We start from the raw sequence: 71,542 nt of genomic DNA on the forward strand, positions 1-71,542 counted from the left end.
TTCCTGATCGCACTAGATTAGTACAACTAATCTGTAGGTATTAGTGACCAGCAGGGTTGCGCCTGGAGGATATAATATATTATTTATTATTGCATATCTGATCTCCCACAAGAGGCAGAAAATTCAATCGGTGAGATTTTCTTCTCATTGTTGTACTTTTGCAGATGGGTTTGCAGGATTTGGAAAATTACTGCAGGGCTTCTCCTCAGAGGAGAGACAGATGCCAAGGGGGAAGGCAGACTGCTGCCTTCCGTCTCCACGTCTCCATCTCCTGGGAAGGAATTGCTTGTTAGACAAATGCAAACAGTCAAAGGCCCCAACCAGGACCTGCTGGGTTATTGGAAGGGTTTAAGGGACCCATAAAGGCACTTTCTCAGCTATATTGCCATATACATAAAACCACAGGAAACTGAAGCTCAGAAATATAAAATCATTTACCTCTGAAAGGTTCAGGTGTGCTTGTTCTCCACCAGTGCCACAGCACAGAGCTTTGTAAATACCCTTTTTGTTAACATGATGCCACTGAAGAAACAGCAGAGCTTTTCTCCGTTCCTGAGATGAAAAGCAAAAGAGAAAACACACAATAGACCTTCTTTTCTTTGGTGTTTTGGAAATAGATGCTGAGGATTCCTCAATCTTCCTCTGATTCAGCAAAATGACCCCCAAAGCAGTTGCATTTTCCTTTCCTTTTATAAATGAAGACATAAAAACCCTTGTTTAACCTGATTACAAATCAATTACCTTAAATTATCAATTATATATTAAAAGTAGGCATAGATATCTTCAGCACAGATGTCTGTAGATATCTTTTAGGTCAATCTTTGTGCTAAATGCTGGTTAAATGGATAACCAGTCATGCCCTGGGTTTGTCCCTTGTCTCCCAAACTCTCCCTGGCTACTCCCCAAAGCAGACAGTGGCCACCAGGAGATGCACAGGGAAGAGAAGGGCTACACAAATACGCGGTGGCCACCCCCTCTGAACACTTTCCATTTATAGGTGATTTTATCCTGTCTGTTTTATTTAACGTCCCCTAGTTCTTGCGCTAGCAGAGCACCTGAGCTCTTCCACTCATCTCCTTCACGTGCTTCCTAAAAGTGGGAAGGACCTTTAGTGGCATGTAAACCCGAAGCTAGAGCCCACGAGACACTCAGAAAGGACAAACTGGCTTTTTTAGCGCCCTTCATTCCTCGCAGCTTTGTGAAACAAGGGCACAATGTTCTGCCACCCATTTGCAGGGGAGATATCTGCAGATGAGGGCAGAAAGCGGCGCTGAACATGGAGACAAGCAGAGTGGCGCAGAGGTAGATGGAGATTGAGCAGCCTCTGCTTATAAATATGTAACTCCCCCAACCCTGGGCAAAAGGTGAACATAGGGCACTGTAAAGACAGGAATCAAAGGGATTTAAGCTGAATTTCCAAAGTGCATCTATTGGATGTCTCCATTTTGGGACTAGCCCTTCTTCCTCAGCCTTCTTTATCAGCTTGTCGTGTTTGGAGATTTTGGCAATGAACTCGGTTCGCCTCCATCCCCGTGTCAATGCGGGTGGCTGGACTCCTCTCCTGGTGTCCCCCGCCGACAGGGGCAGGAACGGGCTGCGTGGTGGATCCTCTTTGCAACGTTCACTTCGGATTAAGGCAGATCGTGCCCCGGACACGGCCGATGAGAGGCTGCCCAGGAGGCTACAACTATCCTTGTGAACACCGTGTTTAATCAGGTGTTTCTGCCCACTCCACACTGTTTGCAAGCTCACTGGGGAAATCCAAACCTCAGACTTGCTCTCCAGCTTGCAGCAACCCTGAAGATGAACCACCTTTCGAGACATTCTTGGGACAGTTGTCTCAAATTAAAATCTGGGTGACAATAGCATTTTCAGCCATTGGGTTAATGAAGAGCACTAGAGCAACGCCGTGCTGGAGATGCAGGCCTGCAGCACCACTGAAAAACCCCCAAGAGCTAAAAAAAAACCCATGCAGTTTCTGCGTTTAAATTTCCTAGCACTTGCTATTTCCAGCCTGACAGCACCCTCTTCTGGAAGCTGACCTGGAAGTCCTGCCTAAATACATCCTCAGGCGTGTCCCAGCTTCATTTGTTTGCTTCAATTCTAGAGACACAGGTGAGCCAGCATATTATTATTATTATTATCATTATTATTATTATTATTATTATTATTATTATTATTATTATTATTATTATTATTATTATTATTATTATTATTGCAAATCAGGTGCAATAGTCAGGAGAAGACCAAGTGTGTTTAGGGGGCTTCTAATAAGTCTAATTAGTTTCTGGTGATGGGTGATGGTTCCCAGTTGTGCCCCCAAACTTGCATCTGTTCTTGCATTAAGAAAAGTGCTCTGCTACATTTTCTGGGCAGCGCTTTTTGACTTCTGATGCTCGCGCTGGGGCAGCGATTGCTGCGGGGCTGCTGGCAGATGGAAGAGACAAATTGGGATTTAAGTCCAGTGGCAAAAGGACTTGGATACGGGCTAAGTGTGGACAAGACATTGAAGGGAGCAGGATGCGGCACACGTGGAGGGAAGGTTGGCGACCTGCAAAGTGCCACAGCCGAGAACCCCCCGTCTGCCTGGGACTGACCCCAGCAATTCCCGCAGCACTTCCCATCTCCCTCCCGCTGAAACAGGAGCAAAGGAAAAATTTAATCAGGGACGTGCACGAGGGTTAATTACCTTTTACAAGAATGTGTGGGAGCGACCGGGTGTCACTTCGGGGTTTCTAGCCCATTTTTCCCCCCAAGTAATAACCAGGCTTCATTATTTACGTTTAGCTCTGAGCACCTTGGAACATTTGCCGAAGATGATAACTGCTTAACCTCAGCACAGGGAAAACTGAGGCTAAAAAGCCTCCAAACGCCGATCCATGTTGACAGTTTCTGTCATCACTTTGAGGTACCTGAGACAAGAGCATAGTGGGAGACACAAAAGCACAAGGATCCAGGTACTGAGGTCAGGGATCTGCCAACGGATAAGAAACACCTTGGTGTCTTCATCTCACCGCAGGTCAAACTCCTCTTTCCATTAGAGCCTTTTAAGCACTTGACAGAACTGTAAAACAGCCGCACTCAGGGACACATTTTGGGGAGAGAAGGAGTGAGGAAAGGGAGGTTTGCAGTGACATTTCCAACTAAAGCAGCGCTTCTCATCCGAGTAGGTTGAAGGGCTGCCCTCCTCCTCCACTGCTCTGCCTGGCCAGGACTGAACGCTAAGGTCTCGGGGGAGAGGGTAGAGCTGGGTGCATATCCAGCACTTAGCAGGAGGTCTCGGTGCTGGTGGTACCACGATTTTCAGTCCTCCAGGTTCAGAGAGCAAGATCTCAAAAACCACACATGGACACGACCAGCAGATCACAAGGGCAGCCCGAATGCCATGAGTTTTGAAATACTATCTGCCCTTTTTATGGACCTGGATGCTCTGGATTCTTGCTTATCTTCCAGCAACTGCCTTAAGCCTACCTGGAAGCTGACATCATTGCATTATGCCCCAATTCCATCGCCTAGATCTTCTTGTGAAGGCCCTGTCTTGGGAGGTTTGTCTGAGCTGTGGATGGCTGAGGAAACCTGGCCACCAAGAGCTGCTGTTCCCTCGTGAGCTGCACCAAGAGGATCCCCAAAGCGACCGGCTCAAACCCAACCACCACCACGACGGCAGCTTCGATTGCTCCCGCAGTGCTGAACGCTGCTCCCTGCTTCCTGCTGCCAACAACTCCACGTGCACAACTCGGAGCTTTCACACACAGCCATGGAAAATCCTCTCCCGGGGTTTGAGGATCTGTGAACAGCCTGAGGTGACACATTTCCACCTGCAGCCCTTGTCCCTGTAGTAGGGCACTCTGACAGAGGACAGGTTTGAATTCCTCCAGTGCCCCGGGAAGGCAAAACACCCCTGGCTCCCTTCCCTCTTAGGGAATGTTGTTCCTGCCTAGGGCTTTCTCCAGGTTCAGTTGTTGCTGCCAGGAGACATGTGCTGGAAAAGGAGGCTGCCGGGGCTCTTCCATGCCCATAGCTGCTTGCTGCCTTAGGCAAGGAAACCAACTGCACCAACCAAAAGTGAGAGCTGGAACAGGACTTTCCTCCCTCCCTTTTCCTGCATACAAATACTCCTAATACTGTAGAAACAGGAATTAAATTTGTTTAGGACTTTGTTTTGTCTGCTGGTATTAAAGTGATTGAGCCACTAAGCAAGGGTGAAAGAAGAAAAGATACTTTGATCATCCCTTCACAAATATGAGGCCAACCCACAGTCAGAGGCAGCAGGAAAAAGATGTTTCTGGAGAAAGCACAAGGCTGCACAAACAAAGAGAAGCAGGCATATATAATGGCGTTTTTATTCATAACACCTTTAAATTGGACTGCAATTATTTCATTTTTTAAAGGTCAATTCGGGCAGCAATCGAGAAAAAAAAAAACAAAAAGAAAACAAATAGTCCCTGTGTGCACAAACAATGCAGCTTTGAATAATACATGATAAGTTTATTTCATATTAACATCAACAGTAAAAAGAGGACATTTGATGGGGTTTTACTTCAGGTCCTTTTCTTTATTCTTCTATTGTGTCCTTTTTGCCAGTCTCTTGTCCCTCAAATTGTGGATACTTTGCCTCAACGTCAGCCCAAGTTAGGTAACCATTGGCCAGATCACGAATGATGGCAGGAAGTTCAGAGATCTGCAAAAAAGTCACAAAGACATATGTAACAAAAGGCCAAAAACCAAGTTGTTCTGGTGGATACTTAGAGAATACCGCTAAATTTTACAGCAGCAGGTGAAGATACCATATCTTCCTGCAAGCTTGTTTAGGGGAAGAAAAAGCACTGATTAATCAGACATCTTAAAACTGCATCTCAGTAGAGGCTGCTCAGTTATTCAGGAGTGATCCACTACAAAATGCAATTATTGTTACGATGGAGCACAGTTAGGCTGGTCCCTCAATGTCGTATTAACAGTTTTGCAAGGGAAGGAAAAAATATCCACATCCAAAAGATGCTGCAGGTCCTCTTTAAGCCGAGCATAGAAGCAGCTGCCAATTGCTTTTTCTTTGGTACTTGTAGTGTTCTGTCATGGTGGGAAGGACCAGCTAGAGAAACAAGGAGACTCACAGAAACCCAGAGAAGCCAAAGTCTTGTTTCTGCTATTGCAGCACGAGGTCACCCAGGTGATGCACAGACTGGGGGTGCACACAGGAGTGGGTTTTGCCTGTTGCACTGAACTGATGCCACTGCCAGCTCGGAAGCCCCAGACATTACAGGTGCTTCTCTATATATGTGAGCTAGAACCACCCAGGCTCACAGCTGAGCACCAACTCCTGCTTCTACAGGAACAAAATGAGCTCCTGGCACGGGCTAGGGAAGGGCATAGCAGAGGTGCCAAGGCTGCAGCCCCGCTGCTCTGAGCAGGTGTTGCTCACAGGGGATGAGACCTCCAAAAGGGAACCCACCATTTGAGTCTCCACATTATGTCAGTCCTAGCAGGGTGTGCTTAAGGCAAGCATTACTGTAGGGCACTGGTTTCCAAACTGGCAAGCAGTGAGCTTTGAGGCGTTGTTTGTCCTGTGCCCTGTCAGCCAGGCTGCAGTTCTGGATCTGCAGGTACCAGACACAGCCAAGCATTCACCCAGCAGCCTGCCCTGGAAAAACAGTGCTCTAAAGGCAGCGCCATCAGCTCGAGGAATGGCTGTCATTCCTTGAACACCACCTCTGCATCCTAGGGAAATTAAAGCCTCTTCTCGCTTCAGCAGCGGGGACATCTTTGTTTAACCAGTGTCTTAATAATCCGGGGATCTGGGGAATAGCTGGATGGTCTGAGAGAGCTAAGGGCAGCTCCCACAGAGGTCACAGCCGCTGAAGCTTTCCCCTCACCAGCCCCTAGGGAACAGCCCGGCACTTGGAGCAGCCGGGTCCATCCGGGGGTCGTTACCTCCGCCCGGATCTGGCGCATGGAGTCGCGGTCCCTCAGGGTGGCCGTGTGAGGCGTCCGGTTGACGGTGTCGAAGTCGATGGTGATGCCGAAGGCCACGCCGACCTCGTCGGTCCTGGCGTAGCGCCGGCCGATGGACCCGGAGGAATCATCCACCTTGTGGGAGATGCCGTTCCTGGTGAGTGCTTCAGCTGCAGGAGGGCAGAACCAGCAGGACTCACTATGGACTCGGGGGACAACCCAATCCCAGCAGAGGCTTCCCCCACCCTCTTGGCACTGGGACAGCCCTCCAGACAGAGGCTTGATGCTCCTCCAGCCTTTAGCTGCAAGGTCATCGTCACATGTGCCATTGCAGTCCCACAACTCTCTGCTCTAACTGGGGAACACATGTCATGAGGAAGCAAGATCCCAAGCAGAACCCATTTTAGTTTGCGAGCTCATTTTCACAGGAGTTAGAGATCCCAATGCTGGTCTCGCCCTACAGCACTGAGGAAAGACCTTAGCTTTCCAGTGAACATTCCCATAGATCCTGCTGCGCTTTTTCCTCACTTACATAAGTCCTTGACAAAAGGCATGAATTCCTGATTCTGGCTCAGAGGAAGAACGGAGCACTTGAACGGTGCTACAACTGCTGGGAAGCTGAAGAACTAAAGAAGGAAAAAAAAAAAGAATACAAATAAATTTAATTTTAGCAAGACATAGGTTAAAATAAGCTCTGAGTGAGGCTGGCGGCAGGGTGACTGCATGAGTGGAGGAGCTGACCTTCTGCAAGTCATTAGCACACAAGGCTCCAGCAGCAACACCTCACACTGCTGCAGCAAGAAGCCTTTGCTCCAGCCCACGACAACACAGATATGAGGGAGCAGTATTATTTTTGTTATTATTATTCAGTAATACAGTATTATTCTGTAAACACAACCCAGCAGCCAGAAACGGTGAACAGGAATGAGCATGAAGTTCATAGCCAGCTTCCCACGGGCCACCAGCAATGGTTCAGAGGGCCTCTGTGTGGACCAGTCTGCTGGCCTATATTTAATGTACAGCTCCTGCTACAGCGGAGCTTTAGCCAAAATTTTGGGGTGTTCAGACTCAGAGAAGGGTAAATGGGCCAGCAGGGCAGCACTGAGGAACCAGCCCATCTGGCTGCACCGAACTATGGCTCCAGGATAAGCAGCAAAGAGGAAATCAAAAAATGAGGAATTGCCTTTTCCCAAGCGACATCGCCATGGGTGAAATCAGAAAGAGGAATTTCCTGCCCCTCGCAGGAGATACAGTAGGAGCCTCATGCACACACAAGCCCAGGGTGCTCCCAGTGCACGTGTACAACCGGCACGTACGTTGCCAAGAACAGCAGCTCAAGAGCCTGCCTGTGTTTTCCCATCCCTGCTGTGCATCGTGCACTCGTAGCCTTTTGGATGTCAGGGAAATGTGAATGTTTGCAGCTGGTTTGGGGCTGAGGCCCAGCCACGGAGGAGCTCACCGTTCTCTGCTCGTCTCCTTCTCGGATTCGGAACGTGTGTTCAAACACTGTGTACATGATCCTCCCGATGCCAAATGAGGGTTCGATTACGTTCGGGATGATTTCTTCCACTGAAACACAAGAGAGCCCACGCCATGGTTAAAGAAGAATTTATATGAAGAGAAAGACTTCTCCTCAAGAGTTCTGGATTTAATGAAGCTGAGCACATGAAAAGGTTAAAACATTTCTGCTCTAAATACAAGTATTTGAAGAAGAGTTTTGGACTTAATCCACGTACAGACTGTATTGAAGCTGTAAATAACAAGCCAGGGCCCCTTCCCTTGCCCTGAGCACAAACAACAAGCAGAGCACAACTTGCATCCACACAGATAAACCTCCTCCAGTTCAGAACAGCAAGGGCTCATCCACAGTGTTTCCTGGGAACGCTTCCCGATCCCTGCCAAGCCACAGGCTCTGCCCAGGCATTGTATGGCAGAGTGCTGTTTGGCATGGGCAGAAACTGTGCCAGGGCATGTGCTAAGAGCTAATCAGCCTGGATGATCACAGGGTGACGCTCAAGCCCTGTCCTGCTCCAGTTCAATGCAGGGATGCAGCCTCTGTGTCCGGTACCATGAGCAGAACAGCACGGAGCCTCAGACCCCAACAAAACTCAAGACTCCCTCATATTCTCCAGCAGATTCAGCCACCTGCTGCAACGTCGTTGCTCCCCTCCTCATTTTCCACCCCCTCGACATACCACGGGAAGGGGGAATGGGAGGATCACCCAGTTAGCTGCATCTCTCAGAAGATGGGACGTGCTACACTATGATGGACCCAGCGGTCTTTGCCACAGATTTATCAAAGAGGCTTTTTCCTCCTTGTCCCCCTCCTAGCACGGCAGGAGCACAGTTGACAGCTGCCCTGCTCAGAAGACAGTGCAGCTTTTCAGAAAAGGCTCACACAACAACTGGAGGAGCAACAATTTACAGGAATCAGCTGCTTTTGAAAATGAAAGGCGGGCGAGAGGGAAATCAAAATTGCCAGCACTGCACCCTGAATTGCCCACTATTCTATGTGCTTGTTTTCCTCCTCAATTAAGCACCTCATTTGGGGTGTGACTTCGTTTCCAAAGGGATATTTTATGCATTGGTAGCTTTCAGGCACTAGTTTGAGAAGTCCATTGAAAAATGAAGAATGCAGAGCAGTAAACGAGGTGAGCACTGCTGTACCAATCCATTTGGAGAAACAAACAGCTGCTTCTCCACAAGCTCTCTTCCATTTTCACTTTGCACCACTAAGTCAGAGCCACAGATCTTTCCATGCAGAGGGGCAAGACAGGAGAATCCACAGGGGTGTCTCCTAGCAGAGCAGGCAGCCGAGTCGCTCACCTGTACAAGGTAAATCCAGCAGCTGGGATTCTGATTCACTGCCACCTACAAAACTGCTGTCAGTGCCTGCTGCAGCTGAGCCCTCTGCAGAGCAGTGACAAGACAAAGCCTGGCACAGCCTCTGCATGTGCTGACAGGGGCACCTGGGCATTTCCCAGGCACAGCTGCAAGAACTAACACAGTCTCTACGAGCTCTGAGTTGCTCTGTGCATCCCTACCACGTTCCCAGGCTACAGCAGGACAAGCCACTAGTTACACTGTGAACTGGGGGAAAAATCTGCCTTAGTCTCTAGCTCTGTCAAAGATTTCCTGAATGACTTGGGATGAGGCTCTTATGGAGTTCATTGGGGAAAAATGACTTTTTTGAGAAACTACAAAGCTGGTGCAACCTTCCCAGCTACCCCATCTCCCCCAGCAGCTGGTCCTTAGAACCCTACAAATCCCAGAAGATGCAACTCAAGCAGCATGAATACTAAGGAGCCCTAAGTCTCTTAAAGGGGTTACTGAACAAGACAAGAAACACACAGGCAGACATCTATAGTCCCTGAAATCCAATTGCTCTGCAAGACCTTTCTAATTTGGTAAATCACTGAATTTAAAGGAAATGTTTGGTATATTTCCTATGCCACAGTACAGTAGTAACAGGAAAATGAAACTAATAGAGTCTGCATTCAAAGTGTATCCTGATCTGCCTCTTATCTTTGAAAACCAAACAATAAAAAAGACAAATATTTACCATGTAATGTTTTCTGAAATCTCTTCACAGTAACCATGTCCTTTGTTAATTTAAAAGTTTTCCCTTCAGTTTCAACAGTGAATTCCCTGCAAAAGAAAAAGAAGGGTTTTAAAAGCTACAGCAATAAACATTTCATAAACTGCAGCAGTTGTGGACTTCAAGAGTGGGATGATAGAAGACAGGGTAAACCTCAAAGATCAAAGGAAGAAACATGTGGCATACCATTAAAAGAAGTTTATATTAATAATAAAATTACTACATAAAAATTAAGAGTAACAATTTTCACAGTCACAGTGAACTTAGATGTGGTTACCAGCCTGAAGCAAACTCAATTAGGAAAAGAGAGAGTCTCAGGACGAAGTATATACACACAAAAAAAAAAAATTCAAAGCACATGAAACAGGCATTTGCTGCAGACTTTACATCTCATCCAACACACAGACTTCTTGTGAAAACTGAGATGTCAGAAAGTACCCTATATTCTCACAGGTTCCAAAGAGAGGAAAGAATTAATACATCAGCACATTTTCTATATGAGTAGGGGCACAGCCATATGTTTTTTTTTTTTTGGGGGGGGGAGGGATGTTATTTCTAAAGCTTTTGATATTATTTATCATCCTCTGGCTCTGTCCCTTGCTTCTTTATTAACTTCCAACCAGCACACTGTCCTTACTTGGGAGATTTAAAGCTGCACTGACCTACCCTGCTTACGGGAAGCAAATGTCTTAATAACAGAGTCCTAACAGAAAATTGGTGCTGTAGCCTAAATCCAAGTTCTTTGGATTTACACAAACTTTATTGAACAAAAGGCCGGTCTAACACAGATACTGTGAACACATGCACTCAGCTCTCTCTCTCTATATATATGTTTTTATATATATGTGTGTGTGCGTGTATACACACATATATTTATATACATGTATATATACATATATATATTTATATATATATATATATATATACACACACACAAACACACACACACACACATATATATATATATATTCTTTTTCTTGCAAAAAACCCACATAACTTCAGAATCTTAAGCTTAATTAGGCTGGGAAGGGATCCTAGTTCCTCCTCAGCCTGTACACCTAATTAAATAACTTTCTGTCCATTATGTTATGTTATCCAACTCTCATAGCCCTGAATTCAGTTTCTGCTTGCACAAACTAACCTTTTAAAACACAAAGTGCTCATAACCTACTGGTGACCCAGCTAATACTGGACATGAGTCATTTCCAGCCTAGTGCGTTTAGCCCAAAGAACTTAAGTGTTGTGGGTGCTTTACTTTCAAGGAAATGAGGTTGATTTTTTATATAATTGCACTTCCCATTAGTTCTTCCCAGAACATACAAAGCTGTTGCCTTTCTTCAGCCAAATTTGACAATAGTTCAGATCTCTAAACATTTTGTATTCCTATCTGTGTCACGAATACAGTCACACAGGTAGAAGATCGATCCACAACCTGGTGCCCTGATGAGGGAAAAAGTGTAATAAGTGCTGAAGTATACCAGTAAACACTGGAGAATATATATTTAAACTCTGGTTCCTATATAACTTATTTTAAAGCTCCATCACTCTCAGAACTATCTGCTTTATTTTAAAATAAACATCAGAACCATCTGCTAGTCCTGGCCAACTCTCAACTAGATCTGAGAAACCAGTAAACATTTTCTCCATTAAAAATGGCATTTCATGGAAGTCTGTGTCTTTTATAGATTAATTGCACTAAAGCCAGATTGCCAAGAAATGCCAGAACTTCATTTTCACATGCAAATAAGCACACATATATGAATGCTGTGGACCCATATCTGCTGTTTGCACCTAACTGTATGCTGATGGGTGAGCAGCAATGACGTGGTGGAAGGGGCAGCATGAAAACATTGCAGTTGATCCACCCGGCCTCCTGTCAGGAGGACAGTTGCTTCAGGAGGCTCAGACTAAGCAAGTGGCACTTTGGGACCCGTGTCAGAAGGGACAGAGAGGGGCACGGGCACATGCAGCCAGCTCACCCTTTCTCGTTGAGCAGCTGCTCCATCTCCGTGACGTAGCACTCGTCACACATGGACAGGTATTCCATCACCACCTTGGCATCCTTCTTATAGGCTTTGCCAATGGCTCCCTTATTTGCCTCAAACTGAACAATGTTGACTGTTTTGTACGAGGTAGTTAAGGAGGTTTGGGTGACACGCTCTATGGCCTGGCTCTTCTGCTACCCAACATAAAGAACATCTCTGCTGCTGCTGCTTTAAGGAACTGCCTTCTCCAAGAGGAGGGAAGAAAGACCAAGAAGTACTGAAAGGCAGGTGGTCACTAGTTCTGAATATAGCAATCTTTTTAGGTACAGCTAGCAGCAGAATCATGGAATGACATGGAGTAACCTGATAAGTAGCTCTATAGTCATATTTTAACTATACTTCAAAGTTAAAACAGAGCACAGCATTAAGCCAGAAAACCAAGCAGGATAGTTCTTCTCCTTATGCTTTACTGTGCCCACCTGAGTAAAGCTTCCCTCATTCTTTGTAGGTTCCCCCCAGAAACCATGCTGATGTGTAGCTCTAGGTTTCTGTGTTCAAACGTACAGACTTAACTTCAGACAGACTCCATGGTCCCTCAGGACATCGCACTAACAAATCACACTTCACCGAGTCTGGTTTGTTTTGAAAGGATATAGGTTCTTTGAGAGGCTTCTCAGCTATAAGAGGAACTTTGGTGACTCGGGCATGGCAGGAGAGGTCATAGCAGGAACGATCAGCACAGCCGACAATCTCAATCCAACCCTGAAAAAACAAATCAGAAGCCTTTACCAAACCTCTTCTTTTTTGTCCAATTAACCATCAAATATGTTTATCTGCCCCTAAGCCCTCCACCCTCCCTACTCCCATGCCTATTATTCTACGTAATTAGCTCTGTTACAACAAGCAGCCCTCATTCACTGGTTGCTCCTTTATTTGAATGATTTCATTTGTTTCCAGAGGAAATGATCAGTTATCTAACCAGGGTGCAGGGGCAGGTTTTCCACACGGCTTGGCAGAACACAGCCCTGTGCCAATAGCTCGGGGCTGGGGCCACAGCACAGAGTCCCATCACCCACACACTGCAGGGACACGAAGACATCTCATCTTCGGGGCCCCATCTCTCCACGAGCACGGAGCAGACAAGCAGCCACACCAGACTGGTCCAAAGCCTGGCTTAAGAGCTCATAAACAAGGTGCAGATAACATGCAAGGGAAGCACTTCCTTCAGTGTGTCAGCATATATGGCAAGGAGGAATCTCAAAACACCATTTGGACACAAACCACCAATGAAGCCTTGTGACGTGTTAAAAAACACAGCTACCATCTGCATTTTCTAATATGCAACAGCATAAAAAGCCCATCAGATTCTTTCTTCACTCGTACTGTCACAGCAGCACTGGATATAGAGGCAGGTAGAACTTGTTTCTATGGTATTCCAGATGGCAGTGGTATAACAGGGTACCAAGAAGGGTGTGCGAACAGAAAAGATCCCTAGTCTTGAAAAAAACCTTGTGAGGAATTTTTAATTAATAGTGTACTAGTGTTATTTCTCAGAAAACAAAGAATGAAAGAATATAGTGACTGTATGGAATGGCTTTAAAAAAAGCGTGTTAGCTGAGTGCTGCAAGTTGGTCCAAACACTTTTGATCAGTTAAGTGACAAACTGAAGACTGAACCTAGCTCACAAGGGGGGTTGTCAGGCCCCTGGGGCTGCTGCCTCTGCATCAGGGTGGGCTGCCCCACGGATTGCTCTGCAAGTGCTGCAGTGACCCACGACGAGGCTTGCAAAGTTTATTAATCACATTTACATGGCGAGGCCCACAGCCTGATTTGGGCTGGCTCCCAAACAGCTGGCTGGGAGAAGCAGCTATGAGCACATGGAAGTCAGCGCCCTGCAGAGGAAACCTTCCTTCACTCATTTCTACAGAGCTTTGCCATATGAAGACAAATCACTTATGCAAGCTGCAGGATTTTTTTTTTTTTTTAATCTTAAGTTGGTAGAACTTTAGTAGCTGCTATTCCTCTAATTAGCTGTAATGGAACATCATTAGAGAGCTAAGATTGTTTCAGCTCCTTAAAAAAATCCAGACAGAAGACAGATAGCAGACGTTTCAACCACACACAACCTCCTAACACTCTGGTCACAGAAAGTTCCTCCTGCCCATTAATAAGGCTGCCTGCACTGTCTGAAACTTTGAGGTGTGCTTTACGTGGACACCTTCGGATTCTCTGCCATGTTACTGGCTAACCCCACGGACCTCAGCAGAATCCATTCAGCCTTTCAGCCCTTCACTTGAATTAGACTGTATTGAATTCGTTGGGTATTTTCCGACTTCTGTGCACATCCCAAACCTCTTCAAAAGGCAAAAGAACGTGTACAAGGAACGAACTATGAGCATAGAGCGGAATGATTTCCTCTGTCCACTATCAGTAAGGCTAGTTCCCACGCCTCCAAAGGCATTTCTTTGGAAACTGTCATCACAACTGTTACAAGCTTGGCTTACTGAAGAGGCTGAAAGCTCTCCCAAAGAACCTAAGATTAGTCTAAGAGTCTGTCTTGCCCCTAACTACCTTCTGCTGGCTCACCTGAAAGAAAAAACACACTCCTCAAAACCTATCCAACACGAGAGGAGAAAAACAGAGCATCCAACAAAGGCTGAACTGGAAGGGTCTTCATGATTCAGCAGGAAGATAAATATTCTGTGAAAATCCTTCTCCCAGCTGCCTGAACAGGCAGGACTGTCCCCTCATTCTTCATGATTTAGAAAGTGGAAAGGAGGATTTAGCATTCTAGCAAGGATGCAGCTACCCTCCAGCAAACTAGATCCTTCCCCCTGCTACTACAGGGACTATGGTCATTAGAAAGCATGGAGATTTGCCTTCTTTAATCCCAGATGAAACTGAACTAGCATGAAGTCTCTGAACAAGCACGAAGAGTTCATAAGTTCTGTTAAAGCCCACTGCAGGAAGCTGAACTGTCCTCTTAAAGTCCTCACTAACTCAGAATCTTTCCATCGCAAAATGCTAATACCAGCAATAGGATGGACAAAAACAAGAAAAAAAATAAAGGAGAGCCCTTCCTGCATTAGTAAGATTTGACAAAAATTACTACTTGTTGCTTTGCCACTTACATACGATGTTTTGGACTCCGCATCCCAGCAGTCACAGGCGTAATGAGCCATCTCATTCTCCATGTGCTGTCGGAAGCGCAGCTTGTCTGGGGACACACCAACCTTTGTAAGGAAGAGGTAGATTCTGCCAATGAAGTAACCGAGAACTGAGTTATTGATCACACCCTAGAAGGAGAAGAGGAAAGGAAAAACACAGATATTACTTTCCACGTGAGCAAAGCCATGATGCGGCACAGCTCTGCAGACAACCCACCACATTACAGACCACTTCTTGCAGCTGACTGTGATGCCATGATGACTATGATGCTCTCCACAAAACTATTAAATTTTTTCAAACTAATTTAGTGCTACTGTCTGCATCTCACTCTGAACAAAACCATAAGTTATTATGGGTACAAAACTCATCACTAACTCTCCCCAAAAATCTTCTACATGAAGATACCCTGCTGTACCCAACAGTGCTGTCAAAGTATCAAGTGCTCAAGTATCAAAACGGTGAAAAAGCCATTTCAGTTATGGCTCAAGGCCCCACAATAACTCTTCCCCACAGTTTGGGATCTCTACACAACACATCTTTCCTCTTTCTCCTTCCCTCACCCCATCATAACTTTTCCTCCACAATTTTGGAGAATCAGGAACAGAAACTGCAGCACACAAACCATGTGATGGGGGTAAAGAGCAGAACAGGTCCTTTTTGCCAGCATTAGATTTACCATGCCATTCTCCTAAGTCCAAAGCTTAACCTCTAACTGCCAACCCAGCACCATCTGCAGGTTTGTGTCACCGATAACAAGAACCTGGATTGGGTCTCAGCCACAGTGATTCACCAGAGGGAAATGACTGTGAAACCTGGGAGCAAACCCCAGTTTGCACTGGCACAGCAGGGCATATAAGAACACTGTTCACAAGAACAAGCTACACGTGCTCACGAGAGGAACGGTACCTGTTGGACAGCATCTCCCAGCCGCATCATGTGGGCGGACTGCCCGCTGACCTGCGCCTTGGAGGAGTACAGGAGGATGTTGAGATCTGCCACATTCTGAAACTTGGGGTGGTTTTTCTCACTAGGATCCACAAAGTGCTCGATTTCTGCCATGGTGAATTCCCTACGGGGAACACATACAGTCACGTGCATGAAATAATTTAAGGGTCACCCACAACCCGCTCCATTAATAAATGGTTGTGATTTTGGCTCTCACAAACAAGCAGCTGTTTAAAAGACATAAGCGAATTCAGACTAACAGGAACATGAACTGAAACATGAGCTAATCTTAATACTGAATTTACTGTCACCTTTTTACTTCTAGTATGACTTCCTAGAAGTTCATTTAGAGATCTCTGGCCTTGGATATCACCACTGTGAGTCAGAGCAGAAAATACTATCTTTGGAAATGCTCAAGTGTTTTTTTTTTCCCCACTCTATTATGGTCCCTTATTAGAAACACACGTTTCTTACACGGATTAATTCAGGACCCTGAACTCATAAGGTACCTAAAGTGGTCAGGTGATGTGATAATTTCTTAAAGATAATCATACATCCATATCCAGAAATGGTGTACATTGTTTTATGAACTTGTCTTCAATAAATCTATGCTCATACATTGAGCTTAGCCTTCATGCTTTAAGCCAGTTTACACTGAATTAACCTGTTACCAAAACCCCTTTTAAAAAAAGGAGTTCTATAAAATCACTAACTTGAAGCTGCAGGCATTAGGATATAATTTGCTGTGACAGCACAACAACACACTCTTCTATAAATGTGGCACAAGCACATAATTTATATTTGACTGGAAATGCATTTCAATGATAAAATTTGCTGATTTCCAGACGTGCAAGAAACAGGAAGACTGTGAAAACTCCAAAGAGCTCCCTTACTGCCAGCAATGCCAGTGCCTCTCAGTGACATTTAGGGCACCCTATTAATCAGTAACCACATTTACAACACGCACTGCCTGCGTGTACAGCAGAGGCCCCCAGCTGGGAACTGGAGCTCTCACTCCAACTAGACAGGGAGAGATATCTGCTCAGAATGAGGCTCTTTAAATACAGAGATTACCCTTAATGAAAGGCAATAATCACTTTTACTCTGAGATTCTCAAGTCTGGTTATTTCCTCATTTCCTCTTTATAAAGAACTCTAGAGCTGAAGGACTGAAACACAGAAATACTGCTGCAAGGTCAATCATGATTTGATTCCAGATTCCACTCTTAAAGTAAGCAGTGCGAGTGTAATTAAACAAGCAAAGCTGCGTGTCCTGTAGAGAAAACAGTGCTACCCTCAATTTGATTTGTTTAGTTTATAGTCAAAACCAAGTTTTGTTAGCAAAATTGTGTTTAATCTAGGCTTTTCTAACAACACAGCTATTTCAGAGACCCTATGTCTCCTCTGCTAGGTTTAGGCAGAACTCTATAGTGAAAATCTTAACTGATCTCTCTGACTGTAAAGTCTCAGAATTACAAATAATGTTATCAGGAGCCCTTTAAAGCAAGGAAGAAAGGTCTGTGAGAACTGCACTGAAGAGAAACAAACACTGCAACAAAAGAGAGGTGCTACCCACTGCAAGGGATACCCCACCACTTGCCAAAGTTTCTGCTGAAAGAGAAAATTGGCAGTACCTGACTCTGATGAGGCCCGAGCGGGGCGAGATCTCATTTCTGAAGGAATTTCCAATCTGGGCAGCAGCAAAAGGCAGCTTGCCTTGGTTGAATTCCAGAAGACGTTTGAAGTTGAGGAATATTCCCTGTGCAGTTTCTGGCCTCAGATAGCTGAAAGGAAGAGGGGGAAAGATTAGAAATAATAATCAGGAAGGCAAATGGGTGGGAAAAGCAGCAAGAGGAAAATAAACAATGTTGCCACAAAGCTTAAAACTACCTCTTATTGTCTTGAGTCTTTTAAATCCAGAAACAAAGAAACAGTGCTTAGGAAAAGGGAAAAGAAAAAAAAAATCAGCTCCAGCCCAAACACAGTGTGTATTTTGGATATTTCCAAAGGCAAATTGTACGACTCGTCTGCATTTGGAGAATGAGAAAAGGTATTTCAGTGAAAGGCAGGGGCCATTGACAACCAGAAAGTCACTGAGTTTGCACCCTCTTTGCCTTTCCTGCTCTGGGCTGTGCCAGACTACTTGTAGATGTGGATTTTGCAAGCAAAACATGAATGTATCACCCTGAAACAGGTCCAGTTCCCTACAGCCATGAGATGACTGAACATTGGGGGCCCAGTGCTAACCGGCTGCGCAGAGAGCACAACTCCAACGAGCAAGATCCCAGCTGCGACGCGCATAGTCTGGCTGCTTCAGGTGTGACTCTGCACAGCTTCTCACTCCTCCTTTCGCCAAGAGGACAAGGAGCTGTCAGAGAAGACTAGGACCAAAAGGCAGGGATAAGGCTGCTCAAGAAGGAATTGCACATTTCAGTCCTATTGAGACTTTATTTTTAATTCTGAAGGATCTCCGAAAAAAGGAAAGTATGAGCAGAATGAGTTTTGTACCCACCCAGGCATGTTTCCTCCGGGTCCAATGGAGGTCTTGAACATCAGATTGAAAGAAACAGGAGGGGACAGGTCATTCCCAGTGATGGGTGACTTCACGTTGTAGTTCACAAAGAGATCTGCAAGTTCTTGCTGGCCATAGTTGTCCAACTAATACCAAAACACAGGAGAATTACTTTAATTATTAGACAAGATAAGGAGAACAAATTATGCTCTTTTCAACTCTTACTGAGAATGATTCAGAAGTTTGCAGCATCACTCCCAAAATGCTATTTCCTGTTAAGCTATTATCTTAAGCCAGCTAAAATATGAACCCATGATGGAAGAATACACTTTGGAAATCTGCAAAGCCTTTTTAGTAATATGGGTCTATGACTCAACTGTATTGCAGAGTCTTCTGAAGTCTAAAGACCTGACAGAAATGCAAGCATTGAGCATGAAAGTGGGTGTGAAGCAGAAGTAATTGGGACTGCATCACCACCCACAAACAGCTTATTTTGAACAGTTTCAACTAAAACATAGGGAGTAGCATGTTGGGAAGGAAAAAGCTGCAGCACTGAGAAAGAAAAAAGTAAAATATCTGCAGTGCTTTGCCTGCATTTGCTCCTCTTCCCTTTGCTTCATGAAGCACAGGATACTCCAAGCTACATGCCAGCTGCTCTGCATTTTTCTCAAATAGATCTGTAGCAGAGAGGTTTTTGCTGAAAGAATTCTCATTTTCTCTAAAAACAATTTGATGATAACTTTCACAAGTGGGATGACACAAGACTTTTCTGGGAAGGGGAAGATTCTCCTTTCTCTGGAAGATCAAAATCCAACAGTTGGAAAACTAGAGGTCTAACTGCAAACCAGCTGCACAGAATCAGAAGTTTATAGAACTATGTATATCTATAGAACTTTGTGTATTTATATGCAGTATTTTGCATATGTGCATTTAAACGTAATTTCTAAACTTAAGTACCAGAAAGGAGCTACACTAAAAAGTAAAGCCATGACTTAACACTCAAGCTTATAATTGAACCGCTTCTACCTCTAACTGTTATGATCCTTCAGATATGAAAAAAGTCTCAAAACTGCAGAAAAAAAAAGAATCTATTAATAGATGGATTCCCCTGACAGTGGTCAAAGTTCAGTACTGCAGTGTGAAAGAAATGAATACAGCTGCTCAGTGATGCAATACACTGGAGAAAAAGCCTTGCTCTTTCTGGAAGAAACCATCCGTTTTAAGCTCTGGAAGTGCTTATCCTAGAAGTCATGAGAACGAATATTAAAAACAAAATTAAAAAAAAACAAATAAACAAAAAGCAAATGCCTGTACAGCAGCTCAGGAATGCTAGCTTGGAGCCCTGACTATTCTCACAGCAAACAAAAATCTGTACAGGCTGTTAGAGACAGGGGAATACGTCTCAAGCATTTCAAAGCCAAGTCAACTCTAAAACACTGATTAAATGCTAAAGTGGTTCAGAAAATCCTGCCAAAATTTACCTACCTGTTACTTTGCATCATGTTCATGTGGTCAGGCTTTGGAAAGGTAATGAGGGGGTTCAGAGGAAACAGGCCTTTTGCTGAGGTGTGTTGTTGAGCAGAGCAGACCAGCTCCAAGGACAGAGCTTCAGCTCCACTTCAGCAAGAGGTTCACATCCCTCCAAACAGCAGAAGGGAAATGTGGTTAACCAGTAAATTTCCAGTATTAGTTAACCAGTAAATTTCCAATATTTAGGAGCATATACAGCCCTACATGCATCTCTGAGGTACAGACTGAGCAAAGGCCAGCAATACCACCAGATTTGACAGTGACTTGATCCCTCTTATCTCCAAGCATCGACCTTCAGGCAAATGGGACCACAATAACTATATTAAGGAGGAAAGCACACAGACAGCACAGTTCAGCTTTTACATCTAATCCAGCAGGATTACTGTAGGTTCTCCAAGCTGCTACTGTCTAGGAAGTCAGCAATGAACACGGGAAGTATGTGTTTATGCAACCATTGTGCTCTGTGTAGAGAGACACAGAGAAAATGTTCATATTGGACTCAGTGTATTAAACTTCTCATACAGCACACACCTTCTTCAAGCAGTCACCTTCCTAAGTAAGCACATACCTGCGTTAGAACATTTTCCATTTCTGCCTTTTTCTCTGCTGTGCACTTCTTGTCAGACATAAGCTTTTGCAGGTGAGCTGTGAGCAAGAAAAGCACACGGTCAGTTTATACTGTGATCCCATCACTGACCCCAGCCTAAAGCCAGATAAACCAGGAGGATTACCCAGCAGAAATACAAGCATATGATCCCAGAAGACAGCATTTTCAGTTGATTTTGTGGTGTCCATCACAGTAATTTCACTCACATTACTTAGAAAATGATGATTTACAAATGAGGAACTGTACCAGTGTGCTGTTCCACTTCGTCACAGCAAAAACAACAGGTCCTTACCTAGTTTATTACTGAGACAAAACTCACTACAACAAATTCAAGCAATGGGCAATGGCTTTGTCCCTTTCTCACTGCTTTCCTTCTAATCACTCTGGAAATTAAAGACAAGATCTCACCCCAAACTAGCAAAGCTAATTTTATCCAAATGCACTCACAGGCACTTATTGACTTGGTACAGTAGGGCTAGGCTGCCTTTTCCCTTTAAAGCACATCATCCTCCCGAGCATACGAAGATAGAGAGTGAGGCCAAGACCTTCCACTCTTATTTAAACAAAACAGTTCAAATTTTAGTGACAGTGGCAGCAGGTGGCTGCCCACTGGTGATGGGGTTGCAGAAGAAAGTGCATAGAAAGGCTTGGTATGATGCTGTTCAGTGCACAAAGTGGAAGGAGGCTAAATGAGTTTCTTTTGTCTTTTAATAAAAGGAAAATTCAAATTGGATGTTACGAAAACAGTTTTATGCTAATACAGAGTGTTCTGTATACTTAATTTCCAAGGAAAAGGCTAGGAATCTAGGTAACACAACACAATGGAGCTGATGAACGTGAAAAAGGTCTCAAACAGGTTTCCTGTTTCTAGGATTCCTTGCTGTGATTTTTTTCTTCTTCTTTAAACAAAATTCAAATAGAATAAGAAGGAAGTGTGTGGACATTGAAATGCCTAAAGTCTACCCAGTATTCTCCCCAAAATAACCGAGGTTAGTAGCTGCCCTATCCTGGATCCTTGCATAAGGAAACTGTGGTACGTTTCCATGTATCTTCAGTAAGTCCTTTCTCTGTTATAAACAAAAGCAAAATACCAGGAAAAAGAGCTGCAACCTAGTAGAGAACACCAACCTTGTCATACAGGGATTCTTCAGCTCATACAGCACAATAATCATTCACGTCTTTTTGTAAAAAGGGATTTATTCCTAAAAATCCTGTGTACCTCCTTCAAGACACTGCCACAGCATTTTGCCAAGACTGAGAACTTACGGAGTCTTTGGTGTTTAAAAGAAGTCATGATTAATTAACAACAAATACAAACACTACAGATAAACTACATAAACCAGCCTATTCCTTGCTTGAGAAGGATACTCTGTTCCCATGCTTGCCCCACTCAGGGGACATCTCCCAACCCACCTCAGCCTTCGGACAGAACCCATACCTTTTAAGAGATGATCGGCACGAAAACATTCCCCATTCTTCACATCTTTCACCATGTAGTCAGCAAACTTGTCTACGTGGCCAGAAGTCCTAGAAAAGACATAAAAAAGGAACATGAAAGCTGCCACTGGACACCCAGAGTGCTGCGTGAGGCCAGCACATGGACCAGTTTTGAAGAGACACTCTTCACACCCCACACCCAAACTGCTGGCACGCTCTCGTTTCAGGTGCAGATCCACAAGGCAATCCGTGAGCACGTGTCAGGATCACTTCCCCTTAAAACGTGTCAGGTAGGTGACACTTACTACCTTCACACATCCCACGGTGACCGAAGTGAGACATGGCTGCATCTGTGAGCAGTATGCAGTAGTTCAGGGGGACACTCTGACCAGTTTGCATCAGTGACCCGCAAAAGCTTCTCATGGTTGTGCCATAACCCATGCAGAGTAATGGGGTTGGCTCAGCTCGGAGTTTCATTGCCAAAGCTCCTGACACACGCAGGCTTCTTCACTGAGAGGGTGTTTGAGCACTGAAAGAGGTTGCCCAGAGAGGTTGTAGTCTCCATGCTTGGACATAGTGAAAATCTGACTGGACATGGTCCTGGGCAACCAGCTTTAGCTGACCTGCTTGAGTAATGAGGTTGGACCAGATGACTCCAGAGGTTCTTTCCAACCCCAACTATATTCTTTGACATATTTGGCAAAATCTTTGGAAGTCTTGGCAGAGATATGAGGAGACAAAAGATTCCAGAATCTGGACTATGCTCTCACCCTTCAAGATAGTCAATCCAGGTCAGGGCTGAGACAAACTGACAGAGCTGGGCAGAGAGAAGGGCCTAGTCACTTAGCCTCTCTATCCAGGATGCAGATAAAAGGAAGACCTCAACTCCCAGGCCTAGAGCAGCATTCCTTATATTCAGATCTTAACTGACATGCTGCATATTGGCATCCTTTCACAGAGGAGGGAAGGATGGTCAAAGGGTCACCACCATAAAGCATGACCCAGGTGTCCTTCATTTAGGCAGGTCACCTAATCTTTTCTTCTGGTTTTATTCATCTATTAAAATAAAGGGTCACTGTTCTCACTGACCTATGGGAAAAACAGCTTCACATGCTGACCTGTGTACTGACATCTAAATATTTTGGACTACAACAGGGTATGAAATTAGGTGACTTACTCTCAGTTCACAGTTTTACAGAAGACTGTAAAACAAACAAAAAACACAACTATGATCAGAAATGATATCTTGCAGAAAGAAAGACCCGTATTTACTTCAAAACTGGCTCTGGCGTGAGCATGGTACAGTCAATCTCTAGGATTTGCTCCTCCTGTATAAAGTGCTGTCTCCAGGCCTGGATGATGTTGTTCTTCAAAGCACATCCAACAGGTCCAAAGTCATACAGACCACTGACACCTGCAGGAAAAAAAAAAAAAGATAAAAAATATGGGAGGCAAGAGATCGTATGGATATGAACCATTTGGAAGAAATAACATCCCAGCTCAGTGTTCCCATCATTTGCTTTAAGTCTGAGTAGCAGTACAAACTGCTTTGTGCAGAATAAGGCATGTGGCTCACTATAGAGTGTTTCTTTTATATAAATACCCATACCATAAAGGCTGAGCACTACGAAGCATCTACATAGGCACTTCCTACGTTATTAAGTAGTTCTGTTGCAGACTACACTGGCCTGTCAAGTAGTGGTAAAAGCTTAAAGTGATAAATCCATGAGCTGTACAACTGCACAAGCTGCACTCCCTTCTCAAATGTATTACATTTTGTGGGCAGTTTCTTTGCCCACATCATGTTTCAACAAAGAATCTGAACAAAGAAGAGGTTATAATGCATGCAGGAGAGGGATAGTTTATTGTCATCAGTAAAATGTCCCCAGGTTAGGGACAAAAATGAAAGAAGAAGCCGATAAGACAATCCAAAATATTTATTTTAGAATCACAGGTGAAAAAGCAGTAACCATCCAAGCACTGTGCTACCCCCTGAGAAGGCTCAAAGCAGCTTTACCAGCCACATTTGTTCACTGTTCAGTAAAGTTCATTAAGGAAACAGGTTCTGAAGTTCGCAGTACTTTTGAGCAACGTTATCACGTTAAATAAAGCTCAGACATCTACTGTGAATAGTTAATTCTAAGCTGATCATCCCCTTAATGAAAAAATACTTGACTCCCCCTGCAAAGCAGCTATTTTCTGCAACGTAATGCTCAGAATTTAACACCACTCATTTACATTCAGAAACCAAAAGGCAACATTTGAGAACCAGCCCCCAACAAACCTCCTCTTTAAAGGAGGGGGAAACTTAAATTTTAAAGCCAAGTTTTAAGAAGTCTTTCCACATTGCAATAATGTAACATCCAGAGAATACAACATTTCAAACAGCTAAAAAACCAGAATATCACCTTAAAAGGATTTAAATTTAGATTTCTTTAAATCTTTACCTCCATAAATTGAAAAAGCTTGATCATAGAAAAACCTCCTTTTGAGGGTGTCTTCCATTTTAGTTCTGTCCACAATGTCATCTTTGGGCTGTAATGCTAGCTCCTGTCAAGTGAAGCAAATCAAAAACAATCAAGAGCTTCAGTTTCTGGCAGCAGGACAAATTCTCCCCATTCACCATTACGAGTCAAAAGTCTGCAAAGACCATTTTGAAGCAAAGTTATCCTGCCAAGGCGTTCATTTTCGAAGCGGGATGGTCACTCAGATTCATGTGCTCAATTACGAACACGACCGTCTGAACGCAGCACTTTAGACACTGGAAGGGATCTCGTTTGCCCTAACTTACAGGCTCCTAAGCCTGAGCTAGTCACCCTCAACTCACTTTACAATTAGTGGTGAGAAATAGCAATTTTCAAAGCGATTTTTATCATCTATTTCTGTCTCCTGACTCAAAGGGAGCTGGAAGAGCTGGAAGTGACTATGTCAGACTACAGGCATTTAAATTTTTGTGTATTTGCATCTTTTCAATCCTTCATTTCAGAAGCATTTTAATTTGGTTATCAAGATTACGAATACCATCTTTCTTCTCTGCCAAAGGAACGTATTCAGCTACTTATACAAAAACTACCTGTTTACAAAATACAGTCTCTTAAAAATGTGGGTTTCCCCGCTGTATGAGAAAAGTTAACAGTTACAAAATGCCTAAATGCACTGACCAAATTCTAAGAAAATGTTTTACAGCAGCCTTACTGCTATTTTATCCAAAATACTGTTAGGCAGAGCAATTACAGACACACATCTATTGGTTTACCACAGGAGGGAATAGATAATAACATTTTTAAACAAAAACATTATTTTTCTATTACTTTGCAGTTAATTGTTGGTACATATTCGACAAAAGCAATGCTTAGGGAACAATTGCTTCTGATTCTACATTCAATTCCCGAGGGGCTATTTACTCGGTTTGGTCTTCTGCAAAACAAAATGTTAGTGAAGCCAGCAGACTTGAAGGAAGACTTTCTTTAACAAAGGTGTTTTAACAATTGAAACAAGGTTAACCCGATTCCGTTCAACAAGTGAACTCAGAGAGGCTCATACCATAACTTTAAAAAGCCTTTTTTAACTAAAAATATTGTATGGCCAATATTTATTTATTTTAAGCATCTAGAGCATAGAATCATAGAATGCTGAAGGTTGGAAGGGACCTCTAGAGGTCATCTAGTCCAACCCCCCTGCACACGCAGGGTCACCTAGAGCACGTGGCACAGGGCTGCGTCCAAGCGGGTTTGGAAGATCTCCAGAGAAGGAGACTCCACCACCTCTCTGGGCAGCATGCAAATAAACACAGTTGGGCTTTTAGAAGTACTGAACCTCTTCATGCTTCCACTAGGATAGCTCTACAAGTAAGTCTGCATAAGAGACAACAAATGAGAGAGAGTGTGCACACATAAATGCAAAAATCAAAACAGGCTGTTTAAGAGATAGGAAGGGATCCACTTGACACACTGCCCACAGCTTCAGGATGACATTTCTGTTAAGAAACCCTGATGATTGTGAAAGGATTGTCAAGAGTGACAATGACATTGCCTGATTTTGAATTGGAAAGAAGAAATGGACAGTAAGGGAGGAGGAACTGGAAAGGGCAAGGGAACTCCCAGAACTCATCTTCTCCACCTACAGAAAACTGCTAATAAACTGACTATTGCAGAGGTTAACTGACTGTTGCAGAGGTAGCCTCTTCTACCTATTTTCATAAATAAAAGGCAGGAAAGCCTGTGGAAGCCTTCAAGCAGAGAAAGGCCCAATACAGCAGTTGAACTATCTACTGACTTAAAACACATATGGTTTGATGACATCAAGACAAGGAATGGTAAACGTGAAACCATGATGTTCTGTTCAATGCTTTAAGCTCAGAGCCACTCTGCTCTGTTTAAGTAGAAATCATAAGGCTTGAAAAGTGCAGCTGCAGTTGTTAAAGCTAAAAAAACATTCGCACTGCTGCAGAAGTTGCAAGCAGCAGTGATGCACTGCAGGAAACACTGCCAGGAAGAACAGTACTGGAGTCTGCACTCACAAGCACAGACACTGCTTCTGCAAGGTCATTTTTCCCCGAGCAGCTACAGCCCTCACAAATTGCATAACTGGCAAGCAGTGCCTCTGTGCTGCATCCTTCGGGCACTCTTCCAGCAGAAAGGAACACCAAGGCTCCTAACCTGCCTCTCTGCATCTCTCTGCGTCAAGTTTCTGATAGATGGGAAACAGAATTGGGAAAGAATTGAGACAGAATTTACTGCAGAAAGACTTTGCTGTGAACAAGCCACGGGTTTTAAAGCCCTGTGCTGAATAGTGAGCAAGTAAAAACAACATCCTGAGCTAGATGTACGCAAGTAGCTTATTGTAATGCCAGTGCTGAGAGAGAATGCTGAGTGTTCACCCCAGATGATTTTACAGGACGAATGGGATGAACTGTTTCAGCTCAGGTACTCCAAGTGTTAAGGAAGTTCCAAGCACTGGTGTAAAATCTGCTTTATTTTACTTTTTTTTCCCTGAAGTGTACCACTAAAGCACAGTTATAATAATTTCCTTATGAACTATAAAATAGAAAGGATCTAGCATTTTCCTAAGTCAATCTGCAGACCTAACAAGTTTTTACTCTTCTGGACTTTGTCATGGTAGTTTCAGTCTGGGGGATGAAGAGAAGACAATAGAAGCCTACAGGGTAAGGAAGCATATTTTTACTTGTTTATTGATCTAAAGACAAAATAAACTTCAAATTCCACATTTTCATTTGTGAAATGATATTTCAGGCATGGCTGTCTTTAAAAAAATCAACGAAATAAAAATTAAAAGCATCCTTCTCCAGAAGGCTGAAACAGACTACATGCCTTTGAAACAAACCATTGGCCTTCAAAATGTTTACAAAACATTGTTTAAACACTAGCACTGGAATCAGTTTCTAAACATATTCACTGTGAGTTTGGGGATTCAAATGCTGTAGAAAGAATTGAAAGAGGAAACTCACTACAGTAAATAGCATTTTGATTTTCGCATGCACAGAAAAGTGCAGTAAATGGAGATGGCTGACAAATACTGAATTTCAACTTGGACTTTTAATAACCTGAGTTCCTGGTTATTGCTTTATTTATTGCTGACTTAATGCTATCTAATGCCTTGTTGGAGCGACCACTCTTGTAAATTATTTCAAAAATGAATTTGAACACTGGTTACAACTGTTTAGCCTGAAGCTATACTGTAGAAAAAGACTATTAGAGCTTACAAGGCTTTTTGCACAGAATTGTGGGACTCAAATGCAGTTTTGAGACTCACCTTGGCTTCTAGGACCCTCTTCCGAGCTTTGAGCTCTGCTACTGCTTTGTCTATATCCACCTGGGGGGCCTTCTCTTCCTTCAGCTTCCTTACAAGTTCTCCCTGGAAGAAAGAGACAAAACAGGTGTTGTAGACTTTGAATGTCACACCAAAACAACAACAAAAAAATATATATCTCCTCCTCTCAGCTCCCCTGGCAATCCAGGAGGAGTGTTTTCTCCTGCCTCTGCATATCCCCTCTGTCTTCCCTATCCAAATCAGCTCTAAATAGGCTGTTTCAGTTGGAAGTAGTAAGATACACTTTTACTGTTGAAGTTAGCAGAACTGGACATCATTAGAGAAATTAAGCAGCAATCCTCCCATACAACCAGTTGTTAAATCCCTGGCCTATTATTAAATCTCAGGATGCAAATATACCCTTGTATGCCTCACCACCAGCAGAATCGATGACAGTGGATTTCCACAAATCCTACTTTTCTCTGAGGACGCACTCTTAAGTGGATTCTTAGATGGTTAATAAGAGCCTTGCGATCTCTTTGTCAGCAAGCACTTTAATAAGACTTCTTTCATCTAACCCTTCAAAATTCACAACCATTTCAGATCTCAATTCCTCTGTCAATCTGGTCGAAATTGATCAACGACGACACGATCTTTTAGAAGAAACTCTCATAAAAGCTCATTTTTTAGCTTAATGCCTAAGCAAAGATGACACAGCATTATATGTAAGTACTACTACTGTTATTAAGACGTGTTCAGAATCTTTTGAAAAAGAAAAAAAAATGGGGGTTTTCAGACCCCATTTCTCAGGATAAATTAATTAACAATCTCCCTTTTCATTCATTCTTTTTCAGCCAAAACCAAGAATCACCTTCAATTACAGGACAAAGGAGTAGTCGCAAAAAGAAAATGCACAGAAATGTTAATATGTTCCCAAGTGGGATGTTTTAAGAATGAGATGCTCTAAACTCAGTATCTTTCATGTATCTAGCACTTCCCCATTAAACAAAAAGAAGAAAATGCCTCAATCCAAACACATTATGGCACCGATCACTTCTACAACATCAGCTTCTTCAGAAATTCTGAGTTTTCCCTACATTAATATTACAGGCACTAAGCACCCAAAAGAGGATACACAGGTTGCCGTTCAGCAAATCCACTGCAAAAAACTAGTTTCAAATATTTCAGAGATTCAGAGATTCAAAGGCTAATTTTACTAATACGAGGAAGAGGGGAGAGTTACTGTGTTAAAACACACACTCTGAAGCAAAACAAAAAAAAAATTAAGAATACTGTCAGAAGACCTGAGCCTGTCAGCTACAAGAAGGGAACAGATCTGCTGCTTTCTTCCTGTTAACCAGTTCCATCAAAACCCAAATTTTCACTCTAGAGCTGAGGTCCTGAACTGCCATTCCTGAGAAACGTGGCAGAGGGAGGGATCTCGGGGTTGATTTTTTTTTTTCTTTTAAAGTAGTTAAGTCCAGATTGCCTTTGTTGAGCTAGGGGGTCGGCAGTGGAAAAAGAACATGAAGGCAGCAGCAAAGCAGCCACTGCTGACTCAGATCTATCACCCTGCTCTCTGCTGAGCATCTAAAAGCAGCACACGGCAACTCTTTGTCCTGCCCTATAAGTAAAACAGTAGTTGGCCATACAGAAGTAAAAAACAACACAAAAAACCACGACTGAAGCAAGCAATTATCCTTGCTGACAGGACTCGATCTAATTAAAGCTACAAGCTCGAGCCCAGCCCAGAGGAGGAGCACAGAGCGGCGCTCGATGTGGCAAATTTTGCTGCAGCTTTGTCCCACAGAGCAGTAAGGCAGAGGGATCCACCCCTGGACCGCGGCAGCCTATTGCATCAGGCACTGCTGCAGGAAGATCCGCTGCTCCCTTCCCTCTCCACACATTCAGGGTCCCTCAGGTTTAATTAACTGCTCCTGCACTTCTCCAAGAGCTGACAGACAAGCTCTGCATTAAAAGACACCGGCTACCCCATTCTTCCTTGTCCTATTACACATCTTCCTTTTTCTCCTGCACGAACAGCTCACTGAATTACTATTGCACATTGCAACACTCGGGGTTCCAGCTATCCGTACTCGCCCACGGAGCTTTCCTTGGCACACTGCACTTCTGTCCAACCCCACAGTGAGCTTGAGAGAAGAGGTGCTTTTATATTTTAAAGGCAGATCACAAGATCCATGCTACAGAACTTCAAAATAAATAAATTGGCTAGTTTTACACATCATCATTCTATTTACAAGGAACCCTCCTGCCAAGACACTATGCTGTATAGTGATTCATAATAAAAACTCATTGAAGTGCCAGTATAATTAGAGGGCCATAAATCCACTCATTTAATAGGGAAACACACGCGCGAGCCTACCAATACATGGGACACACACGTAGCTATATGTGCAGCTAGGCATAAGACTATGGATTCAGCTACACAAAGGAGGCGTGTGGGGAACCCACACACAGATCTTGCAGTTAAAGCCAGGGAGGGAAATACCAAGGGCTGTAATGAGGCATCAGGCTCACACATACACAGCAAAGGTACCAAGATCTAGATTCACCCATAAAAGGAATTAAAAACTTCTTGGGTAAAAAGGAGACCATAGATAACAGCTTGACCTGTCAATGAGACAAAAAGAAATGCTATACAAGCCTAGCTAATAGGAGGAGCATGTGTATTTTGACATATGAGAATGACGAAATAGAAAACACACAGGGCAATGAGTCCCCCTTATTGTACCAGGCAAATATGCCACGATGAAAGGTTATCCTTTACCTCCAAAACCTAACGCAAACCCAGCTCTAAAGGGAAGTCATGATGCGTCCCTATCATATGTGGAAACCTATGCAGGGTTTTGTAAAGACAACATGAAACAACAGCTCTGGGGCCTGACAAAGTCATCTTGAGCCAGGAGAGAAGGACGTGTTAAACCAGGTGAGCGGCAGAGAGGACACAGTGACACACGGATCCAGTTCTGCAGGATACCTCTTGGCATCGGCAGCGCAAGGAGGGGAAGCGACGATGCTGCACGTGGAGCCACCCACGTCCTCCGCGCCAGCCCAGAGAGGAGACGCGTGCGGAGCCACCACCCCAGAGAACACGCAGCGAAACGTGGGGCAAACCCACGGGGACCTCTTACTGTGGGACTGAAGGACACCACAGGCCGGGCAGGCTGGGGGACACGCAGTGCCCCACGCATGGAGCTACAGGGTCAGCTGCAGGGCCCTATGGGGGGGCACAGGGGAAGGATGCACAGGGACACGCAGGGGACAGGGGAGACGCTGCAGCCTGCAGCATGTCCCCTTTGGGGACGCATCCCCAGGGCAGGTATCCACGAGGGATGGGGGCTCCCTCCAGCTGGTCACTCTCCCCTTCTGGAGACCCCCCACCAGGTTCTCCTCAGCCAGGATCCCCCAGCCTGGCCACTGCATCCCCATCCAAGCAGGACCTCCTCATCTGAGTGCCCCCTCAGCCTTGTCCCCCTCATGAGACCCCCATCTACCTCCCCCACACCCCAGCATGTCCTCTGACCTCGGGACACCCCCCTGCCAGACCCCCCAGCACCCCCAATGACGGTGTCCCCCCCACCCCAGTTCCCTTCTCCCTTCTGCTAGGTTCCCCCTGCCTTCAGCCAGGAAACCCCTCAAATGGGGTCATCCCCCCCCAAACCGCGTCGAACCCTCCCCTCTCCTCAGCCAGGTCCCCACCTCAGCAGGTCTCCCCCATAGCCGGACACCCCCACAAGCAGGGTTGCCCCCCCTGCTTAGTCAGCACCACCCCCCTCCAAAAACAGGGTGCGCCCCCTCCCCTCCATCACCCATCACCCCCTTCCAGCTGCTCCCGCCTCAGCGGGTCTCCCCCTGTAGCCGTGAACCGCCCCCGGCCGGGGAATTTCCCCCCTAAAGAGGGTCCCCCCCTCAAACTGGATCGACTCCCCCTCCAAGTCGGGCTGCCCCCCCTCAGCGAGGACCCCCCCCTAACGAGGGCCCCGCGCCTCAAAACAGATTCGACCTCCCCCCCTCCAAAGCCGGGTTCCTCCTCAGCAGGTCTCCCCATATAGCCGAGACTCCTCCCTTAGCCAGGACCTGCTCCTAAAGACAGTCCCCCCCCTCAAAACGGATCGGATCCTTCCCCACCCCCCCAGTCCGGTCTCTCCTCAGGGGGTCTCCCCCTATAGCCGAGATCCCCCCGCTCCAGACAGCAGCTCCCCCAGCCAGGCCGACCCTGTCCACCCACCTCCCCTCAGGCAGGTCCCGCCTCAGCGGGTCTCTCCCCATAGCCAGGACCCCCCCATACCTGCAGCCGCACCGCCTGCCGCAGCGGCGCGAGCAGCGCCTCGGCTTGCGGGCCGTCCATGGCGGCGGCGGCGGCGGCGCTGGTGGCGAGGGCGGCGGCGGCGGCCGCGGCGGGCCGGGCGCGGGGCGGCTCCGCGGGGCGGCGGGGCGCGGCGGGCAAGGAGCGCAGCGGGGCGGGCAGGGCGCGCAGCGGGGCGCGCGGCGGGGCGCACAGGGCGCGCAGCGGGGCAGGCGGGGCGCGCAGCGGGGAGCACGGGGCGCGCAGCGGGGCGCGCAGGGCGGGCAGGGCGCGCAGGGCGCTACGCGGCGGCCGCGGCATGGGGAGGCGCGCCCCGCCCCCCGCGCGCATGATGAAACCGCGCGCCGCGGTAAACGCGGCCCCGCGAACCGCCGCCGCACTTTCCGCGCGCGCCGCCGGCGCCGCTTCGGGGCGGCGCGGCGGCTCCAGCGGCTGCAGCGCCGCGCGCCGCAGATTCGACACGGCGCGCGCGGCGCGGCCGCGCGGGGGCGCGCGGGGACGCGCTCGTGGTGCCGCCTCCCCCCCCCCCCCGCCCCGCGCCGTGTCCCTGCTGCGCGTGCGCAGCCACCCCTGCCGGGAGCGCGCCCCGTGCGCGCGCCTGGCGCTGAGCGCGGGCCCCGCGGCCTGCACAGCCCCGGGGCAGGATCTGCTGTCCCTGCGGTGGCACACCGCTGTCCTCGAGGCACAGTGTCCCCCTGTAGGGCCACACACGCCGTCCGCAGGTGCATGGGCCGCGGGCAATGCGTCCTGCTCCTTGGGTGAGGCCTTCTGCCCCCAGGGTGATGCCCACCTGAGCGCCTGTGTGCTGGATTGTGCACTTAAATACCAATCAGAAAAGAAAACACCCTTCCTCCCCCAGTTCATAGAGTCATAGGAGCCTCTAAGGTTGGAAGGGACCTTTAGAGATCACCTAGTCCAACCCCTTGCACAGGCAGGGACACCCAGAGCATGGGGCACACGGTGGCATCCAAGTGGGTTTGGAAGATCTCCAGAGAAGGAGACTCCAGAGCCTCTCTGGGCAGCCTGTGCCAGGGCTCTGTCACCCTCATTGTCAAGCAACTTTTCCTTAAGTTCCTGTGGAGCTTTTGGTGCTTCAGTTTGTGACCATTTCCATTTCCCATTCCTTCCATGCTCATCCCCATCTCGCCTTCCTCCCACCCTGCCCTTGGAGGCAGGTGGAACCAGAGCACGATGCAGTTTTGCACTGTTGGGATTACCGAGCCTTGCACCCACCTGCATGTTTGAGAGGCAGCCTCAGCCCCATGATGACAGTATCTGCATATTTATCTGTTCCCCCTGAATGGCGCATTTGTATTTCAAATGCTTAATTGTTATTTTTATTTAGCTGCAAATTGCTGTTTTTATTTCCACAGTGTACCTACTGCGCTACCGCTGTAGCGCAAGGTTAATGCTGTTCATTCCCTCTTTTTATATATATGTATATATTTTAATTAATGGAGCGCTGGTGGGAGCTTCGGGACTCCACAGCCTCCCTCTAGCTTGTCAAGGGGATCTGTGATACGGAGATAGTGGAATTCACTCTGAACCAACTGCCTGGTGCAGAGGAAGGCGTCGAGCGCCAGCGATGCCGCAGGGACAGGGGAGCCAGGCAGGAGCTGGGCAGGTTTGTGGAGGTCCCGGCTGCTTTGGGAGCTCCCGCCTGCTTCCTTCCCCTTCCCTAGAGATCACACCCCCAAAAAATGACTGTTTTTTGCCTCCGGGTCGGGATTGTGCGACCCGAGGTTGATAGGAAGAGGACACAAGGCAGAGGATTTGGCTTCCAGCTGCTCTGGGCTTTTGGCAGGGCAGCCTGGTCAAAGTGGTCCTCAAAGGGCTGAAACTGTGTCTGCAAGTCCAGTGGTGCTGAGAGCGCCTTCGTGGCAAGAGCGAGCAGATTGAGCTGGCCTTGTAACTAAATCCTTAGTGACACGTTTGACTACCCCTGCTCCAGGATTTCATTGTGATTTAACTGTAGAGTCAACTTGTGCATTAGTAGTCATAAGAAAAGAAAGGAAAGGGAGAAGAAAAAGGGGGAAAAAATTGTCTGGACACAGTCCCTATGCAAGGTTAGAAGATGGTGAACTTTCCTATGGACTTGCCTAAGACAGAAGGACAGTAGAAATGTCCCTTAGAGGTGTCTGGTCCCAAGGCAAATTGCTGGATTCGTGTTAGATGGTGTCAGAACGGGGGTTATCTGGGTTAGTTTGACCCCAGCTCCCAGCTGATTTCAGTAGGAAATGATAAATATCATAATATCATAAATCTCATAATAATGACAAATCAGATATATCACGAATAATACCTGGATGTGGGTCTGGCTGCCAGCAGCAGGACTGGCCTCTCCGCAGGGTGACGGTGTGGCCATGGGCCATGCATCCAGTGGCAACATTCCCAGGCACACCGTCTGTCCTGATGTCTGGATAGCTCACATAGCTCCCATCTGCACATTTGCCTTCACTCCCTCCAAGGTCCAGCTTTACTTCCCTCTGGATGTCCCTAAGGAAATGGGGCTACTCCTTGCATTTGGTGGACATCTTCAAGGATGAGGACTGAGAACATCTGCTCTGAAGCCCTCTGCAAAGGGCCCCTGCGGGCCAGTGGGACCTTGCAGGCTCTGGATGCTCCAACACAGCAGAGGTTGACATCTCCATCCAGATTTCCTCCATGCCACTGCCATCCTCCGTGCAATTATTGTCCCAGAAATGCCATACCCGGCTGCCACATGTGCCTCCTCCAAGCAGCAGCAATTTTAGCATTGATATTGGCAGGGCCAGGATACGGCTCCTTTACCCCTCTCTCTCTATCCCTCCCCTGAAAGATGAACATGGCCAGGAGGCCATGGAGATGGGAGATATCCATCCAGGGAAGGAGAGAAGCAGTGCCGGAGCCAGGAGGCAAGGAGGGCGATGGGGGAGAGCGTTTCAGCTGGGAGAAAGGCAGGATTTTCCATGGAGGAAAGGAGGGGAGGTGTGAGGAGATAAAGGGTCCCTGATCCACTCTTCTTGGTCCCCAGCTTGGTGGCATCCATGGTTGCAAAGGAAGGGTTGCCAGCAGGATGGGAGCTGGAAGGCAGGAGAGGCAGGAGAGAGGCAGCCCCGAGCGGGGCTGCAGGCGCTGGGAAGGGATGGAGAGGAGGGAAAACCGGCGCTGGCAGGGGAGGGGATTGCTTTTAAAGGAGGAAAAATCCTCTAGCGGCCAAGCGAGCTGGAAAGAAACAGAGCTGGAAGGGGGGAGGAAAGGAGTCAGTGTGGGAGGAGGAGGGGGAAAAAAGGAAAAATAGGAGAAGTGCTCAGGAATACACAACCCCTCCATGCAGCCTGAGTTGCAGGCTAGCAAACACTGCCAAGCCCATGGCCGCTCCACTTGCAGCTCCGTGTGTTTCCCTGGCGGCTGCTCCGTACGTGCTCCTCACGGCAGGAGCAAAGCCAAGGGAGAGGGCCCCGGCGCTCGGCGGGGAGGGAGGCGGGACCGGGGAAAATGCTCCGAACAGCCTCAACATAGAAACGGATCCCCCCGGTGTGGGAGCTGATCCCATGGACAGGTGGGATCGACACCAAGAACGGGAGAAATGGAGGGGTCTTGGGTGTTGTTTCTGGGCTTGGCTTGGTTTGGGAGGATTTAATTTTTTATTTTATCGGCCTGGGTTATGTAACGGGGCCCGCGGCAGGCCCGGCCCGGGTGCCGCTAGATGGCAGGCGGCCTCCTTCGCTGCCGCGTGTTTTCCTCCTTGGCCGCGCGACACTTGGCTCTCGCCTTCCCTCCCGCCCTTCCCCACAACGGGGCCTCTTCGTTTTCCAGCATTCCTGCTGGTTTTTTTGGAAGGCGCAGCGTGGGCCAGCGTTTCCGTGCCGGGATGCCTCGTGAAAGCGAGGGGCACCGAAACCCAAGCAGAAGGGCCTTGCGCAACTCCGGCGGAGACGGCGCTCCTGCCAGGCCGCGCCGCCCCCGCGCCCTCTCCCCGAGACAAAATCCTCCCTTTTCCTTCCCTCCCGCCTCTGTATTTGGCTGTTTTTTTCCCCCCTCTTTCGCTCCCTCTGCTCTTTCTGATGCTGCTGTGTTTTTTTTTTTTTTTTTTAGCTTCTCATTTCAAGCCTCGGAGGTAGCAAAGTCAGGCAGATTCCTGCTGCTAGGAACAGCCCCTCCAATCATGCCAGAGAGAAATTTGGCCCCTTCCAAACCCATGTCCCTGGTAAAGGACCACAAATGGCCATGGGACACTGCTCAAATCCATGCCATGCTCCTACTTTTGTTTCTTAAAGTTGGCTGCAGCACCCATCTCTGCTTCTTTTGGTGCTTTCCTCATCCTAGGCCCTTTTGGAAGTGTGAGCGCCAGGCGTTGGGGTGACAAGGAAGGAGAGAAGGAAGCTCCTGCACGGGCCTTCGTCCTCAGGGGTCTTTATGGCCCCATAGGGTGTCATCTCCTGTCTGGTCGCATACACTGGTGCCGTTCATTGCGTCAGGAGACCCGTGTGTCTCTGCTCTGGGTCTCTCTTGGAGGACACAGCTCTTCACGCTGCCCAACAGCCAGGCCTCCCACCCCGACACTAACACAGGACGCACTGGATGTTATGGAAACTCACCCCCTCCTGGGACACGGCTTTTTTTAGAGTTCAATAGGAAGCAAAAACCTCACCCTGAGCTTCCTGTAGGGTTTGGTTCTTCCTAGAGGTTTCTTCTGGACGGAAATTTCTTTTTTGCACCCCTGGCCCTGATCCAGCCACATGCTTAACTTCAGATCATACATTCCCATGAAGTCACACAACCCCTAACTTCAAATCCCTCTCTGCTCTCCTGCCATAGGATGGCCAGGCAATGCTTGAACTGCCAAGGGTGCCTATGAATATTTAACACCATCTGAAATGGCTAAGAAAAATGCTGGTTTCCATCACCATCAGGCACTCAAAGTCTTGCCCCAGTGTCAATTCATCCCTCCATACCCATTTTCTAGGACCTGGGCAGACAGCAATAGTTCTTTTTGTCACCAAAGAAGTCTGATTCTTTGAGTCACATGACCTACAGTCAATAGGGTCTATGGCTGGGATCAAGGCAGTCTCCCAGGTTTGACTGTGCAAGATGGAAATTTCTGATAGAAATGCTGGTTTCTGGAGCCCCTGTGTCATGAACTTAAATTCTGCAAGCCCTAATTCAGGGAATTCAAATACATATTGATTAAGGACTTTTTATGGATGCCTTGCGGAGCATATTAAAAATAATTTAAAACTTGCATTCCAGTATTAATGACTCTTGTCTCCGGCACTCTCCAGCGATTCAGGTTTGACTTTTAATTGAAGCGCTTTAGTTAAGACAAATTCCTCCAGCCAGAAAAGATCAAGTGCTCCTTCAGGAGTGCACCATGCAGGGATGGTGCCCAAGCGTAATTGCAAGAGGTCTGCCCAGTTGCTGCTTTAGGTATGAAGCACGGGGATAAATGACCAAGCTGCTAGCACCTTGCTATCCAACAGGATGTACCCTCACCTAGAAAAAAAAAATGGAGGTTTTAGCAAAAGCTTCACAAATTTGCAAAACAGCTGCAGCTCTCCAGCCAGAGCCTGGAAAGGAGCCACTGTTCTTCAAGTGGGTGCTCATATGTTCTGCTCTGAGAAACCGTTTCTCCTGACTCCCCCTCTGGGCATCACTGATTTGAGTGCCAGGGGCTGCATAATGGACGTTTTGCTGCTCCAGCATAGCACAGTTCAGGGCATCCACATGGAAAAGTTTAATAGACTCCCTCAGCAGGGCTGTAGCTCTGCCCCTCACACAGCACTCAGAAAATGGTGACATCTCCATATCTGTGATGCTCTTACACTTCATTTCTACACCTGACAGTTTCTATACAGATATATGACCTGAGCAGTATGAGCCAATTACTCTTGTCTGCAGGTTGTACACCTCGTGCCTCCCTGGTCATGTTTTCTTCTTCCTCAACATCTGATCCCAGCTGGTTTGTTCCCAGCCTTGAAGATCTGGTCAGAAAGGGCAGCTCTGCTTGAAAACAGAGAGGACAAAGCATTTTAGAGAGCTAGCAGCAGGACGGCACCTTGGGGCCACTGCAGTGAACATGGCACAGCTTGGTTGAGACTGCAGTGTATTAAATATTTTCTGGCTCTGCCCATGCAGCATTCAGAACAGCAGTTCAGCTGTGCTGCAGTTTGGTGGAAGAGCACAAGATCTTACAGGTTATGGACACTTGTCCAACGTGGCATAATTCTTTCTCTGCGAGGAAGAGTCAGGTCCCAGGTGGGTGGCACGATGTCAGAACCAGCGCCCAGAGCTAGGGTCAATGTATACATGGAAAGCTCTTAGTGTGGCAGTCTTCACGCTCATTGTTTTGCAAACAAAGAGACAACAGCATCTGATAATCTGGCACCTTTCCTGAGCATTTAAAGCCAAACAATATTTTGCATCCAGGGTAGTGCAGGCCATTGTATGTCAGGCGTTGCCTTCAGCACTGCAAGTGGGAGCGGAGTCAGGCAAGGGGGATTTCAAGACCATGGGGATTTCCAGGCTCTCGGGTGACGCTCTGTAATGAGTCGACACAGAACAAATTTTCCCTCCAAGCCACCCCAAAGGACTGCACTGTCTATAGCAAAATAGAAAGAGCTACTACATGCGTTGGAGGGGACATCTCTAACCGCTAGAGAAGAACCCACAGTCAGTTTTGGTTAAAAATAATAAAAAAACTTTCCTAAATTCATTGATTTCATGTTAGGCAATCATTTGATTTTTTTTTTTAACAATGGCACTGAAGACTTAAACCAGTTGGGATCTAAATTGTTCCTCTCCATCCCAGGAAGTTTTCCTAGAGGTTTCATTGATGCCACCAGTCACCCTACGCTTCCCTGGGTAGACAAGTCCAGGCCATCCTGTGTGCAGTACAGCAGTGCTTAGTACATTAGAGGAGCCACATATAAAGTGAATAACCATTACCCTGAAGAAGGATTTATAAGAGAAAATGTACTGCAATTTTGTCTTCAGAAACCATGTATGAACCAGGTAGATATAAGCACTGGTTTCATGTCACTTCCCAAGAAGGTCCAGGCCCCTTTTCCTCCCCGATGGTAAAAATACTGCTCCATAGCTGCTTGTGCCATAGTGGCATTTTACAGGGCAACTGAATCAGGCTGTGTTCCCATGGCTTTTCTTCATGTATTTTATCTTCTGAGTCACACAACAATTGGCTTCACTCTTCAGGTCTGGCTTAAAAAATATGGCTTTCCTTAGACAGCCAAGGAAACATTTGCCCATGGAAGTTGAAAATCAAAAAAAAAAATCTTAAATGTTCAAAGTCCAATTCAAGGCATCTCCAGGCCCAGTGAGCACATATATGTCAAATTCTCTTGACTTTTAAACTGTATGAGCTATAAATGTCAAGGTTAGGCAAGATTGTATTCACGTGTGTCTTGAATATCTTCAGGAGGTTGTGCTGTACTATAGTTCTGATATATCCAAAGAGGAGCTTGCTGGAAACTGCCCAGATTTTCCAAATAGCCGTGCTTCATGCACACAGGGAGATCTAAACAGAGCCCTCGTGAAAGAGCCCACTGGAGGACCGAATACCTCCTGCCCTGCTCTACTTCCTGGGCTCTAGTGCTTCCATACAGCAACAGCATTACTGGAAGCCTCCTGCTGTCAATAACTTATGGTTAAAGATGATGATTATTTATAATAAATGGAGCATTCAAAGGGAAAGCCTAAATTACTCCTCTAATGTCATGTCCGAGGGTGGCTGTGTGACTCCTTCCCATTCAGTACTTTACCACAGCACTGTGGATCGTCTTCACAGCACTACTGAAGTTCAGCAGTTTCCTTTGGTTTTGCTTGAAATGAGTCAAAGAGTTGTGTTCAAGGAGATATCAAGACTGTCTTTTTTATTATTATTTTATTTAGGTGACATTCACAGTTGCTCTTCTGCATAGGAATTGAAGATGCTGGTGTTAACCTTTGCAGAGGCAGTGTGTGTTATGTTCCCGTCATGCATTTAATCTTCTGCAGCTCAACAGGATGCCTAGGGAGTGGGGACGTGATGTTCAACTCATTGGTACTGCCTCTCTTTGAGCCTGGCTTGGCTGGAGGAGAAGCTTTGTTAGAGCTGCTGTCTCTAGCCAGGGCTGTTCATCACTCTCAGGGCAGCTGCACTGGTGGTCAGTGCTCTGATCACCTCCCTCAGAAATGCACATGCACAGACATTGCCTTTCATGTTCTCTTCCTGTTAGGGTACCTAGCATCAAAATCAAAGCTCTCTTCCACCATTTGAATGTTTCTGTCCACTCCTACAATAGCCAGGACCATGTCCAAAGGTCCAGTGTCTAAATGTCCATGTTCAGTGTCCAAACAGCTTGGTGGATCCTGCCCCATCTTTCTTTGCATACAAGGAAAAACTGGTGTAGCGGGGGGTTATTCACAGCTCAGAGCAAGAGGGGAAGAAGTGTGAGATATCTCATGGCACGTGTTCCCCACAACTGTTCTAGGAAGGAAGCTCCTGCTATGTAGGGATTCAGATAATATTTGAGGTGAAGATGTTAGTATTTTCCCAGAGCTGCAGCACAATCAGGCATCTTAGTTCCTTTTTGGCTTATGAGGGATTTCTGAAGAAGCAGTGAATCCAGGATGAGTGTGACAAGTAAGCTATACACAAAGAAGATGCCCCTCCTTGGCATCCAGAAGATGTCATTTTTTAGCATCTCCCCATGCAGTAGTAGAGCTCTACGTCCACTTGCTGATGATGTGAGACTTTTCCAGTAGAATTCCCCACGCTCCTTCATGCGGCAGAGAACATAGGTCGTGCTGCAGGCAGCTGAATCAGCTAGCCCTTCTAGAGCTCTTTCCACCTATAGACCTCAAGATATCACACAAAGGAAGCAAGTGGCTTAATTCTCACTGCTGAGGTGAAGCACAGGTCAGCAGTGGTGCAAACAGATGGGCTTCCTTAATTCTGCTCAGAGTAATTCTCTTTCTGTCCTTTCTCCCTGCTGTTACCACTAATGGAAATACTGGAGGAAAATATTGAGGGAAAGGTCATGATATGAACCAGAATGTTCCAGCCTTCTCTTCACTGGTGGCTTGATGGCAGTGTGAGAAGGTCTCTGTCACTGATCATGCAGCAGTGGCCAGCTGGTCAATGCCAGTCCAAGGAGTGATTTACTGGCTTCAGTTTCTGTCCTAAGACCATCCCTCACCACCTTCAGTCCACAGCAGGAGGTGGTAGCCTGGATAGAAATGTCCTGCAGATGAAAGATTAGACCAGTGGGTAGCACACCAGTGCTGACAAACAGCATGCAACAAAAATGGACCTTTTCCTCATAGCGTTTTTAAGATTTTTTTTTAATTTCTGGTGAAAGTTTTCAGATTTGTTTCAGAATGTTTCATTTTTCTTTGTCAAACTTTTGTTTCTTGTTAACTAGGTGCCTTCGAAACACAAGCCTGCACACAGAACCACATTTTGCTAAAGAATGTCACTATCCTAATGACCTGAGGGAAACAAAACAAAACAAAACAAAAAACACTTCAGTCCAGACACTCCCCACAACTTAGGGCAATTCAGAAGTCAGAAGCAAATGTTGTAGCTTGAACTCATCTTTAATGATCTGGAGTTTGTTCGCACTAAAATCAAACTATCAGAATGAAATGTCCTACCAGCACAGTCTATAATTCTTTACTGTTTTGATTTCTCTCCTAGGCTACAGCAACGTCAATAAATAAAGAAAGACTTTGGATCCTGTGGAAGAAATCAAGGAGGAGATATCAAAAAGTATTGGGCAAGTGTTCTCCAAGGGACATGATAACTGTAGCAGCCTGCCTTCGCTTTGCAAGAAATATGGAGTGAGAACATAGAGATATAACTCTTCCAAAATGTGAATTTAATGCAGATTTGTGTTTATCTGTTGTAGCATCTGGAGTTTCCAATGAGTATGACCACATCCTCCTTAAATCGAGCGAGCCTGTAAGAGTGAACCACAAAAGAAACACAGAATGGATTTATTTAGGGAGAAAGAAAAGCTTTTGTTTTCTCTTATTTTACAGAATGTCATTATAATGCAGCTCTGCTTCTTCTGGGACCTATGCTACGTAAACAGATTCTTGTTATCCCAAAGAGGGCCCAGTCTCCCATTTTTAAGACAAGGTAAAAATGCTTTTCTGACCCACCAGAGTGGAGACAGAGAGAGAACAAGTTAATAAATACTTGCGTTATGGCACTGCTGATGCATCTGAGTAGTCAAGTAGAATAAGGAAGCCAGTTCTCATTTGCTCTTTTCTCTTCAGACTTATAACAGGCCACATCAGAGCATTTTCTTTGATTTTGTGTTTCTCAGCCTCTAACAGCAGCAGTCTGAAGCCCATATGTTGGAGAGAAAAGCCGCTAGTCTCTGCTCTTTAGTTTTTTAAGGAAAGGGACTGCACATGCTAACATCTTCTGGTGGTCAGAGTCGCACAGGAAACCAAGATTCCGTTCTTAACTCACACCAGAGCCAAGAAAGTCATTGAGACCAAACTGGAGCATTACATGGTGGTACAAAGGTGATAGAGATCTCATGTGTTCCCATAATCTCAGGCTTTTCTACCAAATCAAGAGCACATGCTGTCGTGTTCATGGTGACCAGTGGTCTAGTCTGCTATAAGCCATCACGTGGCACTGCAGCATTCCCTGTTGTGCCAGGTCTCATGAGTGTTCTTGAATGATGGGGAAGTCTGTAGAGTGCATTTCCTTTGAGGACAGGCTGATGTTTCTGAGGTCAGACATCGCCTTAGCAAAACCCTCAATAAATGTAGCAAGTCACTGCTGGGAAGCCAAGGCACAGCACCATGTCCGCAGCTTCACTTCATGGATACCATCTTGAGCAGTGACCCAGAAGTGGCCGTTCCCCTGAAGTCAAAATGATGAAAATATACACAAATTCTTTGGATTGGGAATGGCTATCACGAGTGGCAGCGCAAGAGGAAGTACAACTGGCAGAACAAGCCAGAACTTTTTCTAGATGATGATGAATCAAAGCTGATGAACTGCTAGCTCCTGCCTTGCATGCTGTCCAGGCCAGGAGAACAGAGGGGACTTGTGGCAGAGGTTTGGACTGCAAATGTGGCATGATTACTGAGGAGGGAGAGACTTGAGGCATGACGGTGATGCTGAGGGAGATGTGTGCTGAGCTAACCCTAGACTGGGTGAGGCAAAAGACCAAGGCATGAATCAGCCACTGAGCGCTGAAACGAGGCTAGTCTTGGTCATTTGAAGTTGGCAGCCAAAGACTCACTTCATTGCCAGTTAATCCAACACAAGCTGGACAGGATGTGTCTGGCCAGGAGCCTGTTGAAGTTGTTTAGATCACCATGCAATGCAGCACTTGCTGCCTAGAACCTTTCCTCTACCCCTTTGTACACTGACTTATGCAACATATCACCAGCACCATCAACTCCCGGTTGATTTTTGATTCCTCCTGAACAGGACATCAATAGTGTGTGTACTTGGTCAGTGTTAAAGAAAGGCGAAACATTATGATGCTCATCTCTTCTGTACCAGGATCTTCTTTTTTCCCTTTTGCACTGCAAGATGTTCATACAACCAAGGAGAACCAGAGGAATTAATCACAATGTAGACAGCATATAGACAGCAGAAAGATACCCAGAAGGCTTGGTGGGAATGCGTCTGGGATGGCTGCAGGACATCCCAGCAGGCAGGGTAGCAGAGTAGCACAGAGATTTTATGGTGGAAAATCTCTTGAACAGAAGTGATCCAACAGAGTTACTTTGTACTAGGTTGAAGATCTGCTTCCTGTGATCCTCATATTTAGATCTGGCCCTAACATTTGAATTAACTCACTGTCTGATAATGGCCTTAGGTGTTTTGAATATCTCATATATGTTCTACAGTATATTTGGCCTAAAATAAGTATTTCTGGGTCTGCTGGCTTTAGTGATCCATGGTCTAAATCAGATCTTATAGCTTTTGTTATCTGCTTTAAGAGAGGTGAGAATTCATCCCCTGGATTTGATGGTGCTTTTCACTGCATTCTTCTTTTAGTTCTTTCCTATCTTTTCAGTCCTATCCCTGACAGAGGAAGCACTGTTCTTTCTGCACTCCTTGTATCTGTTTGAAGCAGTCACAGAAAAAGTGACAATTAGGAAATAAAGAACCTACAGTATCTGCTTTGACAGATACAGTACATCTCACTGCTGAGCACTGCCTAATGAAACCAGAAAATGCCTGTCTGGGTCAGCCACAGAGATATTAGTGCATTATGTTCTTGGATCTGCCTGAGATATCATGAAGCGAGTTTGCACTGTCACACTACAGAATTAATAATAATCCAGGATGGTAACACTAAAGAAATATGCATTTCAAGACATGCATTTGCAATTCAGAAAATAATGCTAATTAGGGTCAAATGGCCAAGGCTAGATACTTATTATTTGGGAGATCAAGTAACCATCTGGACAGAGTAACAGATATCAAGTTGGGCCTTCCTGGATTACTATTCTCTGCCAAAATGATTAAAGATTGCTAAGCAATGTCTGTGTATTCCCCCCAAATTGAAAGAGGATAACAAAAATGAATGAGTTAACAGTAGCCGAGCTGAAATGACATCAGGCAAAAATATACTTAATCATTACTAATGATAATTACTCTTTCTCTAAGCTTGCTGAGCACCTGAAAGGTATAATGAAAACCAAAATATTTTCTTCATATCTTTTACAGTGGAAGGCTTCTGAATCAACAGTAACCTATCTCATTTTCAGGTATTGACTGGAAGTTATCAGGCCCCAGGTCAGTGTCCAGCTCTGTTGCTAAATGTTGTCTCAAACACCCTTTTCTTTCCTCTCCAAACCTAAGGAAAATAAAATCCAGTCTCAATCTGCCTCAAATGGACTCCTCCTGGACCTTCTGGGTCCAGGGTCTCCGGAGAGGCCATGAATGCTGTTTGCTAGCCATTCATCAAGCCTTGCAGTCTCCACTTCTCTAAGCATCTGGTTGACCCCTCTGCTCAGTGTCCTCTTGGCCCTGCTAGCCATATTTCTCATCCCCACAGGACACCCCAAGGACCTTCCACTTCTCCATAGGACACAGAGGGGACCCAAATGCAGGATTTGCCGTGGAAAGGGGCAGTTTCCCAGAGAAACTCTTGTGACAGCAGAGCTTCTGGGTAGAGTCCCAGGACGAAACTGGGCAGAGCACCAGCCCATGGATGCGACACGACCAACCAGGGTATTATGTGGGGCTGGGATGAGAGGGGCAAACCTGAAATTATCCCTACCATGACTTGGAGGGACCCCAAAAGGAGTCTGAGGTGTACAGCAGAAGGCGACTACCACCATGGAGACCATCCACATTTGCTGAAGGTTCACCTACCCACTCTGGGTGGGGATCAGCCAGAAAGGAGACAGTGAGTAACGTGGGGCCGGTCCTGGCGGCAGCCAGGCTCCGCACAGTTCATCTCTCCACATTTCCTAGTAGTTGTTCTCTTTTTCTGGGAAAAAGAGAAAGAGGCCCATCTCACAGGGATGTTTAGAGAAAGGAAAGTCCATTGTGTGAAAGAATTTGGTATTTTAGAGTTTGTTTTCCTTCTGACACAGAACAAAACACAACCATGTCAACCCCCACCATAAAGCAAAACAGAACAGGAAAAAAAAAAAAAAAAGGAAAAAGAGTGGCGTTCAGTTTGGACATGGTCGTTTTAGAACGTCTTCACCTTTGGCTTTTCAGCCTCTGAATAACTGCTACTATTGCAGCTGAGAAAAAATAAAGAAATAAAATCCACATCAGAATGGATCCTGAGAGCCCTGCACTCCACCAAGCAGGTTTTGAGCACTGTTGAGGTCCTGCCACCTCCGTGACTCCCCCTCTGCTCCGCTTCTGCCTTACGTGGGAAACAGAGCTGAGAGTCTCGAGCAGAAAAGCCTGGAAAGGGGCAATGGGACAAGGCTGTAGGAGATCAGCAGTGCTACGTTGCACTGGTTTTCCTTGAGCAGAAGGACTCCCACGGAGTAGTGCCGTGAAATTTTAGAATGGTTGGATATGAGAGTGGGCTCTCATCAGTAAAACTGACGGCGGTTGTGGGGGCTCGTGGAGTGGGTACAGTGTTTTTGTTAGGATCCCAAGATTTAACCTCAAGAGCTCCGAGCCCACCTTCCCTCATGGCTGTTGATGGGTCCCTGGTATTTTCCACCGCTGTGGTGGTGGTGGCTTGTGGGCACTAGAGCTTGAAAGCGCTTCCCCCATGGGCCGCCTCAGGGTGCAGAGGCCTCCTGCAGAGGCGGGCAGCGTCTCTCCAAGCTCTCCGCCGGCGGCACGAGGGGCGGGAAGAGCGGGAACAGCGGGAGCGAGGCCTCGCCGCGCGCGGCGTCCCGGCAAATACGGTACAACGAGGCGGCTGGGCCTAAAAAGCCGCGAGCAGCCTGATCTCATGACAGAGGGTGGCCCGCATTCCTCACCTCTGACATAACCCGCCGGGAGTGTGCGCTCGCGGGGAAAACACAAACAAGATGTACTCGCCGGCCGGCGGGGGGGCCGCGCGCGGGCTCCGCTCACAGCACATCGCAGATGTGCTCGGCAGCGAGCGGAGCCCGCGCGCGGCCCCCAGGACACAGCCAGAACAGCGTGTCCCTTCCCGGTGCCCTCCTCCCGCCGCCTCCCGGCTCCCTCTGGAGCAAGGAGAGTGGTGGAGCTGGGCACCAGGGTCGTAACGTGTTGGGATTTTGGTATAATCCAGCGGAGGGAAAGCTGAGCTGCCCCCAGGGTTTTGCATGGCGGGCGTCTTTGATGAGCCCTGGTGCTTTTTCAGTTGGTTGGTGTTTGTTGTTTTTTATTTTTGTTTCCTTTTACATGTTGCTCTCAGGCTCTGCCCCGGCTCTGTCGTGGCTGTGGCTGATGCAGCCCAGCGAGGGTGATACATCCCGAGGGTGAAGGTGGCAGGAGGTCATAGAATCATTGTGGTTGGAAAAGACGTGCATGATCATCAGGTCCAACTGCAAACCCCTCACCATCGTGTTAAGCCCCTCACGCCTGCTAAACCATGCCCCTAAGTAAGTGCCTCATCTGCACGTTTCTGCTCGCTGTAAAGGGTCTCCAGGAACTGTCACAGACCCTTAGACTGGTGGTGAACATGCCAAATCTGTGGCTCACCAGGTCTAGGAGTCCCTGGCCAGGGTCTGCTCCAGCACAATCCATCCCAATCCATGAAACCCACTGATGTCAGGTTTTCAGGACCTGCGTCTTGGTGCCTTCTGCTTGCTAATGCAAGCTACTCCCTGTCTGCTCTTCCTGCACTTCTCAGCTTTTCTCAGCAGCTCTGCAGCAATGCCAGCAGGCTGTGGGGCAATGTCAATACAATCTCTGCTCCAAAAAGGCTCTACAAAATTTGGGGCCTAAAAGGATGGTGATTTCTCCTGTTATCTGGACAGGGCACTGGAATTAAATGATTTACCTGAGATTACACTAATAACCCAGGCAGGGTGAAAATCTGAACCCTGCTTCCCTAACCACAAGGCTGATTTTCCTCCCTGGCAGAGCTGAGCCTTCTTGCAAGTATGGCCTTGCACCAAGTACAGGGCAGATGCTGCTGAGCGCAGAGCGTGCCTGGGACCTGCGTTGAGCTGCCCTCCCATTTCACCCAGCAGCATCACGCACTTGTTTACTTGCTTTTACAGATGCCCTAAACCTTGACGATGACCTATTTTCCCTTCTGTTGCGCAAAGCGTTTTTCCTAGAAAGAGGCTTTGTAACATTCTGGCCAAGCAGAGCAGCTCTTTTTGGTGTGAGTGTACATTAGCAAAATTTAAATGAGTGCCAGGTTCAGTTTAGCTTAAACGCCCTCAAACCACACACGCAGATGAGTTTGGAATCTTGGTCAGGTGTTACCTGAAGTAATTCTTTGAGATTGCCGGTCCATTTCGCAGAAGAAGCAGATTTAAAAATTTCTCAAAATCCGCCCTTCCTTCACAACACTTCCAAGTGTTCAGGATTGCTGTAGGACAATATGCAAGAGAAAACAAGACAGACAATGATTCAAATTTGTTTCTTTACAAAAAAAAAAAAAAAAAAAAAAAGTTATTCCAGAGTTAAGATCAAGCAGGAGAGCTCCTGTGCTCACAGGTCCAAGCCTCTTTCTGCTGGTTCCTTGCCCTGTGGCTCTCCATCTCTTCCTTTTCTCTCCAGGAGGTCTCTTGCTGCACTCTAGCTGGCTGTAGCTTAGGGCTGCCTCATTCTCAGCACCCTGTCTAATGAGCAGAGAAAATCTATCTTTTTCTCTGTCTCTAATCTTCAGTATTTTAAGGTAACTGAAAGTCAGTGTTGGTTCCTCTCAAAGTGCCAGGCTGTAAACTGAAACTGGAGATATAAATTCAGCCCAGCAAGTTCCTGTTGGCCAGCTGAAAGCGCTAGTTAGAAATTAATCCTACAGCAGCAGATGATCTAGGTTAAACACTTACTGTTTACCCGTGGCTGCTCCTTCCCGTGCCCCTCAGCACTTGCAGCCTAGTTCTGTATCTTGCCTGGATGGATGAGCAGATCTACATTAAAATAAAACACAACTTAAAGTTCACTGTGTTGTGGGCACAGATTGGTTGTGAAGCAACTCTTGTGCCCACCAACACCTACACTCACACATGTGCAAACCCGTTTTCCAGTAGTTGTAGTCATCAGACTTCAGGTCCCTGTCCTTGGTTCCTCATCTCTCAGTTGTCTTGTCCATGCAGGACATGACTACTCTTCACATTTATCTTGCAGGGATGCTGCTTATGACCCACTTCAACCCCAAGTGTCGGCAAAACGGCACAGTTAAGTTTCCATTTCTGTTTTATCAACATCTGGAAACTATCATGGTCAACCAGGACTCTCTGGGTTGGGGAAAGCAAGGACCAAGTCCTTGCCATGAAGTACGCAGAGCTGACAGGAGATGACAAATGAGGTTTGGACACACAGGGGAGACCAAGCGATTTGTCAGTGACAGTCTTAGTTGTAAAGTCTGACCTTCCTCCATCAAACACTGAGGTGTTTGCGGACAACACCCTTCCAGCAAGGAGCTGCAGCTCCAGAGGGATCCCAGAGAGAGGAGCCGGGCATGGGGCAGATCGAGGAGTTAATGTCATCGGCTGGTGATGCCGAACAGCAAGCTCAGCTCCTGCAGCGCTCCAACTGCTGTCGGCTAGAGCGAGAACCGTGGAGCCGTAGCAATGCTCAGACCTGTCTGCAGCAAACGTGTGGGCATCAAAGTGCAGGAAATGGGCGTGCGGGACCTACCTTTTCCTGACTACAGAGCTGAATGCCAGGTTTCAGGCGGGGAAATGAGCGGGATCACAACAGGCCTCCTTGGCACCCTCCATGATAACTAGCAAGAGCCCACAGGGAGATGCGTGAAGGCATGAACAAGGGCAGGATCACGCCAGGAATTGCAGTGTAGCTTTGCTGCATCATGGGGAGCAGAGAGGCCCTTCTCCAGGCTTTATCCCCGGTTCAAACCAGCCTGACATGGTGCTGGAGACACTAGGGTAGGTAAAAACAAATCCTCTTGCTTCTTGTGAATCCACATGTCTGAGGCTTAAAGAAACCAGCGATCCTAATTAAACTGGTCTTCCCTGGGTGCAAGACTCAAACCTGAACCCCTGGGTAGCTTCTCGCATGGCGTAAGGTCTCCTTTCTTTCTCTCTCACTTTATTTCTCTCCCCTACTACTAGTCCCCTGGCTGACTAGTTTCACAAACCTTGTGGACTTCAGGTCCCCAGAACTGCAAAGGTCCCTCAGAAGTGGTTGGAACTGATTTCCTGGCCCACAAGTGGTAGAAGGGAGTCTGGGAGAGAGGCTAGATGTTAAAAAGCCCCCACTCTCCTACAGTGATGAATACTTGGGGTACATTAGCTATGACAACCTATGTCAGACCCACAATTTTCCATGCTCTATACCTACATGATTCACATGAAATGAAGGGCCATGGTATGATTTACTTTAATCTTTAACCTAACGCAGCCTAGTGTCTAGCCAGAAGATGCCTATTACAGAAGAAAAGGCATTATCACCCCTCTCCCACCCAAAAAAAAAAGGAATGAAAAAAAAAAGAGTTAAAAAAAGTATTACACTTGCAGATGTAATGGACATAAGGGCACAGAAAGGCGGTACTGATGCCTTCTTCCACCATGACCTCTCTGCTGAAATTAGAGAGAACAATAAATTTCACTGATAACTCTGAGAGAAATCACCTGGGACACTGAGGATTTTCCCATCACTTAGGGGAAAACCTGGAGAGGGGGCAGGCAAATATGCCGTTAACAGGGAATCTAACATAGTGTCAATGCAGATCCTGTGCTTCAAAGCTCCACTGTGCTCAGTGCTGCAGAAATGTATCAAAAAGCATAAAGTTCCTCTTTTGGGTGCTTCAGAGCAAAGGATGGAAACGACACTGAGCGTAGTGTTCACGGACTGAATCCCGTTCCACCCTGTGACGAGGCCTGCGCATGACTCCTTTGCAGCACCGAGTCATGGTGACCTTCCAGCTCCCTGATGCCTCCCACCTGGCCCAGCTGAGGCCAAGCAGAGCAGCCCTGCTCCTCTCCTAGAACTCATCATCCTCCATCCCCTGACTCAGGGCCAGGTGTCTCACACGTAACTAGACAAGAAAGTTTAATATGCCTGGAGAGGGCACAGCCTACAAGATTTGACCTGTTTCATCTGACTCCTTTAAGATGAGATTGGTTTTGCCCTGAAAGGGCCTCCAGTGTCTGCAAAGGGAGCCCAGGGTGACCAAGGTACAGAGACCTACCAAGAGAGAGGGGCTGAAGAAGAGGAGTCCTGGCCTCTGTGCCAGGGCCTGCTGTAGGAGAAGGCCCAAGCCCACACACACACTAGACTAGAAGTAGTCTTCACAAGGATCTCTTTTCCTCTCCCTGCAGATTCCAGGCCCTTCTTACATTAAATCATACCCACTCTGCCGGCACAATATTTGCTGACCTCAACACACCAGCAGCCTCACTGAAACGTGGAAGCCACTGTCAGATTGACAGCTGGAACCGTCAGAATTCCTAAGCCAACAGTCAGCTGTGAGCAAGTCAACAGGCCACAATGCAAGGTGTATTCCCACATTTACTCTCGTTTCCCCGTTACGTCCTGATGTGTGATTCTTGCAGGAACGCTGCTGACCCGCAGCCCTGGGGACACGCAGCTGTGACAGTCTGACCTTTCAGGCTTCCTGCTGACAGACCAGCGAAGCTTCAAACAACATCTCGGCGTCATGGTGATTTTCAGACGGGTATGCATAAGGACCTAGGAGAAAATTCAGCTATGATGCACGTGTGCTAGTGGCGAACACAAAGCTGCTCCTTGCAGTATTCACTGATTTTCCTCCCTGACATTATTCCCTGACAAATATCATGGTCCTTATGTTGATTACATAAACCCTGCTGTAAGGGTTTATACTCCTGCTGCTACAAGGAGTAGAAGGGCCCCTGACTGGAGCTGCTCTTTGAGCTTTGATAGATGTGTAAATAATTTTCCTAGGTATGCAAATGAGCTTTAGCTGTGGCACTAGGCTGAGGTGATATGAGATACAAGTGGTCTCCAAGAGAGTGTTATTCAATCATGGTCTTTTTTTTTTTTTTTGCATGCTTCTAGATTTGCATTGAATACCAACAAGCGTGGAACTGCCTGGTGCCTGTGCTTGTCTCCACATGGGTTTTGGGGCATATGGCATTTTTCTGTTCCTCTACACTACTAGAAATAAATTCAGCCTTCCCAAATACTAAACACTTTGGGGGATCTCTGCTGTGAGCAGGATCAAGCCCCGGAGCTCTGGGCATGCAACAGAGTGCTACTTTTTTCCCATCGCAATCTAAAGCAAACCATGACCCATCTTTTTTGCAGGAAAGATGGAGATAGTTACATAAGTCCTCTTCAGTCTGCTAACTCAGTCTCTCAACGCACAAGCAGTTCAAGTTCTTTTTTTTTTTCCTGTCCAGAATCATGAGCCCCAATAAGTTCCTTCCACGAGATGTCCAGATATAGCAGATATCTATTAGATAGATACATTTCTGGCCACCCGTGACGCTTCCTGGCCCTTCAAAGTCATTGCTATGCTCAGAAGGGACCGTAGAACAACTTTTCAGGAAGCCCTTGGGTAGTGGTGTCCTGTCCTCTTGATTTTAGGAGAGGCCATCTGGATGCAGACAGTGCAGTGCAGCTGGCTGTCCTGAACATGCCAGATCCAGCAGCTTCTCACTGGGCTTCTCAGGGAGCCCCTGTCCCAACCTTGGGTGTGCTGGTGCAATGGAGAGTGCAGTCCGTGGGTTATTCCCTGCTTTCCTGTAGCATGTGGAGTTTTCTGCAGGTGTGGGGCACTCGGTCTGTGTGATGACAGAACTTCAATGCAGACCCGCTTATGTTGGTGGGTTTAGCTCCTCTGGAAACAAAGGATCACCACACACTTCCCCACCTTCTGCTCCATGTGCACAGCATGAGCAGTGTGTATAAAGCATTCCCCTCTGGGGAGAGAAGCCACTCAGTGACAGATGTTCATTAAAGTACTCCTGGAAAATATTAGGCAGCAAAGTGCTGGGTACATCAGAAGAGCCCTCTAGAACAGAATGGCATTGACATCAGTATCAAGACACCCTGACCTACCTGTCACTGAGGTAAAAGGGGCACATAATACCCATTTTAACCACCTTCTCAGTTGTTGGTCTGAACTGGAGATGTGTTGAAAGACCTTGGCCTTCAATAGCTTTTGTTGGCTATGTGTTGCTTTCGCGGAGTGAAAGGCTGACCTCAGAAACAATATCCACAGGAAAATGAAAAACACTATTGTGTAGTATAAATAGCCCTTACCTGGAAATGATCTTTCCATGGTTGTGTCTATGGGCTGAGACTTAAGATCAAATTGCCTGTTTTAACAAATTGAGATGTATCAGCAGATTCATAGCAACCAAGTTCACACAAGATAATCAGAGCAATGCAGTTTCTCCTAAATTTCTCCCTCGGTTTCCTAAATCACCTCCTCTAAACCAGTAACTTGCAAACTGCAGACATATCTCAGATAAAAAGCTATCCATATGAACAGAAGTCGCATCACCAAGTTCTGTTGCCTCTTAGATGGGACTCTATCTTTTCAAGGTTGCAAGCAGTAGTCCCATAGGGCAGCACAGACTCCTCCAAAGTCCCTCTCCTGGTGACAGAGGAAGTACAAAGGATGATATTATCACTGCACAGGAACTTGTAATATCTGTGCCTGAGCTAAAAACCTAAGCTTGGTCTGCATACCAAGTATGATGTTTTCTTTCACATTCACTTCTAGCTAAAGCATGCAAAAGAGAGCATGCATCCTTGCCAAGAGTTGCCACTGGACAAAAAAGTGCCATTTTTGTTGCCTTCAGCAACAGGTAGGAAGGACCTTCAGATACAATTTGGAAGATACTCGCTCTTTTTTTTTTTTTTTTTCCTTCGAAGCAGCAACCTTTTGCTTTCCAAAGCTGCTGAAGCAGTCCAGTCCCTCTAGGCTCACTTGGAAGATATCACAACGTTGCAGCCATCTGCAGGTTTGTCTGATGAAGACAAGCAATCTGGCAAGCTAGCAAGCTGCTGACACTTGCACAGTTTGTGCATTTGAAGATCCACTCAACTTCACTGGAGAGCAGGAAACCAACACAGTGTCATGAGCCCAGGACAAAAATAGTGGCACTGAAAAGGTCTCATTTTTTTTTAATGATTAATTCTGATTTCCTCTTTCTAAAATAAAAAATTCTGACATCTTTTTTCTTTTCCTTTCTCTGTGAGTTTTTCAAAGTATTAGGCGTGCAACAGTTTGTTCAGGAATCAATGGGGTTTTTGCTATTAATCCAGGAGAGGACTGATGTGGATAACAAGGTAGAGATTTTTCAGCATTTGTGAGGAGAATTGCAAGGCCAATATCATCATGTTCGAATACCATGATGTTCAAATAGTAATTGGGTATCTAAACCTGCTATATGGTGCTAAAATTCTATCCATATGTCATCGAAGGACCTGGAATTTATGACACAGAGGGGGCCTGGAGCCAGCAGTTCTGCCACTCTTGGGTTACTTGTGCCAGATGTGATGTAGGGAACTGGAAAACCTCAGGTAATCACTTGGACAATATTCAAACCATTTCCTAAGGAGTCTGGTACAGTCATAAACATCCACATGGCAGGAGGGGACAGATCTCAGCCGCATCATCTGGAACATCCAGAGCAGACTTGGTGTCCTGCAGCCAGTGGGGAGCTGCAGGGCCACGTTCAAGCAAGCTACAGTGGTTCATTTTACTTCTTCCCCCTTCATGAGTTACAGAGCTACAGGTCTGGCAGCCCTGAAAATGTACAGACTGAACTGACCAAGCTTTCCTTGATAGCAGTAAAAACCCAAGTATATAATGAGCTCCACAGCTGATGCTTTGAGGAGAACCCCTGGTTCTGGAAGACCCTGTCAGGTGGATAAACCTCTTGCAGCCCCATGTGGTGACCTGTTCTCCCTGATCACAGTCCCAGCAGTTGGGTAATCGCAAAAAGAGCCTCTTAGTGAAACATCCTAAGACATTTGCAACAAAATAAGGCAATTAAGAAACAGAAACGGTTCCAAGTAAAGTGCTACAAAGACATGACGATATTGTTCATTTTGCCTGGGCCTGAGCCCAGGACCTATGACTAGATCTGTTGTATATCCACACCTTCAAAGCCAGAGCTTGGGCTGTGTGACTATTTTCCAGGAGGCCTGGAAGGCCTCTGCTATCACACGGTGAGAGCTTTCCTGGACCTGCTGAAGAAATCTGAATACTTTCTTCTCATATAATCTGTCATGACTGTCGGGATGCCAAGAGACATGCCAGACCTAGACCCTCGGCCAAAATAGCAATGTAGACATGTCCAGAGAGGAGAGCTGGCACAAGCTTTTATATGAAGTGAGATATGTGCAGCCTTAGGCAAATAGCTCAGTAATCACACAGGCAGGTTGGGCTTGGCAGAGAGCAGAGTCTGCTCATCAAGGAAGGAAGGGCAAAGCTTTATCAGCTTGAAGAAGTCTTGGAGCCCTTCTTAGTGAGGGCTCAGGAGGGCTTCAACAGGTTGGACTCAGATAAATGTCCCAGCAAGACTGAGATGATGGCCTCTCTGATGTCCCAGTGATGTTGCAAACACATTTGCAAAAAAAGGTTTTCCCAAACAATGTTTTCCCATTCCCAAAATACTGTATTCCCAACGATGCTATCATTTCATCACAAGGTTCAGGATCAGGAGTAACTAAAGAAGGAGTGTGCAGCTTGCTTGTGTTGACCTAGAAAGTTAAGCCTCAAAGGATGAAAGAGGACAAATTCAGCCCCCACACCTGGGGGCAGCTACGGCCCAGTGAGTCAGCAAGAGAGACCGTGGATGCATTGCACAAATGCATTGCACCTAATTAGCGCGGGCTAGATGGGGATATATTTCCAAAGAGAGAAAATCTCTGTAGTTTCTTGCCAGTGCTCACGGCCATGCAGTCCCCTGCTGAACATTTTTGATCAAAGTCTTTCCAGGCTGATCTATTTTCAGCCCTACCCACTCAATACCTTGATTGCTACATAGCTCTTTTAGCTGCTCTTAGGTAAACATGCTGTCGTTCCTTGGCATTTTGCCTTGCTAAGCCCAAAAATACAAGTTGCACAGAAAATAAGAGAAGCTGTTCTCCTTCGCCAGGAAAAATGATGCTATTTCTGAAATAAACTGTTTTTAATACACCTCCTTGGCCATACACATATACACATATGTATAAATATACTTGACCTGCAGGTCCAGCTGTTGGCATCGCGTTTTCCCATACAGAGAGGGAATTATGTATATATAAACCCCTACACACCTTCTCTCCCGTCTACATCTGAATGCAGAGTCTGGGTTAGCCTGCTGCTGCCTCTCATTAAAGCAGTTTGTGTGTCAGCTCCACTGGCTCCAGAGCTCAAATCGCTGGGATTGTCGGCTGATCTGGAGAGCAGTTTCTGCCAGGCTGTCCTGCAGGAGGAGATCCGTTGTGCTGTCCTTTGCCACATTGCTCTGCCCTGAAGTCACCAAGGGAATGGCATTGTTCAAGCTTCAGTGTGTTTCTTCGATTGCTCTTGGGTTTTTGGGCATGGCTTTGGGAGGTCACAGAGTGCTTCCCTAGAGCAAAAAAGGAGGGACTGTTTGGGATAGCTTTTTCCCCTCCTGTATCAACAGCCTAGGACTTTGTGATGCTTGCACCATGCTTGCACCCTCACTTCTTATAGGGAATACCATAGTTTATGACTTACAGTCTTCTGCATAACACATCTTTTATTAACAGATGCTGGGAGGGGTTTTGTATCTCATGGTGAAGTGGCAAGTACAGAACAGGTACTTTGGGCAGCTCTTCTGAACTAAACAGCCATAATTTCATTGCTATCTTTACAAGCCTCATTGATTGACCAATGTCATCCCTTCCTAGTTCTCATCCGTGGTTCCACCACAGTTTAAGATAACTCCATGTTAGGTGAAGCATTTCCCAAATCCCTCATTCTCCCTAGGACTGAACTAGAGCAGACTTGAGCAAATCAGAGCCAGAGCTCAGTGCACAGCAGACCTTGTTTTGAGCAATGACAGTGAAAATGTCCAGATCTTGAAGTCTTTTTTTTTTTTTTTTCAATTTTCCCCTTAGTAAGTAAACACGTGGAAGTCAACAACAGATGGAGCATCACATGAAGTTATGCAGGTCAGAATCTCTGATACTCTGAGGAAAAAATAAGCAGTGAGGTAGGCTTTTCTGAGACAGAGAACGAAAGTAAAAAATACTCAAGGGAATTGCCTCCTCTGTGATACGAAGTTGAAAGTTTTTATTTTTTGTGGGAGAATAAAAAGATGACCAGATGACAAAGAAAGACAAAAGCTCCAGGGTTGGAAAGCTAGTACTTATTTTAGTTGGATACTAGAGAATGCAAGCAAAAGTGTGCTAAATTGACAAAACAAAATGGACAGGAGTAAAGTAGGCAAATGAAAAACAAGGATAGATTTTTATATGACCTGAGCAGGTTGAATTGATGTGACAAAGAATCAGTAGTCTATATAGTACTCTGGGTGTCTGGAATAACAAGAAGTTACAATAACGGACCATTATTGTGAGGACACCTATTAATAAAAAACATACTATCCTTTTGAGATTTATTGATAAGTCAGAGCCAGAGTCTTTCGTGCCTTTGTGCTATCATGTGTCTTTGTGCTATCATTACCCAAGAGTGGGTAGTGGTAGGGATCTATTATGAGCCATTGATTTCAAGTGAAGGGTTCCAATCTTTAATATGCAGTTATGAAAAGATGGTGAGATGGCAGAGATTTCAGTCTTAAACCTACACTCTGGTAGTAGAACTGCATTAGTATTTCTCAAAACACAGCTGGTTATTTCTGAAAACACAATGTCGTGCATTGAAAGTGAAATCACTTCAGTTTAGGACCTCAGTATGGTAGATATGGATGAATTCAACATTGGACTGAAAATTAATTGTTGCCTTGGGATCACTGTTTACTAGCTAATGGCATTCAAAGAAAGGACAGTCGCATCTGGTCATGGGGAGAACTGTGATTCTGAAAAAAAAATAAAGTGGCAAACAGCAGGCTATGAATGTGCCCAGGAGGAGGGTCAGAAAGGACTGTTTTCTTGTTAGAAATGCAGAAATAAATCAACAGGATGCACAGTTAAGAGTTAAGGTTATTCCATTCAGGGTGTTAGTGAAACAGGTACTGCAAAGTTCCAGTTAAAAATAATGCTGGGAAGCTGGGAATGGTGAGTCACAGAAATAATCTGGGAGCTGGAGCTAATTCATCACAGGGAGAGGCATAACGAACACAGGCTAAAATTGGGAGTGGACTTAATTACAGCATAGGATTGCTTCCAAGGGAAGAGAACACAGGGCTGCCTAATCTAGTGAAGAAAAAAATAAGGACCAAGGGGTCCAGATGAATTTTCTTGTAAAAATGAACACAGTTTAACAGGGATGGTGACAAATGATTAGGATACACTCTGAAGGAAAGATGCCTATGTTCATATCAAGGCTGTCCACCTTGGTAGCAGACCTTTAGGCCATTAGATAGGCCTCCCAAATGGCTGAGTGGATATATTTAGTAGCCTATGAGTGATCAGACTAGCTAGGGATTTTCCTAGCTCTGAGCTTTGTGCATCTCTACTCATGTTGTGTGAGAAATGCTGGAAGCACTGAGCAATTCACTTATCTACAGCTTTGGATGCTGGGCAAATATTTGTCTTATCATGTTTTTAATGTGCCCATCTCTGTGACAGTTGAATGTCAACTACAAAATAAAGCAACACCATCTGGGAAAGACCCTGCTCTCTGCCACGTGCTGCTTGTGTAGCTGGAGGATTTAGCCGTATGTCAACCTCGTGGTCCCCCGATGACAGTATTGCAGGAAAGGGGACACAAAGAAGTCCTCTATTCCCAAGGGAATTAGGGAAAGCGTGGTAGAGGCTGATATTTGAGAGGGGTTTGGTGCGTTTTGGCCCACTGTGTCTGCTGTTGCGGTCCGTGGAACATTAGTATGGGATATACTAATACGTAATGGAATCTATGTAAGGGGAGGTAAATTAAAGATGTAAATGGGATGTAAAGAGCCCTCCTCTCCTTGTCCCCAGGTGCTCTGTTTTTTCTAACACCAGATTGCTCTCTGGTATTTCGTGCTGAGTTTCTCTTCAGGCGATGGAAGGGGCTGCCTCGGGGGAGCCGGGGGCTCCGCGTGCTGCCATTGCTGCTGTTATGACAGTTTTAATGACCAGGAGGTCACACAGCCAGAAGAAAACAAAGGCAGTGACCATCCTAAAGCACGCAGCAGCCCACAGAGCTTCTCTGCAGAGAGAAAAACATAGGCAGGACATTTAAGACCTACTTTTTGCTTTGAAATATTTTCCTCCTACTTTGTGCATAACATCTTTTAAAATCACTGGAAAATCCTTCCCTTCCCCTCCCTTTTTTACCCTTCCCTTCCCCTTTCTCCTCTCCTCTCCTCTCCATCAATCCTTGTGTTATACTAAGGAGGGGGAGAGGCCAATCTGGGAAAGGGCTGGGCGTGGGAAATATGTATGTGTGAAGGAATTAGAATGGCAAAGCACTTTGGAAAGGTGCAGCAGGGAAGAAATGTCTCTTGTGCAACTGTTTCTCTCCCAGGTGGCTGCAAAGTCCCCTCTTCTCAAGCCAAAGTAATCCAAATGCTCCGAGAAGGGGAGGAAAATCTACCGAGACAATCTGGGACATTGCAAAAAAGAAACCAAACTCTGCTGGAACTGTTTGTAAAAACCAAACCGTGAGGAGGACTGAGACCTTGCCACAGGTCCCTTGGGCTTGCATTAAAGGTGTGGAAAAAGGTATTCACTGTCTACTGAAATCAATCCAGTTTTTGCCGGCTCAATCCTGTTCATGATTCTTATTGTAATGTGTACAGCCACCGTAGTAGTGCTTGTACTCGTGGGATCATAGGATAAATCAGATTGGAGGGAGCCTCAGGAGCCGCCTAGTACAACCCCTGCTCAAAACAGGACATCACCAGGGGCTCATTCCCCACTCTCAGCTGGCAAAAACTAATGTTCTTTCTATTAACTCTTTGCTGGTCTCAGGCTAAGTTTGTTGTAGCTAGACCTGTGCAGACATCCCCTGGTCCTGGCACCTGACAGTCTATGTCAAATGTTGCACACCTGGGGGGCTTCAAGACAGGGTCATGAGTCACTCTTGTATCTAACCAGAAGAATCCCTGCTGCTCAAGCAGAACATGTAATCTCCTTTAGTCTTGGTTAAAGGAGAAGCAAAAGCCACTGTGCAGTCAGAAGTATGGGGGGAATAGAGCACCTTACTGAGTGGCTGTTGCTAAAAGTCAGCCCTTAAGAGCATGGCCATGACATACACATCACCTACCTTCAGATATCTGGAGTGGAGATGTCTGCAACCAAAAACACCCCTTCAATCTCCTTCAGAATCACCGGGCAGAAGGAAGTACTTCCAGGCTATGGTTTGCCTGACCATGGATGTATCTTCCGAATAGCTGACAATGAAGAGTCTCTAGACCTCTGCAGACATAGAGTTAGACTACCTAGGTCTCCACCCAAAGCAGCAAGTAGACAAGGAGATAAATGAGGGCCTTGGAGATGAAAAAGGCAGGAGATGTCCACAGCTGCTTGTCTAACCCGTCCAGGCAGCAGTCAGGACGGGAAGCATGGCCACAAACCCCACTATGACCTCTCTGGGATACCTAGAAAGAGGCATTTCAGGCCGTGTTAGACATTTTACATGTCAAATACCAGCCTCTTCAATGGGCCAGCTTTCCCAGCCTCTCTACCTCTGCCTTGAATCTTCCTCCTCAAGGCTAATATTTATTCTTTCTCCTAGACTCCCAACTCAAACTACACATTTCTCTTTCTCTGGGCCACTTTTAAATATGTCTGGGCTACCTCTAAAACACCTCTAAGTATATACGATCTGTTTGCACTGTCTTTCGATTCAGAATATCTTTTGTTGTTGCAACCTCTGTCCATATTGCTTTCCTCTTCCTTTGCCTTTTACATTTTCTCCTTTTGACATACATTTTTTTCTTCTCTTTTGCTCCAAATTATTTTGAAAAGGTCTGTAGTGCCTTTCGCCCTTTAAGACTTTAATGTCAAATCTCAATACCGAAGCTTTCCATCTTATTAACTTTTTTTTTTTTTTTTTTTTCCCCCCCAGGAAAAAAATGAAGAGGAAGGGAGTCCTGAAGGAGGAGTGAAATTTTGTTTTCCAGCTTTTTGTATAAAGCACTAAAGTTTTACTAGTATTTTTTTTTTTCGTTTCAGAAGGGAAGGCTATATATGATCTTCAGTGTCTGTTTTCACTTTAGATGAAGAATAGAAGCAAAGCCTCTGCTAGAGCACAGTGTGCATGGCGCTTCTGTTACGGGCTATGACAGCTCAGAGGACAAGGAGCCGTGCACAGCTGCTTCTGAGCAATTGAACAACGTATTTAGCACAAACATTACTCCAAATTTTGGTCCATACTCCACATCTTCCTTTGCTAATTCTAACAAAGACTGCAGGCTGCAGGGAAGGAAGGAGGTATTTATCTCTGTAAAACATCAAGAAAGCTATAGTTATAGAGGTATATAAATATTGAATGACGATTACTAAATAACCTTAGTAATGACATTTCACACTGATGTTCACTCTTTGCCGTTCTTGCATCCTTTCTCTGGATGCAGCAGACCAAGTCTTCTAAGGCTACAACGTAGGACCTGGGCTTGTGGGAGGATGCTCTTCCCGGTACCTGACCCATCTCTGTGCTGTAAAGAGACTTCTGCTAGTTTCAGCAAACACGGGACCAGCTCCATAGCTAACCACATGAAATAGCAAGAGACTGGGAGATGCGCTACAGCTGGAGCTGGAAGCCTGCCAGGAGCTACCAGATGATTATGGCCACTGCCTTGAGGGAAGCAGAGTTCATTAAATTCCTCCCTGAACGTAAAAGAGGTGGAGATAGCTAGACAGTGGCTCCAGCTTTTGAAACCTTAACTTTCTTCTCTCTGGGAGGTTGTTTAGACTGTGGTTTCGTAGAAATCTCATGGAATCACAGAAAACAGGATTGCAACAGCTGGAGGACAGGAAAGGTATCCCACTGTGCCTAACGTGATACCAGACATCTGGAGCAGCAGAGTGCCACCTCTGAGGGAGAGTGTGGTGCTGAGTCACCATAGGGACCCATGAGCAGGCGTTGAGGACTGACCTTCCACTGCTGTCAGGGATCCTGAGGACATTGGTCCTGTGCCTGCTAACCAGGAGGTGGCACAGGAGGAGTCCAGGATGCAAACCCACCTGAGAACACCAGGCAAAGGGGTAACTGGAGAAGCAGAACCTGTAGAAATGTCAGTGTATCCAACAGCATCGTGCAAGCCATGCTTGGCCTGACCCAAAGGCCATTGGAGCAAATAGGGAGAGCGACAGGGAGAACAGAGAGGCAGGGAGAACAACCTGCGTAGGGTACAATGAATGAGAAGAGCAAGAAATGTTGTGCTAAATCTGCAAACCCATGTCTGGAAGAAACCAAATGCTGAGCAGTGCTTGTTCTCTACCCTGTTCATGCCCCTTCCTTCTGGGAAATCTTCTCCCAAGAAAAACTTTGGCAGCTCTGGGCCTTCTGGAGGGACACCAGACCTAGCTGCAAGGCAGCCAGAGCTCTCTTTGATGTCAGTGCTGAGGATGCAGCGTGTGGCTAGGTTCAATTAAAATGTTTCACAGCAGTGAGACCAACAGGGATCAGAGGCACAAGAAACTGGCTGACCTATCCGAAGACAAATTAGTCTTATAAATAAAATTAACGTGTTCAGGACAAACACTGAGCCTGTCAACCAAGCAATCCATGCTTGAGCACTGGGAAATATTTTATGGGGGAATAAAGCCTTAAATGCCATTCTCCATGCATGGATGGGGGCAGTGTGGCTTTTCATCAGAAAGCTCTTGCCCGCCTGCTCTCCCCCCTGCCTGCTCCTGCGTATTGATTCATGACTGAGTGGGAACTCTCAATTCCCTGTGGCTGCCTCGGGGTGTGTGATTGACACCCTCCAGGACAGCAGCTGATTTCAGCTCCTGGAGGGAGGTGGAGAGCAGAGCTCGGAGCCCTAAGAATGTCGCCAGCGGCCCTGCAGGGTAACCCAGGGAGGGCCAGGCTGCAGGAGCCTGGGTGACTAGGCCCCTGGAGGTCTCCTTCACTCTGTCTTCTCTCCAGCTGTGCCATTAGCCTGGGTTCGGAGGGGGCAACACTTCCTAGACATCCTTCCCAGCTCTGTCCTCTCTTATCCTTCCCTCCTGGGCAGGAATCAGCAAGAAATGAAGCTGCTTCATCCTCAAAAGGGCTCAGCACCTCTCATGCTTTCTGAGGATGTGGGGACTGGGTCTGTCTGGTGAGGCCCACCCAGCCCCACCATCCAGAAACCACAGCAGAGGCCAGGTGTGTATAGGAGAAGCTCTGCTGATACCTCCAACCCCAGCAGACATTTAATGGCCCTTACACCAGCGCTAATTGCAACTTAACATTTTCCTTCTGCATTTTGGTATTTATTTTGGAAAAGCTCCTCCCTGGAGTCATTTTTTTTTCCTCAGCTTTAAAACAACAACACCACAGCACTTGCTTTTTCCCTTGGCTGTTTCCCTCATTATTTTAACTCTGCCACTCTGCTCCTGTACAGTCAGCAGAGGAGTTCAATCAGGCTGATGAGTAAAAGTGCATAATTTTATGGCTGCATATCAACTGCCTGTTATTAAACTAATCAATCAGCTTCAGTGCAGCTACTGGTAGCGCAGAGGAGAGGGCAATGGGAAAGAATTGTTCCGCTGTTGTTTTTCCAAAAGGACAAAAATAACCCCTAATTTGGCCAACAAAATTCTTCAGCTCGCCCTTCTTTGTGGGCAGAAATGACTTGAGTGAGTTATAGAGTAGGTGACTCGCAGCAAGGTAGCGAGGGAGTTTGCATTGCCCTTCCACTCACCTACAGCATTAAGCCATAATGCTCAGCAGTTGTCATGCTTCAAAGGCCAGAGAAGTCATCAGGCCCTTTCTCATCAAATTCACTGCTCTCCGGACGAGGGCCGGAGACAGGGCTGGGAGACAGAGTTTAGTAAAATATGTTTTAGCTGCCTGGTCCTGTGAGTGGGATCCTGGTTTTTGTCTTCAGCTCCCTGAGCAGAGAGGGTTTAATGAAATAGGGAGCGGGATTATCTCCAAGTAAACTATTTGAAGTGATTGTGAAGAAAAAAGCAGGAATTGTGTCTAAACCCTGTATTAGATATCTAGGAGCATGTTAAGCACCTCAGACTGATACTTGAAGTAACTCGCTCACTGAACACAAGGTCAGGCTGGCTAATTCTGGCTGGTTCTTTCTCCAAAAAGGGTACCTGAAGGTGGTCAGTGTGAGGAGCCTCTGTCCCCACTTTGGGGAGAGCATGGTGATGGCCTCTCCTGGATGTAGGTGCTGTTCGTCCCACTTTGCAGAAGGAGAAATGGGGAGAGGAGGCCCAGGGTTTCCAGATGTGGCTAATGGTGTGTGGATTTGCATCCTTGGGGAGATGGTGCATGCAGGGTTGGGGAGTACCGTGGGATCTGGAAGGAAAGTGGTGAAAAATGGAACTAGTACCTTCACACATGAGCCTGCTTCTCTCAGGGACCCACTATAGATGCCTAAGGCCTCCTCCAGGAAAGCACCTAGGCAGGTGTGTAAGTAAACATATGTTCTTCATGTCCCAAAGACTGGGACAAATGAGGGGTTACATTGCTCCAAGGGAAATCTAAGCTACACATCAGCAATACTTTTTAATGGAAAGTGCATCCAGTCACCAGGACAGATTGCTGGGGTGTTGTGGAGGTCTTCTAGAGCAAACATGAGATGTTGCTTCTTCCACAGCAGCATCTCTTTGATCTGGTCTGGTTTTAAGCCATCTCTGTTGTCCTTTCAGGTCTCTTGCACCCCTGATTCTGTGGGAACAAGCAATCTATTTTCCTCTGCCTTCCAAGAGAAAGAGAAAAAAACTTGTGCTTGTGTAGTAATGAAATAAAAAATTAAAAAATAATTAAAAAGAGACACTGAACTGCTTGGGAAGGAAAAAGGAGGCACTTTTCAGGTTCCCACAGGCAGAAAGACAAGACTTGTGAGGACGTCTGTTTCCAGCTCTTGGGTCCCAGAGAAGACACTCTTCTGCCTCATCCCCCTCTCCTTGCACTTTATCTTCCCCTCTCTGTCAGTCTTGCCTGGCCCAGCAGTGTGTAGCACTTTGGGGAAAGCACCAGTGCAGCAGGAGCATCCTTCCCAGTTAATTGAGGCCATTCACTTCCATGGACCCAAGTGCATTGACTCCTCCACGGCTTATTATTGGTCATGTATCTTAGCGTAGCCTCTGCAGGTGCAGCCTGCTCTGTGCAAGCACACAAACAAATCCGGTCCAAGCGCTCGGGCTTGCAGCACGGTCTGACCGAGAGTAACTTCCCGTGGCCCCATCCCTGGCCCCGCAGGACTCGTCCCCGGCAGGAGGGCCAGCCCTCCAAGCTGCCCCACGCCATCCGGGGCCGCCAACTCCGATAGCTGACGTCCTAACAAGCCCATTTCCTCCAGCCGCTGCCAAGCACTTCGCAGAGCACTTTTCAAACTGAATTTTCTGGAAAACAAATTAAAGGAGGGGCTTTACATCATGCTGCCTGCTGGAGCAGCGGCAGGCAGCCCAAGCAGCGCCGTGCTCAAAAATTCTGCCTTTCTTTTTGGGCTCTGCTGCACACACCACATTGCTCACAGCTGCTGCTGCTGCTTGGGAATTTGCAGCTCGCCATCTAAATATACTGTAACAATAAACTGATCAAAGTGGCTAAATACTATTGTCTGCTCTCCGATGGGTGGTGCAGAATATGGTCTCCTGGAAACCTCTGGCTGCTTCATTTTTTTTCCCTGTGCAAAACCACAGACAAACAGAATCGAGGGGAAAAAAAAAAGTCTTTCAGTGGGAGTTAAAGCAGCACAGTCGAGGTCTTAGTAGGCAGGAAATTCCAGTCCCAGCAGTTGGAGCCCGTGGAGGAAGGCAGGTGGGCGGGCAGGTGGTGGGGAAGGAGGGGGACAAGACGGGGTCCCTCCTGTGAAATGCTCTTCTGGCTCCAGCAGACCTCACGTTTGGGCTCGCAATCCAGTTCTGCTGCATGCTCCCTGCACAGCCTTGGGCATCTCTCCTCAAGGGAAGCTGGTACCAACCATTTCCATCCATCAGCTCACAGTAAAAGAACCTGAGCTTCTTCTGAGACCCCAGACCCTTCTCCTGCGTCTCTACTAGAAATGGGGCTGAGATGGGTGCTGATTTTCAGATCCACCCCGTGTCCTCTTGCCTCTGTGGGACAGACAGACCATGCTGCTCCATGACTTTGCCAGTGCAACCCCTCAGCCGTTGATGCTCCCATATAAATCTTCATTCAGGGGAGCTCATCAGTGCTGCCATGAGAAACAAACGTTGTTGCAAACAAGCTGTCATGCATAATCACACTGGCTATTTTGAAAAGCTTTTATTCTTTGCATAGGAGATTTAAGCAAGCGCTGGTTTCACACAGAAAGTTATTTCTTTGTACAGGTTTGGTTGGGCAATGCCATCAGTACAACTTCCATCACATCTCATCACTGCCATAGCCAGGTACCTGCCACGAGCAGCTTGAGGGTCCAAAGGACCTGGAGCAACAGCTACAGCAGCAACTTTTGACCACGGCTCTTCCTGCCATCGGCTGGCAGTGTGATGCCGGGCAAAGCACTTAATTTGGCCTCTGTCATTTCTCAAGCAGCAAAATGGGGGGAAAAAAAGAGCAATTTGCACTGACGTGATTTTAAAACCACTAAAAGATGATGAGCTTTTCCAGTACTTGTGGGGAAGAAGTTCTGTAAATGGATAAAATAAAAGAATGCAAATATCTTTTTCATGACACCATAATCTCTTATACCCTGGGCTCTACTTGTGCATTTAACAGGACTCTTGTGAGAAGCTTCTTGTTCCCTTTTTTTTACTCGTGTTGGGAATACCCTGCCCATTATTTATAGAGAGATTTTATTATCTATTTTTCGTAGTTCCTCCTTCTCATTGCCCAGTATCCTAACCATGGATGAAGGATATAAAATCAAAAAAAAAACTCCCCTTGCCCTTTAATTTCTTCAGCCTGGCTTTAAGTCCAGTTTGAGGAAAAGCAAAAACCATCTGCAAAGTAAAATGCTATGGAGCAAGGGCTTACCATGCTGTAGTTAAGCCGGTAACCACATATTTCATTTGCTACCTATTAATCAGTATTCTGGTATACCAGGTATGTGGTTTTAAAAAACTGTTACTGGGCCATGATAAAGTGCTTTTATTTTATTTTATTTTATTTTATTTTGTAGAATAAAAGATCCTGCAGAACTACCTCCAGTAGCTTTATGCATTTCTTCTCTTTTGAGAAATATTTCCAGATCTTCATTTTGAATACGGAATGATGATTGCGTTGGACCACACAGCCCATTTCCAGGCCCTCACACAAGTGTGGCATGCAGGCCATGTTCTCTTTCATTTCACCTGCTTTCAAATGGAAACATTTACCCTTGTGTCCAGTGATTCACGCCAAACAAGTAGCCTTTAGAAAATAAAAGCAGACACAACTGAGATTAGTGAAAAGGAAAAAAAAACAAGGGCAGTGAAATGTAAGCTGAGAGAAAGTGGGCGTAAGAAAAATGTGAAGAGCAAATAGCGAATGCTAAGATATCCACAAAGCAGCAGCCTCTTATTTATGGATGGCAAGGAAACAGAGAGCTGGTAAAATCTGCAAGCAGCATAAAAACAAGATTCATGATGAATAACAGTGGACACAGCCTAGTTGTGCAGGCAGGTGCTGATCGCCGAAGAGGATATGTATGAATAACTTATTTCAATGCAGCCAAATGAAAAATCAGACATTTTGGAACAAGTAATGTAGGTCATGCCACAAAATGGGGGGATACATCCCGGAAAACGGTGACTCAAAGCAGAATTGAATGGTCCTGGTGGATAATCACTCGAGGATGAACTCCCAGCGATGCCTTAGCCAAGAAGGTTAGAGTAATCCTTGGCTGCATGACGAGCAAAGATGAAGTGGGAGTGCTGAAGCGATGTTATCTCTGTAAACAGCATTAGTGAGACCGTTTCTGAAAAGTTATGTCTAGTTCTGAGGTCCACTTGTCCAAAAAAAGATGTTAGCAAAACAGAAGAGATCAGGAGAAATCCTGCCAAGATGATTTCAGGCTTTGAAAACCTGCTTTAGAATGAAAAGATACCTCCAAGAAAAAAAGTAAGTAAGTGACTTATTTCTAGCTTACCAACCTCTACCCAGGTACAAGTGCTGGAAACTACATCAAGCTGCAATGAGATGCAGTCACAAGAAACTCCTATTAAATACAGGTGAGAGATCTGTGCCATTGAGAATATTTAATCAGTGAACAAACTTATTCAGGGAGATGGTGGATTCTCTCATAGGCTGCAGCCTTTAAAACAAGACTGCACATCTTTCTGTTTGCTCTGTTCAAGTAGAAATTACAGACTTGAAGCAGTGAGATGGCCATGGAGGTTCTCAGAATTCACATAAATGGTTGTAGGGATCACTGCCAGTCACTCTTAGAATGGGGGATCATCAAGAGACCTGGACGAAGGGCTAATTTACAATAAAAAACATTTGCATTCTACACAGAGCATGTTTAACAACTTGCCTCCTTTCCTTAGTCACTATTTGGTGCTTTGCACCCATCCAACAGCCCTTCCAAGGAGCAGGGAAGGTTCTGCATTCAGAGCCAGGCCACACAGCAGAAGCCGTTGTGCTGAGGTCAGGTTTTCCCCACCAAACCGCTCATCCAGCACAACTAAAGCTTGCATAAACAGCTCACCATGGAGCAAGGTGACTAAGATCACGTTTGACTGCCTTTGACTTAGAGCTTGCCGACTGGTTGCCTAGAGAAGTCAGTGGAGCCAAGTTTTGGTGCGAATCTGGTGCAAAGCTTGAGGCCCTGCTACTGGCATCATCAGGATGTAGCAAGAACCAATGCATCACCACCATCCCAGGGAAATGCAAGCTCTCGTTCTGTAGTCCCTTGGGAGGCATGGTGGGACTGGGAGAATCAGCACATAGTCATTCTGCGTATTGAACAGTCATTCTGCGCATTGAACAGAAGGTTGACGAAGAGGAGCTCATCTTAGATTACTCAGCCAGAAAGTTAGCAACCAAGGTAATTGGGCACCAAAGCTCTTTTCTTGCTAACTGTTAAAAAACATAGAGTAAAACAGATGGATCAAAAGCTTGTTGACATCAATGGGGATCTTTCCAGGCGACTTCAGTAGGGTTTTGGCACAGGTACATACGCTCTTGGGTATCACTAGGCTGATCTCAAAAGCAAATGAAATGGCCCCTGGATGTCACTGCTGTGCTACAGTAAAGCAGTGGAAGAGATTTATTCTATGGGATGTAAAGAAGATGGAGTTAAGACCCAGAGGGAAGGCCTGGATAACTTGAAGCATTGGCTCAGGCCTTTGGTCTGCCTCCAGCACAGATTGCAAATGACTGCGAGTTATCATCTGACAGCTGCTCCGTTATGGCTCCAGTCCATTTCCTACTGCACGAGTGTGTACATCACAACCCGTGCTGCCGTCAAGCCTGCGTGGTCAAACGGGCCTCGGCTGCTGCTATTTCTGCAATTCCTCCTCCTCCTTCTCTCAAACCCCTCCCTCCTGCAGGGAGGAAGAGACAAAATCCACTATCCACCTTTAATTCGTCAGTGTTGGCTTGGGACCTTATGATTGTATAGAAAACTTAGGAAACCAATTCAGTGATATGCCCTTCCATTTGAAAATCTTAATGTGAATGATGCTGCTAATCTTAGGAGGCTGATAACAATGAAACCTAATGATGACATTTAAGCACATCATTTTTATCAACAATTTGCATGGGCGTCAATTTAATGGAAGACCTTCAGATGAGTTGCTCCTGGGAAGGCACGGAAGTGGATTGGTTGGGGTTTGGGGAAGATAAGGGCCTAAATTCTTCCCGTTCCCCCCCATAATAATTCTTACAAGGAAACTCTGTGTAGTCAGCACAAGACTTTGTGGGAAGTTCAAACTTGGGATGGGATGGAATACAATAGATTTAATTTAATCACAAAATAAGCAAAACCAGGAAGAGTGGGTTGATTGCATCACTCATTTTCCTGTTGACTGCACTAAAAACCTTTAATTTAGCTCTGAAATTTCTGCTGAATTCTTGTCCACTGCACTAAAGTGAAATAGCCTTGCTTCAGAATTGACTCACTTTTCAAGCAAGTCTGCAGGAATTTCTACCCAGCGGAGTCCTGGCATTTATTTGAGCAGCTCAGTACAGGATTAAGTGGCCTGGGACATCCTTTTATCTTGAAAAGTGACTCTTCTAGGTAAGAAAAAGAGAGAAAGCAGGGGGAGATGTGGGATTTTTCTCTCCTGACTTCATGGATCTGCAATGCAGACATTGCCGACAGAGAGGAACAGACACTTTCAAGGCATGATTCATCTGCCCTATTTTAGACATCAGTTTTGGGATGCTATGAATTGCACCCAGGACTCCAGTACCTGCAGAGCTGGGGTCCTAGCTGCCCCGTGTGCTGTCCTCAGGAATGTCTCAGACAGCCCTGCCTCCAGCTGCTGCTCCTTTGTGGATCCTCCTCATGGCCGGGATCACCCACTAGGAGAACATCTCTGGTACCTGCATGATCTGAGAGGGAGCTGGACACCTGTGAGGGACTCACACAGCTGAATCCCATCCTAAATCTATAGAGACTGCAAAGGGTCCTGGAAAACTAGACGTCTGTTCTGTCTACCTCTATCTGTAGTTTGGCACATCTCCCTCTCAGAGCCCCAAACTTTCACATCTGACTGCAGATTTTGGCCATCTGTCTCCAAGGAGACCAAAATTTCCAATGGGCCGTGAGTCTGCACCGAAAAACAAGGACGCTTCATGACTTCTTGTTTTCACTTTACTTAGTCTGCGGCCCCTAAAAGCCCTGAAGTTTAGTTATCACCTGATGTTGGTCATGAGATCTTGAAGATGGCCAAGACTGTGTTCAGAGCTGATAGAGGGAAATATGTGCCTGCCCATACCCACTGGAACTCACACACTCTCTCTGGGCCCTTTTACCCTAAAATGTGGGGCATCTGCACTGCGACTCTCCCTGGATCTCTCACTGCTGGCAGGAAGAGCTTTGCATGTGGTCTGCCCTAGACCAGAAGTGACTTCTCTGATGTCCCTTCCAGGAGCACCTACTCATTTTTCAAACCACCTCCTGTGGGATAAGCCATGACTTAGGTCTTCTCATCCAGGTGTGAGTTCTTGGGCCCTTCTAGGGCCCTGTCCCACCTGTGACGGTCCTCAGCATCCCAGGTGCTTCTGAAAACCATCACACGTCCTACACCTGAAACACGCTGGCTTGTCAGTTTGGGTGACAAGTTCACTGGTGCCACCCATCCCCTGGTCCACGGCCTGGGCATGGAGCATAGAAGGGAAGTCGCAGAGGTAGGACACAAGCTTTTTAAATGGCTGTCTCCTCCTGTGACAGGGCTGTAATTAGGGTGTAGTTACATTTCAGTTGCTATGCAAACACCCGCTCGTTTTGCTTTTCAATATGTAATTATCACTAAATCATCGAGGTGGAGGCTTAACTGCCTAATCCATTTACTTTCTTTGCCCATTGGTGTTCCCACTGCATCCGCTGCTGGAATCTGCACGTACGGAGGAGGCTGTACACATGCTGCAGGCATGTTTTGAGTGCTCCAGGTCTGTGAATAACTAGGTGTCAAAGGAGATAACCATAGTCAAATGCAATTAAGTGTACTAACATAAAAAACACTCCTGCTCGAAAACACAGCCTATTTTTCCCTTACAAAAGCAAAAGCAATAGGTAGCAGAGCCAGAGTACACTCCGGCCTGACTCTGCCCTGCTAACAAAGCAGGAATGCAGCATTTTATCTTAAGAAGAGGCTGAGGAGAGATCAGTCGTCCCAAGCCCTTGGAGCGTGGACAAGGGGAGGTGAGATTCCCCAGAGGTCATGTTAGCCACCAGAGAGTGCTTCCCTGCAGGGGACAGGGCAATCCATGACGTACACGAGGCTGTGCCCGTATGAGCTACTTGTGGGCCTTGAGCCTGAGACTCCTGCCAGCCTCTACCGAGCACATGAATAGCCATGTCCCCAGCTCGGGGCTAAGATA

General features: G+C 46.4%; 1 protein-coding gene across 2 annotated transcripts; it reads right to left on the bottom strand.

Annotated features, from left to right (window-relative positions):
- Positions 1-4,326: 4,326 nt before the first annotated feature.
- On the bottom strand, positions 4,327-31,906 carry GARS1 (glycyl-tRNA synthetase 1). 2 transcript variants are annotated; one of them, XM_088534780.1, is made up of 17 exons: positions 31,809-31,906; positions 27,503-27,604; positions 24,178-24,280; positions 23,003-23,144; positions 21,732-21,820; positions 20,255-20,331; positions 18,157-18,302; positions 17,279-17,428; positions 15,607-15,769; positions 14,664-14,828; positions 12,186-12,294; positions 11,527-11,671; positions 9,512-9,597; positions 7,409-7,518; positions 6,482-6,575; positions 5,929-6,119; positions 4,327-4,681 (listed from the first exon to the last, which is right to left on the bottom strand). In XM_088534780.1, the coding sequence occupies exons 1-17, from the start codon at positions 31,866-31,868 to the stop codon at positions 4,556-4,558; spliced, it is 2,058 nt and encodes a 685-aa protein (XP_088390906.1). In that variant the 5' UTR covers positions 31,869-31,906; the 3' UTR covers positions 4,327-4,555. The 2 variants fall into 2 exon arrangements, with proteins under 2 accessions (XP_088390906.1, XP_088390905.1); XM_088534779.1 differs by having other exon boundaries at positions 11,527-11,667; positions 12,182-12,294.
- Positions 31,907-71,542: the final 39,636 nt, after the last annotated feature.

This window comes from Tinamus guttatus, unplaced genomic scaffold, assembly GCF_059628265.1.
Source record: "Tinamus guttatus ecotype Peru unplaced genomic scaffold, ASM5962826v1 Tinamus_guttatus_pri_ptg000599l, whole genome shotgun sequence".
NCBI lineage: Eukaryota > Metazoa > Chordata > Aves > Tinamiformes > Tinamidae > Tinamus > Tinamus guttatus.

What these genes read in the sequence shown, in the direction of transcription:
- GARS1 (XM_088534780.1), bottom strand. Translation starts at nt 31,868, where the DNA reads ATGGACGGCCCGCAAGCCGAGGCGCTGCTCGCGCCGCTGCGGCAGGCG. An exon ending in GAAGCCTCTCAAAGAACCTA is followed by an intron (nt 11,672 to 12,185) that starts TATCCTTTCAAA and finishes CTACCTCGTACA; the next exon opens with AAACAGTCAACATTGTTCAG. An exon ending in AAGGAGACGAGCAGAGAACG is followed by an intron (nt 6,576 to 7,408) that starts GTGAGCTCCTCC and finishes TTCCTTCTTTAG; the next exon opens with TTCTTCAGCTTCCCAGCAGT.